This window comes from Nelusetta ayraudi, unplaced genomic scaffold (assembly GCF_046127955.1).
Source record: "Nelusetta ayraudi isolate G7.1 ecotype Tasmania unplaced genomic scaffold, CSIRO-AGI_Nayr_v1 ptg000114l, whole genome shotgun sequence".
Lineage (NCBI taxonomy): Eukaryota > Metazoa > Chordata > Actinopteri > Tetraodontiformes > Monacanthidae > Nelusetta > Nelusetta ayraudi.
The window spans coordinates 772,838-823,824 of NW_027466164.1; the positions used below are offsets into that span (position 1 = coordinate 772,838).

At 45.3% G+C, this 50,987-nt stretch overlaps 4 protein-coding genes across 4 annotated transcripts; 1 reads left to right on the forward strand and 3 right to left on the reverse strand.

Annotated features, from left to right (window-relative positions):
* Nucleotides 1-1,161: 1,161 nt before the first annotated feature.
* On the reverse strand, nucleotides 1,162-29,539 carry LOC142903612 (ATP-binding cassette sub-family C member 4-like). Its single transcript, XM_076049358.1, has 30 exons — nucleotides 29,347-29,539; nucleotides 28,039-28,149; nucleotides 27,497-27,617; nucleotides 26,939-27,163; nucleotides 26,766-26,855; nucleotides 26,474-26,637; nucleotides 26,136-26,261; nucleotides 24,025-24,274; nucleotides 23,376-23,483; nucleotides 22,492-22,581; nucleotides 22,163-22,354; nucleotides 21,396-21,490; nucleotides 21,065-21,151; nucleotides 19,514-19,610; nucleotides 18,939-19,160; nucleotides 17,230-17,367; nucleotides 16,786-16,823; nucleotides 16,596-16,699; nucleotides 15,421-15,567; nucleotides 15,261-15,340; nucleotides 14,478-14,628; nucleotides 14,249-14,368; nucleotides 10,802-10,912; nucleotides 8,773-8,873; nucleotides 8,168-8,362; nucleotides 7,930-8,085; nucleotides 6,039-6,128; nucleotides 4,838-5,010; nucleotides 4,632-4,737; nucleotides 1,162-4,301 (listed from the first exon to the last, which is right to left on the reverse strand). The coding sequence occupies exons 1-30, from the start codon at nucleotides 29,424-29,426 to the stop codon at nucleotides 4,143-4,145; spliced, it is 3,927 nt and encodes a 1,308-aa protein (XP_075905473.1). The 5' UTR covers nucleotides 29,427-29,539; the 3' UTR covers nucleotides 1,162-4,142.
* Nucleotides 29,540-30,588: 1,049 nt separating this feature from the next.
* On the reverse strand, nucleotides 30,589-38,024 carry timmdc1 (translocase of inner mitochondrial membrane domain containing 1). The gene is made up of 8 exons (XM_076049400.1): nucleotides 37,892-38,024; nucleotides 35,357-35,718; nucleotides 34,571-34,736; nucleotides 34,346-34,434; nucleotides 33,970-34,037; nucleotides 32,998-33,076; nucleotides 31,438-31,548; nucleotides 30,589-30,946 (listed from the first exon to the last, which is right to left on the reverse strand). Exons 2-8 carry the CDS (start codon nucleotides 35,692-35,694, stop codon nucleotides 30,799-30,801), a joined length of 999 nt encoding a protein of 332 aa, XP_075905515.1. The 5' UTR covers nucleotides 35,695-35,718; nucleotides 37,892-38,024; the 3' UTR covers nucleotides 30,589-30,798.
* A 127-nt stretch (nucleotides 38,025-38,151) lies between these two features.
* Nucleotides 38,152-41,810, reverse strand: poglut1 (protein O-glucosyltransferase 1). Its single transcript, XM_076049382.1, has 11 exons — nucleotides 41,482-41,810; nucleotides 40,812-40,902; nucleotides 40,525-40,668; nucleotides 40,064-40,199; nucleotides 39,859-39,980; nucleotides 39,721-39,780; nucleotides 39,550-39,649; nucleotides 39,384-39,442; nucleotides 39,123-39,290; nucleotides 38,895-38,951; nucleotides 38,152-38,817 (listed from the first exon to the last, which is right to left on the reverse strand). The coding sequence occupies exons 1-11, from the start codon at nucleotides 41,678-41,680 to the stop codon at nucleotides 38,661-38,663; spliced, it is 1,293 nt and encodes a 430-aa protein (XP_075905497.1). The 5' UTR covers nucleotides 41,681-41,810; the 3' UTR covers nucleotides 38,152-38,660.
* Nucleotides 41,811-42,561: 751 nt separating this feature from the next.
* LOC142903611 (calsequestrin-2-like) lies at nucleotides 42,562-47,197 on the forward strand. Its single transcript, XM_076049357.1, has 11 exons — nucleotides 42,562-42,914; nucleotides 43,995-44,079; nucleotides 44,303-44,403; nucleotides 44,607-44,715; nucleotides 45,274-45,347; nucleotides 45,561-45,691; nucleotides 45,769-45,814; nucleotides 45,907-45,961; nucleotides 46,050-46,150; nucleotides 46,329-46,403; nucleotides 46,485-47,197. The coding sequence occupies exons 1-11, from the start codon at nucleotides 42,672-42,674 to the stop codon at nucleotides 46,692-46,694; spliced, it is 1,230 nt and encodes a 409-aa protein (XP_075905472.1). The 5' UTR covers nucleotides 42,562-42,671; the 3' UTR covers nucleotides 46,695-47,197.
* The last annotated feature ends 3,790 nt before the right edge of the window (nucleotides 47,198-50,987 follow it).

Below are 50,987 nucleotides of genomic sequence, written 5' to 3' on the forward strand. Positions count from 1 at the left end.
CAGGAAAAAGTACTAGAAGTTCTGGCCCAGATTTCAGCTGTAGGTCAACTTGAACTGAACTGAGGATCTTTTTATTACTTTAACATTATATTTGAAGAAATCCTTCATATAATAACAAGATTTTGTGGAAGTGACAAACTCGATGTAGTTGTGACTTTTTAAGTCATTGTAAGTGAACCTTTCATTATTTTGAAGCCCATTTCATTTCATTAATTGATTGCGATCATAAAGTTGACTGCTAAATTTGGCCTTTGAAGAGATTAGATCTTTGAACAAAAAGTTTTTTTTTTAATAGTTATTCTTTTTCCCGGCAGAATGTGGCTTCCACAGGACCAAAGTTTATGACAGTTTTCTGGAATTAAATAAAAAGTTGAAGAAGATCTAAACCTCTTTCCTAGTTTTAGCAAGTTTTTTTTTTTTTTTTAAGAATTCCGGACCTGCTGTCTCCATGTTTACAACGGAATGTACTTTAACACAGGAAACATACCGGCCTGCCGTACTAATGACTGACGAATTGATGCTGGGTGTTCAGATGGAAGGAATCATCAGGTCTCCTCACGTGACACTGCACTGCCCCGTCTGTCTGAGCAGAATGTACCAAAGCTAACGCACCCTGACACACCGTGTACAGAAGTCAACTCACTTGAATATGAATGTCTGTCAACAGTCCTCCAATAAAGAGTCGTTGCTCGATGCGAGCTCTCTTCCGTCTTCCTACAGTCTCACCCTATGTGTGTCTATTTGTTTATATGTGTGTAGAAATATATGTCAGCCAAGCGTCCGGCCTGAAAACAACCACATAGTAGGGTAGAGTACAACTTTTTCTTCCTTCCTATTTCGAACATGTTGAGCGTGTTTGCTCTTACCCCTTCATCCCCCATTTCATGCTAAGCTAGCATAGCACAATCATTTCGTTTACTCTCAGGTGGTCGCCTTCTGAAACAAACAGCAAGAACAAGAAAATCAAACAAGCGTTTGTGGTCCTTGAAGATAAACCACGTCATTAAAAACAGCTTTCCGAAAATATTACACTAAGAGGCACATTTCATTTTAGGTACCTTCAAAGAGGCAAAAACCCTCGCACATCTATTGACACGGCCGGTGCGTCGGAGGGTGACAATAAAGTCCGAACTGACAAAAAGGAAATCCCGCACACGTGGACAACTTGCAAACTTTTTATTGCGACGTTTCGGTCAAAGACCTTTCTCAAGCTAATGTTTGCGCGTCTTTTGTTTTTTGTTTTTGTCATTTTAGGTACCTTAAAATGCAATGAAATGACATGGTTACAGTCAGCAACATTGTGAGTAAGAATGCATTGGAAGTTTCAGCCACGCTCTTCAGGAAAATATTTTTATATTATTTGAAAATGCTTTCTGCCAAACTCACGCTCATGTTATTTTCCCAACCTTCACAACTGTCATATACCGATATACACATTGCTATACACAAAAATAAACTCAGTTAAGAATAAAATTACTTAGTTACTTACTTACTTTAGAGTGATTGAATTAAATTTAGATTGAATTGAAGTTATCATCGTACGTAGAAGGGACACTTCTGGTGTATTCTCCTGTCTGCCATTGACTCTCATAAAAAAAATAATAAAATAAAAAACATTTAAATTTGTGAACTGAATTTCTTTGTAGATATTAATCATAATTTAAATAGCACTTTTATTACATCAAATAGTGCGTCATGTCCAAATTGCAGAAAAACACAGGAAAAACAAAACAAGTAAAAAGGACAAACAAAATAACAACATCAATACAAGGCAAGTTAAAAATGAATGACTTATGGTACCAAGCACCGTTACATTAATGACGTGAGTTCATTATGATGACTTCATTCCGTTTGTCCAAGTACCAAACTTCCTTAAATTTCACCAAGGCAACAAGAACGACACTCACATGAAAAGTAGAGCAACACGGGTTGCCTTGTGGCTGGCTCTCGGCAACACTACTACCGTTTCATGAGCAAGGAAATGTCTGTTTGGGTTCAGTGTAAATGTCTCTGCTACTGTACTAGGGGTGTAAAGATAAACCGATTTGAATCGGTTATCGGTCTGTGACGTATGAGATCCGAGTGCATCGGTTGATGGAGCCCTGGATCGGTAAAATGCACAACAAACGGTCCGATGGTCCGGCTCGGTTTCTTCAGTTTCCAGTAGCCCATACCCGCCATTTTTTTTTATTTTTATTTTTTTTTTTTTTTGGCGCGTGAACTCTCGCGAGATTACCGTGTTGACATTTTACCTGTACGAGTAGTGACGTCAGCTATGCTGCGCGCCGTCTGTGTCGCCGTGAGGAGAGAGCAGGCGGCAACATGTCACAGGACGCGGATGAAATACACAGAGCTTCTCACCTAAAATCGAAGGTTTGGAAATCATTTGGATTTTTTTTTTTTTTTTTTTTTTTAAAGAAGGATGGTAAGCTAGACAAAAGCCAGGCCGTTTGCAAACTTTGTAGAGCGACCGTTAAATACACTGGAAGTACAACAAACCTCAGTTAATCACCTCGCGAGACGGCATGGCGGGTCTGATTCGAGTGAACAGGATGGTAGCGCAGCTCGCACAGCTAGCACGAATAGCACAGACAAGAGCGGGCAGGACAAAGACAAGAAAATACAAGACTTACTCCCAACCGCAATTCAGCCATAACTCGGCAAGGTCCACGGCAATAACGGCATCTATCGCTCGTTTTATTGCAAAAGACTTACGGCCGTATAGTGTCGTTGAAAGCGGAGGCTTTCGGGACATGATAAAAAAAAAAAAAAAAAAAAACAATCGAGCCAAGATAAAAGATACCTTCCAGACAGTATGTGACGATTACGGCACATCAATCATGTCTTTCTTACAAACTAGAGTCTTCAATGACAGCCACACAGGAAGAAATATAGGTGCACTACTGAAGGAAGCATGTGCTGACTGGAACATTTTGGATGATGACCCAGCTCTTGTCACTGATGTTTGTTTTTGCCTCAAAGGAGGGTGACTGAGAAAAACGATATGATAGTATTAGTATTAGTTTAGTTAGTGTTTAGAGCTGTTACAGATGTTTGTTTTGTTTGTTTGTTTGTTTGTTTTATAAGAAAAGCTAATGTTCAGAGTTACAGACATGTTGAATTTAACATGCTATTTTCTATAACTGCTTACTAAAGTTTTGGATCCATGTATCTGGTGTCAGTGATATGTTGCACTTGTTATGCTATTGTAGCTACTGAAGTTCACGACTGACTGAAGCAACGAGTTCTGAATTTTGAACTGAATTTTTTTGTCTTAATAGGCACATTTTTTTTGTTTTATAACAAATATTATTTTTGATATCTCACCTCAGATAAGTTTATGTTGTTGGAATTTATGCTGAATGTTCAATAAGCCTGGTGTATTGTCTCTTGGACACTAAATAAACAAAAATATACATATTTTTAAATTACATTTGTGTTTTTTTCTTTTTCTTCTTAGGAACATAAAGTGAAAATAAGCACTTGGGGTTAAATTGTCCATTTGTATTGAATCGGATCGGATCGAATCGTACCAAATTATTAACTATTTTTATGAATCGTCCCTGAATCGGATTGTAGCTTGTGAATCGAGATTTGAATCGGATCGTTTTGTGAGTGAAAGATTCACACCCCTATACTGTACATCAACACATGCAAAAAAAACAACAACAACAAAAAACCAGCATACAAAAACGCAATGGACTGTAAAAATGGATCAGATAGATAGATGGATAGATGGATAGATAAAGAGTTGGAAAGCCAAATGGCTGGAGAGGCAGTGGTGAAAAGTGCAGAGTGCCGTGCCCTGTGACACACTGGTCACTAGTCGGGAGTGTCACATCTTGGGTGCAGTGCAAGCAGTCGAGTGTTTTAAATAGATGACTGGTCTGCTGCGCACTAAATCTAAGCTGATCTTAGTTTTTAGCCACTGCATTCTGATTACATAACACAAGGTGACCTATGGCGCTTTGCAAACAGTACTTTGGCAGAGATTTCTTAAAAGTCAGTGAAATTCCATTTAAGATCAACTTAATGGGCCGAGGAAAAACCCTTGTCACACTATTCAAGCGACAAGTGGCAGCGTCACTTCTTGAACCGACGCTATTAAAATGAGTTTTGGCAGAGAAGTTTGCTACGGGGCATTAAGTCAGATGTCGGTCCCTTCCTTGGCCTGCTGCCTCCAGCAGGGCGGCAGCCTCATGGGGACCCGTCTGCTGCACCAGCTTGTAGAAAGCGCCCTCTTTATTCTGCAGCAGGGTGAAGGGACGGTCCAACTCCTGGATGGCACCACTGTCCAGGACCTGGAATGTAGCACGGAGAGGAAAGCAGAAGAGTTGAGTAAGGAAAACTGGACTTGCTTTTGCGATCTTGAAGACCTTTGGCTTCTCATCCAAAAGGTTTCTTCAGTTCTGAAAAAAAGGGGTTGGAGAGTCGCAGGTATTGAACCCCCAGGAGGTGTGGGTGGGGCTGAGGCTGATGGTCCTTTCCATTAGCAGTTGATTTTAAGCTGACCTGGATGACGGAGAACCTTCACAGATTCACTTAGTGATTTGCATACATGACTTCAGGAAGAAGCGGGTATTGAAAATGGATGGATGGATGGATATAATTCAGAGACAAAGGGGCCCCACCAGGATCCTGTCGCTGTCTATGATGGTGTTGAGTCGATGGGCGATGGTCAGCACTGTACAGTCTCGGAACTTCTCCCGGATGGTTTTCTGGATCAGCTCGTCCGTCCTGCGCCCAAACAAACACCATGACACATGGGTGGGATGGGGTTACAGCAGGTCGCATCTCCTTCACTCATGAGGACTGGGGTGTGGTTTCTGAGGAGCACCTGGGGTCCACGTTGGCCGTGGCCTCGTCGATGATGAGGATGCGGTTCTTCCTCAGGATGGCTCTGGCCAGACACACCAGCTGCCTCTGGCCCACGCTGAAGTTGGAGCCCGACTCGGCCAGCACCGTCTCCAGCCTGCCGGGCAGCTCCTCCACCGCCGACTTCAGCTGCACCTGCAGGGGGGCAGCGACCGCCTGATCACAAGAACCCCCCCAAACAGACCAAGCTGCCAAGTCGCTGAGAGATGAAAACGACAGCCGAAATGCGATGCGTCTGTTTGCTTTGCGGCGGCACAGAAGGCGGACTTTGCTTTTATTCTATTTTATTTTTTATTGAAAATATTTCTCCAAAGATCCCACTTGACTGGCCTCACACTTGCATGTGAAATAAATCCTAAGGATTTGCGAAATATTCCGTCCAGCGTGTAAGATTAGGAGCAAATGCGCCAGCATGGCTACACAAGGCCAGTATTAGCAGGCTCCACGCGAAAGAAGACATCAGAGCAGCAAGTTTTGTTTTTCCATCTCCTCCTTTGTTCTGCTAAACGCCACGATGTGTTATTCATTCTCCACTGTTATCCCGTCCAGATTTGGGTCTTTGACTCTGAATCTGCTCATAAGAAGTCGGAGCTTTACAGAAGATCTCTCGGCGCGCGAGCGGATCTCGACCAAGCATCAGGCCTCTCAGATTGGTTATGGAACAAAAAGCCGCCGCCTCTGGCGGAGGACATTTCGGTGAGCCCGTCTCATGCGGCCGTTACTATGGAATTCTTCTTCTTCTACTTCTTCCGCGGATGATATCACGTCTCCGGCTGAGGGGGAAACAACTTTCAGATATTCTGAAAGTGAAATATCCTGTGAAGTATTAGAGCTATTGGCTTAGGCGTGCAGTCTGAGTATGCCAGACTGGAACAATAAAATTATTTCCTGTAATCCTCGACTTTGAGCGTCTTGTGATCCGGCTGGTGCCAGCTCAAACGCCGGCGGCGGCGCCCGAGTTTCTTTTGACTTTGAGGCCGAATCGTTCCGAATCGTTACCTGCAGCGTACGGTCGGTGCGAAACAGGCTTTTCCAAAGCAAAACACATGCGTCGCGCCCAATAAGCACGTTGAGTTCACGCCGCTCTGCATCCCACTGACGGCTCGTCAGCAACTTGAATTCAAATGAGATTGGTGTGAGCTGAAGGTGCGGGTGGTCCTCACCTCCTCCAGAGCTCGCCACAGCTCCTCGTCAGCGTGCTGGCTGAACGGGTCCAGGTTCTTCCTCACCGTGTCTGTGAACAGTACCGGGTCCTGATGAGGGGAGCGCGCGTGCGCAAACACACACACACACACACACACACACACACACACACACACACACACACATTACTATGATGCAAACTAACACGTTTTCTGCGTCACAAGAATTTTATTCTATTCCAGAATAGAATAAAATTAAATAGAATGTCTTTATTTAGCCCAAATTGGGGAAATTTGCATAAAACGTTAAAAGAAAAGTTAAAAAATGAATGAAAAAGAAATAAAATAAATGATTTACATTGATAAATGTTTATAAATGAGTGTTTTATTGAACCTGCAATGAAATGTTGTGGTTTAGAATGTTTTTGCTGAGTGCAGTTATACTTCTATTCTATTCTATTCTATTCTATTAGTCAGGCCTGTAGAGCTCAAACTAGGAGTTTTTGACAAACAACAAACCTCACTCATTGTTGCACGAAGACCAGCAAAATGCATTGACCAAACATACAACAGCCACATGTGCGCACACACACGGGAATGGTGGTGAACAAGATGAAGCATCACCTCTCCACTGTCAATATTTTACAGGCCCATCGTTTAATTCCAAACCAGTCCATTCTTGTGCTGAGTTGGATTCAGACTAGTAGCTGATCAGACTTTAATCGAGTCCACTGGACCGAAGCCGCCGCAGCATCAAAGATTTACAAGGAGGAGAAGCGCAGCACTTCCAGACATGTGGAATCATTGTCCTGCAAATCAGCTGCACATGCCCACACCAGGCGCTGTTTGTGAGAAGAAGGCAAAGCCGCCAAGCAATTCAGACACAAAAAGAAAATGGGCCACTCGGCTGAGTGAAATGTTTTGTTCTAAAATCCCAGTTTCTTTGTGCGAGATTTTCCAATATGCGTCCTTTGAAGCACAGCCAGTTTGTTTTAGATCTTTCTGCCGTCTGAACTCCAGATCTGACAGTTGGCTGGTCCCAGTAGAAATACCTGGGGGTGGGTTGTGCACAGCAGAGCCGGCTCTCAATTCCCGCCAAGCTCCAACGTAAGGCGTTTTTAAACTCATATCATATTCCATGCATTCCACAGCCGGGAGGAAGGTGATGGTGCTGGAATGGACTGCGCTCTGAGGGCAGCTCACTATCAACAAACGCACTCGTTCATTTGGAATAATCCCTTCATTAAGTCCCTTTCTATGAACCCCTCAGGCTACATAACAACACCAATAGGATGAGTGACTTGCACGCTGATAGCTGGTTCCAATCACTCACAAGGTCCAAGTGTCCAGGTGTGCAATATTTGGCCTGATTTATGATTTTTGTATCTGTAAAAATGTCATACACTGCCCATAAATACATAAAAATTGTATAATCGCAATACAATAAAAGTAATTTGGTTTTCCTGCACTTAAAAAAACTTGCTCCCCCAAGACTGGGGTCTTGCTCCCACTTAGCTGCCGTCTTGCACCAACATATTTCTAAGGAAGCCTGGTGTGGACAATCCAGCAAGCATGACAGCGCATTTTTTAACTTGGGTGATTGCTTGCGCCCTTAAATAAACCAACAAAGAAGAAGGCGGACGAGGGATCCAGGTTTGGGTGCTCAGGCCACCGTAGTTCACTGACAAGATCGGGAGAGGGAGGGTGAGCGAAAGAGTTCTGCAATCGAAAATGTAACCACTTGATGTTGCTGTTTCTTCATCTCCAAATATGACACACTGGACCTTTAAACAAAAGTTGAATTGACCAGAAAAAAGGCAGCTTCTGGAAGCATCTACAACTCTTCAGGAGCTCGTGTGGCGAGTCTGAAGACCTCACAGGAGAAACGGGAGCTCTGAGAAAACGGAAGAACCTGAGGGATGATGGACATCTTCTGACGCAGGTCGTGGAGGCCGATCTCCGAGGTGAGAACGTCGTCGATGTAGATCTTCCCCTGAGGTTCTGCCAGGCGGAATAGAGCCGAGATGAGGGAGCTTTTCCCAGCGCCGGTTCGGCCCACGATGCCGATCTAGCAGACAGACGAGAGGAGGAAAAAAACCAACCGACTCGTCAGTTTCCCTGTCGGCATGAGCAGAGAAGACCCGGCTCACCTTCTCGCAGGGCCTGAAGGTGGCGTTGATGTCTTTGAGGACCAGCGGGCTGCCGCTGCTGTAGGAGAAGTTCATTTGACGGAAGGTCAGCTGACCTCTGCTGGGCCAGTTGGGAGGGGCGGGGTGCTTCTGGGACGTCCAGTCGGCTTCGCTCTTCAGCTCGGCGTACTCCACCACCCTCTCCACTGACGTCATCTGACAACACAGACCAGCAGGTGGCCGAAGCACAGAATAAACGTTACTCGATGAACTCGAGGCACGTCTGGACTTTTGTGAAACACAAATATGCACGCACGCTCACTCACTCACTCACACACACACACACACACTGAAGCCGTCAGAGGCACCAAATGCGGCGGCCACCCCAGCTGGCCTGCGAGAGCGGTTTGCCAAAAAAGCCCAAGAATTCCTGTTGCTGTTCCAAACTGCAGAGGCCAAAGGTCACCTGTATTAATCTCATGATGCCTGTAACTAAAGTAAAGTTTTTCTTTCCCTGATGTGTGTGTACAATATTTTTGGTCTTTATTTTCATTATACAGGCGTTTGTTCACCGCAGATCACTGCTGTGCGTCTCTTGACAGACTTTGCCGTTGGCAGGTTCTCACCATGTTCTCCACCTCGGCGCTCTGCCTCACCGTCCACTGGAAGTTGCCAACGAGCGTCACGGCGTACGTCAGCACCAGTCCAACCTCGCCGGCCTCCAACCCTGGCAGACACACACGTCAACTTCAGGATGTGACGCGCGCCGTTGTTGTGCGGATGGAGGGAGACGACCATAGAACGTTCTAACGGGATTGGTTGCGTTACTTTCCTTCCACACTCGGGATGTTAGCATCGGGAAGAGCGCTTTAAAACTTTTCCAATCCAATATTCAGCCAACGTGCAAGAGTCACACTAATAAGTTTGCCTTTTTAATGCCTTAACACCATGGTAGGACAGTAGGATATAAAGCAGGTGTCGCAAACACATAGTCGCCGCAAAAGGCCACATGAGTCGCACGCAGGCCTGTTCTAAAAATAGCACACGTCGGTGAGCTGCGTCTAAAATTGAATCTTACCCAACCTTGCAAAGTCATTGTGTTGATAGTTATAAGACCTTAATAACGTGATCAGAGTCTTCACATCATAATAACAATAACATAACGAAAGGCTAATGGAGAAAATGTGTTATTTGAGAAGAGTGCAGCCAAGTGGTCGCCCTTCGTTATGACTCGGCAGCCACGAAGCAGCTCTCAGGCTCAATAAGGTTGGTGACTGGTCACTGGTCTAAAGTGTGCATCAAAAGCCCATATAAAAGCAGGAAAAGTGGGGAAACCTCTTTGTTGCTTCTTTGGCAATAATCCTAATAATTATAACGGGTGGAAAGCCGCTTTATTTCCCTCTTAAACAGTGCCACATTTGGAAAGGGACGTGCATTTTTCTGGGATGAGCCGCGCCGCTGACCATGTGGGTTGCGCCCAAGGAAAATCAAATCTGCCCACTCAGCTCGCGCCGCATTGGCGTCGTAGCACGCCACGTACCTTCGAGCGGCTGTGGACGGGGCCCGTGGCCATAGGGGCAATTTCAAGGTGCTGTTCCGCATTATTTAGACTAAAGCCCCAGTTTCAATCTCCAAACGCCAAGTCATGGCAAATATGGGAGACAGCCTTGCGAAGCGAATGAAGCCCCGAGAGCGCTGGGCAAGTGCGGCTGGCTCGCGAGGAAATGCTGGTTTTGAGGGGCAGGATGCCATCTGACTGCAGCGTGGGACTGTGCTCTCATTCCACATTATACTGAGGGCACAGTTGTTACCTACGGCTTCCACCGTCCAATCCGCAACAACAAAAGCAGGATAGGCTGTTTTTTTTTTTGGCACCGGTGGAGAAGATTTAGCAAAACCTTTCCTGGGGCGCGTGCCCTGCATGCCCAGTAGAGCGGCTCATTCGCACACAAATGCACGATCCTCGGAAAACGTGGCGCCGCGAAAGAGGGAAATAAAACAGGCATCGCCGAGAAAAAAATGAAGAAATAACCTAGCAAACGCAGATTTGTCGACTTTTATTAAAGGTCCAGAGTGTCAAATTTGTCCCATTAATACATTAATAAAAGACTCACAATACAATAAAATCAATTTGGGTTCCCTCCCCATAGAACGGTTCTCATACATAAGAATATACTGTACATTGAGCAACGGTCTTGCTTTCAGTTAGCTGCCACCTTGCACCACCATATTTCTAAGGAAGCCTGGTGTGGACAATCCAGCTGCCTGACAGCACAACATTTCCTATTTAGGGTGAACACCGTCATCTTCAAATAAACCAACAAAGAAGAAGGTAGACGAGGTATCCAGGTTTGGGTGCTCAGGCCACCGTAGTTCACTGGCAAACTCGGGAGAGGGAAGGTGAGCAAAAGGGCGCTGCAGTCCAAAATGTAACCACCTGATGTCACTGTATCTCCTCAAAGTCTCAAAATATTATTATTATTATTATTATTATTATTATTATTACACACTTGACATTTACACCCGATGTATAGAAAAGGTGTAATAAACTATGACCTAAAAACATTGTAATCACGGCTCATAAAAGTTGAATAGTCACAATGGTGAAAGCATTCTTACCAAAGTTAGAAAATAAAGCAAACAAAGTATTCTCACCGTCCCTCAGCAGGATACAGCTGAACGCCGTCAGGGCGATGAATGTGGAGCAGATACTGTCGAGGCGTAAGGCGAACCAGCGGGATGTCATCAGGTACAAGAACCAGGCCTCTGCACAAAATAATATATAATACGTTATAATACATATATAAAATACATTTGTGTGTATATATATGAATATATATATTGTTTCTATCTCTTTGCACTACTTATTGTTCCTGTGATGAACACATTTCCCCGATGTGGGATTAATAAAAGTGTCCTATTCTAAAAGTTGTTCTATATGTACACACATATACAAACATACGTATACATATATATATATATATATATATATACATATATATATACATATATATATATATATATATATATATACATATATATGTATATACATATATATATATATATATATATATATATATATATATATATATATATATATATATACATATACAGACACATACTTTTGATTTAATGGTTTTTCTTTCATTTTCATAACTATTGACATTGTAGATTGTGACTCAAGGCATCAAAACTATGAATGAACACGTGGAACATGTATTAAACAAAAAAGTGTGAAATAACTCTACAGTGTAGAGAGTAGTAAAGGTAAAGAAGACTTGACTGGTAGTGCATTATTAAATACTACTACTACTACTATTGCTAATGTGACGCCCCTGGAGTGTCAACAGGGAAGTTCTGGTGGGCGTGTCAACTTGCGATGGTCTGCAGCCTCCCACCTCATTAACTCAGCACATCTGGGCCCAGTGTGCTGAGTTACTGAAGCACTTGCAGCCACTTTCACTGTTTGGTTTGCTTTGTACATTATTTTGGTCAAATTGGAATTATTTGTTTGATAAAGGCCCTCCGATGAACTGTCGACTTGTCCAGGGTGTCCCCTGCCTTTGCCCTAAGACAGCTGGGATAGGCTCCAGCAGACCCCCGTGACCCTGAGCTCGGGAAGGAGCGGGTTTGGAAAATGAATGAATGAATGTTTGATAAAGCCTTATTTAAAACCCCTTTCAAACCTGTTTGTAGACTTAGTGACAGTTTAGTAGCATTTGATTGTTATTTGGCCCAGTTTCTGGTTGATTTTGGCTGTACTGGGTTGCCAGGTTGGTTTTTGACTCGGGTGTCTTGACATTTCCCTTGGGGGGAGATTTGCCATGTGTTTATTGGGAGCTTCGGTTGTTGAAATCTTTTTGAGGAGTATTGGTTCTGGATTTAAAAAAAAAAAAAAAAAGTCGCTTGTTGCTACACTTAGCAGACACCTCTCCGTTAGGATGTCTTTTGAGCAGCAGAACGAGTTGCTGCTGTTAAAGTTTGAGCAGGAGAAGCTGTGCAGGGCTACGGAGAGGGAGGAGAAGCTTGACATAGAGAGGCTTCGGCGGGCGGAGAGGTTTGAGTTTGAGAGAACGCGTCAGAATGAGAAGAGGAAGTTGGAGATGGAACATCTCCAGGTGCAGTTAATTAGAGAGGGCAAGGTTTCTATTGGGTCTGCTGCAGAGATTGGGGGCTCACTGGGTGTTGCACCAGGTAATTTTGATGTTGCAGCTAATTTGCGTTTGGTGACAAAGTTCTATGAGCGTGATCCTGATGCCTTTTTTACTTTGTTTGACCGTGTTGCGGCACGTGACAGGGTCCTCATGTTTCAGTGTGTCCTAACTGGGAGGGCTCAAGAAGCATACTTGGCTGAGTGTGGCGAGGAGAACTTACATTATGAAGCAGTGAAGTCGGCACTGTTGAAATCATATGAACGTGTTCCTCAGAAGCTTAGGAACTGGGCGAAGGGGGATAAGCAAACCAATGTCGAGTTTGTTTGTGATTTAACATCTCATTTTCCACAGCGCTGCAAAAATCCGACTGCAGAACTGCCCAGGTCAGGAGTGTGCCAAGAGGATGGCTGCTCTGAGCTCGCCAAGCTCCTGTGACTGCTAACCCAATTTCTCAGGACATGGTTGTTAATCCTGCACTAACTGTTGACTCTTTGGTGACTCTTTCAGGTCTTGCTGTTTTAGGGTTGGGCCCGGCCAGCGAGAGGCATGTTGAAGAGCCTGGTGATCCAGTCTTGTGCGGGCGGCTGCAGAAATGTGAGTCATTAAAGTCAGTCGGATGGTTTTCTGACTGTGTCTCCGAGAGCTGAGTTAAAGGAGTTAATTAAAATGTTTTCGATGTTGTTTGGTGATACACCCATGCGGACAACTCTCATTGAGCATGACCTTGACGTTGGTTCCAATCCTCCTATCAAACAGCATTTTTATCGCTGTGCAGCAGATAAAGGCAGGGCGTTAGAAGCTGAGGACAACCAGATTGCTGTGCCAACATTAAAGTGTCCAAACCGTCGCCCAAATATGTGGGCATTGTTCTTACTGTCTGGATGTGCAACATATCAGAGGTGAGGAAAACATCACAGCAGATGCCCCGTCACGTGCCCCTGCCAATTAGCAGATTCACTTCGCCATTGTGGTGTTACGTTTTTGTTTTTTTTTTTTGCTTTTTGTTTTAAGTTGTGTGCCCGGTGTTTGTTGGCCTTGACTGGGTCACCATCTTAAGGGGGGGGGTGTGACGCCCCTGGAGTGTCATCAGGGAAGTTCTGGTGGGTGTGTCGTCTGCAGCCTCCCATCCTCAGTAACTCAGGCTGTGTCTCAATTCAGGGTCTGCATCCTTCGAAGGAAGCGTCCTCCGTCGGAACGCGGGTCCTTCGAAGGACCCGGCCGAGAAGGACTAACAAAACCCACCTCCCCGGTAACCACACGGCACGGTCTAGCCTTCGGTGTATTTCCTGATTGCGTCACCGCCGTTCCCTCCTGCTGGCCAACCCCGGAAGTGACGTTTTTATAGCATCAAGCTAACCATTGGTTCGCCATCCAACCATGGAATTGGATGTTCAAATAAGTAAAAACCCTACGTTAAAAACGTAATATTCTATGTGAAATTTGAATACTTTACTTTATATGTTGTGTTTTTGCTAGTAGATGACGCAATTTCAGCTGACTTCCCAGGGTGCTTTGCAGCAGCACGCAAAGCACCCTGGGATACAGAAGGACGCGAAGGATAGTAGCGGTGTAGCCTTGGAATCGGCTAAAAGTAGGGCGCATTTGAAGGGCACATTTGGAGCGTCCTTCAGATTTTTGGGAATTGGGAGGAGCCTTCACGCAGTGCTATGACGCAACTGGCTTCAAATGCATGCTTCGAAGGATGCAGAACTTGAATTGAGACACAGCCTCAGCACATCTGGGCCCAGTGTGCTGAGGTTCCTGAAGCACCTGCAGCCACTTTCACTCTCTCTCTCTCTCTCTCTCTCTCCCACTGCCGCAGGACTTTGAATATTTTGTCTCCCTTTTTGTTGTGGCCAATAGCCAGGTCATGACATTAATAATAATAATAAAAGTTTTATTAATCATTATTATTATAATTAGTATGTAATGAGCAGAGAGCAGTGACCTGAGTGCAAGTCCTGATGGGTATCAAAGGTTTTCTTCAGCCTCTCCTCGGCTCGGAGGGCTCTGATGGTCCACAAGCCCTGGAGGGAAGAGGACAGGTGGGAGAAGACGGGACTGCGAGCTGCGGGAGGGAGGCAACCAGCAGAGGGAGGTTTTACTGTCATACACTGCGACTTCTCCGCCATCAGAGAGTGTCGGACGTGCGGTGGCGGCACCGCCGCTGTGCCTACTTGTGGACTCGAGCCGCTTGATGGCGCGCGACGTGCAGAGGTAGAAGCGCCTCAGGTAGAGGAAGAAGAGCAGGAGGGGGACGACGGGGATGAGGATGAGCGGGATGACGGAGGCGGCCACGGCCACCACGCCGACGTTCTGGAGAAATAACTGTGGGCAGGGGGAGGAGTGAGAGCAGGAGTAAGGCCAGGTAATTGCAATGTGGTTTAGAGAATTATCTTCTTGCTTATCTCGAGAAAAAAAAATTCTTACATTCTTGAGAACAAACGAGAGACTCTTCAAAAGGTGAGAGGTGGATTTATCCAATATACTGACGAAAGAATGACCCGTCTGATTTATTGAACAGGCGTGGGGTCGAGTAAAATGCAGCCCGTGCTTAACTCCCTTCCCTTAAGTCACTGGATGGTTGTATGGATGAAAGTTGTATGGACTCATGATCTCATATCTTCACTGAAGCTTTCTGTAAAATATCATCTTCAGTTTGCGGGTTTTTTTTTTAATTTCTAAAAAAAAAATCATCATTATTATTATTATTATGATCGCTACTTTTTTCTGGTCCCATTTTGCTTGCACTGTTATTGTGACCATATATGTACAAAGGGGGAAACATAATGTAGGGCTTCAATATGTTCGCTTCGTTGAATGCCCCCCAGCCTATAAGAACAGGACCTTTTTTTCGCCTTTGTTTTCTTTGCACATTTTGAAAATTCAATAAAGACATTTAAATAATCAAGATAAATATTTTTTTTTAAAAAAAGCACTCAAATGTGCAGAAATCGTACTTGGTAGAAGTCCACAAAGGTGATGGGCAGCATGGAGTCCATCAGGCCAATGTCTTTGGAGAACCTGTTGAGGACCCTTCCTGCGGAGCAGACGGCCAAAGATTTACCCAGAGGGCCGAGGGCCTGACGCTTGGCCAGCGACCCTGGGGGCGAGCCTCACCGATGGGGTTGATGTCGAAGAAGTGGACGGGGGTGCGGATGACGGCGGCGAACATGGCGTTGTGCAGCGTCTGGGCCGAGCGCACCAGCACGTAGAAGATCATCAGGCTGCGGGTGAAGCCAAACAGCACGGCGCCGCCCGTCAGACCTTGACCGGGGAGGGGGAGGGGAGGGTGTACCAGACCAGTACCAGGATTAATGTGGCAAAAGAAAAAAAATGTTAGATACCTAAATATGTTACGTTCTATATATTTTATATGAAGGGTGGCTATTCTAGATCATATAAAATATAAAACGTCTTGGAGTTATTTCACACTTTTTTGTTTCTGACATACTCCATGTGTGTTTGTTCATAGTTTTGATGCCTTGAGTGACAATCTACAATGAAAATAGTCATGAAAATGAAAGAAAGACCATTAAATCAGAGGAACGTTTCCAAACGTTTGGCTGATAATGTAGGTGTCAAACTCTGGCCAGTGTCATTATATTTGGCCAGCGAGGCCAATACAAAATCACTTCTAGAGCTGCTGGCCCACTGGTATGATGCAGCACATACTACTAATACTACAAATCCCATGATGCTCTGCTTAATCAGCACAGGGCGTTCATTGAAGGGTATTATTCTGACTTAATTGGTTTATCGTCGTTATTTTATTTTCAAATTGATTATTAGCCCGTGGAAAAAAGGTTACTGTTGAAATTTAAAATTAGAAAACTGCAAATAATATTTTAAATATTTTTTTAATCGGAAATTGGGTTTTGCATGTGCGCAAAGTTAATTTTTAAGTTTGTTGTATAGTCTCAAACTTTGCTTTGTTCCATATTCGGGTTGAAGCAAAACTTGTTTGGATCCATATTAAAGCTTCACTGTTCTATCTGAAGGAAGATGTTTTTTTCAATTAATATCAACGTTGGACTGAGACTTTGTCCAAGTTTGAAATTTTGGCCCCACTTGTTTGTTTTAGTTTGACCCCCCTGCTCTACTATGTTATTTTAGACTGTCATTGGCTACTGCAAGGTTTTGCATATTTGCAAAGTGTAAATATGAACAAAACTGATTTATGAGGCCGGGTCACTGGGTCAAAAAAGTTCCCACAACAGGAGTGTGCAATACCTAAAATTGGAGAGCGGCCGAAGCCGAACCCCCCGACCCTGAGCGGAAGGAAGATTTCTGACCTGAATAAATGCCGAGGTAGAAGGGGAGGCTGGACTCTCCACCCGTGTGGTTTGCGTGGCTTTCTTTGCTGTCCATGGAGCGGTTAAAGAACTCCTCCTTGGCCCTGTGTCAACATGCAAAGAAAGCTGGTTTCATCAAGGCGAGCAGCTAAAGGCCAGTGCACTTCACCTGGTGCTTGGATTCACTCACCAGTACACCAGCCACCAGTCCTGCAGAATGTATGTAACCTATTAAAAAAAAAAAAAAAAAAAAAAAAAGGGGATAAATAATCATAAATAACCACCTTTACGAATTTTTAAAATTTGGGCCGGAGCAGCAGCAGATGGATGGAGTGTTTTGGTGAGCCGTCATACATCATGGGATATGTAGAAAACATGACAAAAAAAAAAAAAAGCATCGCAACAAAATCCGTGTCTTTGAAGCCCCACGGTGTTTAGCTCTTTATTGAAATGACCCTGAAAACACTGAAAACATGGATGGTTATTTTATTAATTACTTACTATTAATATAATTTCTTCAAGTTTGGCGGGCCGGATTAAAAAGCTCAACAGGCCACTTATGGCTTGCAGTAAAGGAGCAACAGGGCAAAAGCATCTGCCGACGTCAAGTTTAGCGACGTCGTGGCCGGCTCACCTCGGCTGCGACGCTGAGCAGCAGGATGAGCAGCAGCAGCAGGACGCTGCAGCCCGACGTGAAGTACTTGAGGTAAACGCGGCCGCTCACGTTTCCCTCCACTCGAGTTTCCTCGGCCATGGAGCGAACGGTCTCAGCCTGAGGGGGGGGGAGAAAAATCCTGTCACCTCACAGCACTGAAGATAGATCAGACTACGCCACTGGCCCAGGAGCGTCTCATATGTAACATAAGCAGAAGGGAAGCCCAGTTCTGCCATCAACGGTTGACGTTTGAGTGTTCAGAAAGCGTTTGTTACTATAAGGGTGGGGGGGTCTTTTTTTTCCCAATTGCTGTAGTTTTTGTCTTATTTTGAAAGAAACACCTCAGTATTAATTCTCCTAATCCCTAGCACTAGGTTCCAGAAACATTAACTATGCTACTTGGTTAACACTGATGTGATAGTCTTAATAATCCAGGTCTAATCTTTTACAATTGATACCATTGTAAACCCTAAAACAACCACAATGAAGGTTGTGGTCAAATTGAGCATTTAAACGTTGCACTCACGGTGCATCGTGTTTGAAAATACTTCTCTGTGTTATTGTGATCAATGCACGCTAACAACCAACAGACACCTATTTGCATGTGAGGATTCCTTGTTTTAGATAGATAGATAGATAGTTAGATAGACAGATAGATAGATAGATAGATAGATAGATAGATAGACAGACTGATAGATAGATAGATAGATAGATAGATAGACTAATAGATAGATAGATAGATAGACAGACAGATAGATAGATAGATAGATAGACTGATAGATAGATAGATAGATAGATAGACAGACAGACAGACAGATAGATAGATAGATAGATAGATAGATAGACTGATAGATAGATAGATAGATAGATAGATAGATAGATAGACAGACAGACAGATAGATAGATAGATAGATAGATAGATAGATAGATAGATAGATAGACAGACAGACAGACAGACAGACAGACAGACAGATAGATAGATAGATAGATAGATAGATAGATAGATAGATAGATAGATAGATAGATAGATAGATAGATAGATAGATAGACAGATAGATAGATAGACTGATAGATAGATAGATAGATAGATAGATGGATAGATAGACTGATAGATAGATAGACAGACAGACAGATAGATAGATAGATAGATAGATAGATAGATAGATAGATAGATAGATAGATAGATAGATAGATAGATAGATAGATAGACAGATAGATAGATGGATAGATAGACTGATAGATAGATAGATAGATAGATAGATGGATAGATAGACTGATAGATAGATAGACAGACAGACAGATAGATAGATAGATAGATAGATAGATAGATAGACAGACAGACAGACAGACAGATAGATAGACAGATAGATAGATAGATAGATAGATAGATAGATAGATAGATAGATAGATAGATAGATAGACAGACAGACAGACAGACAGATAGATAGATAGATAGATAGATACGTAGATATACATAGATAGACAGATACTAAATAGACAGATAGATAGACTGATGGATACTAGATAGATAAATACTGAACGATTCTACCTGCTGATACACCTGGGATTAGGCAGGCAGGCAGGCAGGCAGACACTGAACAATTCCACCTGCTGCGCAGCAGACGCTTTCGGTGTGAATGGGGGGTAAGAGTGAAGAGGTGGGTGAAGGGAGTCAGTGATGCACCTACCGGCAGCTCGTTGGCGTTGGCGGTGATCTCGGCCGGCAGCAGGCTGCTGAAGGAGCTGTGCGAGCTGTGCGAGCGCGCCGTCCTCTGGCTGAGCCCGGACATCTTGTCCAGGTCGCCCGCGCGGGACAGCTGGTCCTGCTCCTCGTCCATCCTCAGCAGGGACATGATGTCCATGCCCGAGTGGCGCAGCTCGCCGTAGGTGCCCTGAGCCATGATGTGACCCTGTGTGAACCAGGAGAGAAGAGGGGGGGGGGGAAACACTGTACATCAAACATTTCAACTTGGGGAGAAAAAAAATGATGCATGAAACAGAAAACTTGAACAAATATTTTTATTTCTACTGTGTGTTTTTGCATTACTCGCATGCAAAAACACACAGTCAATATGGCTTCACTGAAACCAGCTGTTTGGATTTTTCTATGTCACACGTCAAGTTGGTTATCATGATAGAGCCTCTGCACAATTATTGATTTCTTCATTTTTTTGAAATGGCCAATCACAAGCAACTTCAGGCCGAGTGGGAGGGGCCAATGCAACCGCGTCTTCCCCACGTGCACGTGCACGCGCACACGCACCTCCCTGAGCACCAGGATCTGGTCGGCCGTCCTCAGGTGCTGCAGCTGGTGCGTGACCAGGATGCGACACTTGTTCTTCAGCAGCCCGCACACGCACCTGTCGCCAGCGCAGTAACACACACACACGCGCACGCACACACACACACACACACACACACACACACACACACACACAGGTGTTAGGACAGAGCTGGACAAACCATTTGGTTCTCGCTCAAGTGTGACACGACAAAGAGACAAAGCGGAAGCCGAGCGCACTCCGTTTGAGTCGCCGTGCGCCACGCAGCCGCAGCTGAGAGCAATTTACGGCGACGCCCAGGAAGCTGCAGCACGCACTTGGCGGCCTAATCCGCGGCGCATTCCAATGTTACAGTCTGGCGTCAGAGTGCGAGGATTGTTTTGTGATATACACACGCAGAAGCGCATGCCGATACATTCCAACATCTGAAAAATAACACAAACGCGTCGAGAGTAAAAGCAACCGAGGACACTCAGGGCGGCTCTGCGCTAAGTGGCCAGAGGGGGTTTGTGCTATTTGTGGTTTCTCTCCTCATATCACATTCATCTTCTATACCCGCTTATTCCTATTCAGGGTCCCGGGGGGTCTGCTGGAGCCTCTCCCAGCTGTCTTAGGGCGAAGGCAGGGTGACACCCTGGACCAGTGGCCAGTTCATTGCAGGACAGGGATCCTCATATCACCTACTGTCAAATCTATTCTATGACATTCAAACCAGATCGGCGTGAGCAGTTAAGTCATTAACTGGCTCTAAGCACCTCCTGCTGTGTGTGTTGAATGAAGCGTGTGAGCAGCTTGCATTTGCGACTCACAAGCCCTGCAACACAGACTAGCATAACATAGCCGATGTTTTGTCCTGAGTCAAAGAACCACACCGAGACTTCACCTCCCCCTTATAGCAGCAGCGGAGGGCAAACTGGTAGACTGGTGGGGCCACGGTGGGTTGTAAAATGTGACAGAGGGGGACGGAGCAGCAGCAGATGGATGGAGTGTTTTGGTGAGCCACCTCATAGGAGGAAAAAATATATCATGTGATGTGTAGAAAACATGTTGCTTTGATGTCAAAAGAAAAAACAGTGTCTTTATTGAAATGATTCTTAAAGCACTGGAGAAATGGATGATATGCAGCTACTTTATGACTGACTTATGATAAATATAATTTTTTTTCAAGTTCAGCAGGCCAGATTAAAAAGCTCAACAGGCCGCATATGGCCCCCGGGCCGTACTTTGCCCATGCCTGGCTTAGAGTCATCAGTTCTCTGATCGTTGGTGCTGTCGACCGGAAGTCAAAAGAGGAGATGCATCCAAGGGAAGGGGGAAGTCTGGGGTTTGGAATGTTGGGACTATTTGCAGGTATAAATGCACAGGGTCCCTCTGTACTTTTGCCAAAGCAGAGTCAAGAGGACAACCGAATGGTTTTCACCTCGTTCGAGAGGCAGCAGAACACTTTGGACGCACACTCGCTGCTGGAGCAACAGTGCACTACGCAACGTACACAAGGTTCTGGGAGGGACTTGGCACTGAGAGGCACTCACTGCTCAAAGAGATGCTTCCCCACCTCGGCGTCCACGGCACTCAGAGGGTCGTCCAGAAGGTAAATGTCTGCATCTTGATACACAGCCCTGTCACACACACACACACACACACACACACACACACACACACGCGAAAGAACCACTTACTTATGATTCATATCGCGCATTCCAAGACAATCAAGGAAACTGCACTGATTGCACAAAGTATGGTATCATTAACAGGCATCATCATCTTCATCAATAAATCACTCAGCTCTGTTTCACTCTGCCATGTGAACACTATCAGCCTGATGTTAATGTACAACTCAAGTGTACATTAACATAAAGTGACCTGGCCAGGTTGACGCGAGCCCTCTGTCCTCCGCTGAGTGTGGCACCACGGTCTCCGATCAGGGTCAGGTCTCCGTCAGGCAGCAGCTCCAGGTCCTGCGGGCCCAGGGCAACTCATCAAATCATTTTGCAGGTCACGTTCACTTTCCATTGCGTCAGCAGTTCATTGCTCGAAAAGGAAAAAGTAAATAAAATGAAATGTCCCGATGGCGCGGCAAAAGCTCTGGGCGACTGCGCCAAACTCAGGGCTGTTACAACGTGCCAACTTTTAAGTGAGAATCGCAGACGCGCCGCAATCACGAGTCGTTTCAAGGCGTGACAAAAGGTAAAACAGGCGCGACCAATTTTTTTTCCCCTAGAGATGTTTCTGCTTTACATACTGAGCTTCCCGTTTATTGAAACGAGGCGAGCAGAAACAAAACCAGGCGCAAAACAAACTTCTAGCGCTGTGCAGAGCGAGGCAGACATGCCCCAGCCCCTAAACATATTGTTGCTTTTATTAACCAGCGCACTCCACACGGAACTTTTCCTGAATGCTCAGGATTTCTGAAGTTCCGTCCTCCGTTTCTTTGATCTGTTTGGTACCGACTGAAAGTCAGGAGCGAGGAGCTGAAACGCAAAACATTTTGTGACGCCTGCGGCAACGGATTCAAGCGCAGCGGAAACCAACGGCTCCAAAGTGTGCAGCCTGCAAGAATAAAGGCCGAACCAGACAGACAGACAGACAGACAGACAGACAGAGGGGCAATCTCAGCCTCTGCCGCTCACCTTCTTCAGGGCGCACGCTCGGACCACTCTTTCGTACTTCTGATGGTTCATCTCCTTCCCGAAGAGGATGTTGCTGCGGATGGTTCCAGGAAAAACCCAGGGCAGCTGGGCCGCGTATGTCAGCTGTCCTTTAACCTTCAGCCTTCCGGAGTCGTGGGGCAGCTCCCCCAGGATGGCGCTCAGCAGGGAGGACTGTCAACAAGCGCGGGTGTTTTTCAGAAAGCCTGGAAAGCAGGGTTTATTTGGGCAGCTTTGGAGCCCGCCACTAATCGCGAGACACAAGAGACACAAGCGCAGACGAGGTGAGAGTGTGAATCCCAGAAACCAACCTTTCCTGCCCCCACCGGGCCGATCACAGTCAGCAGCTGGTGCGGTTTGACGGTGAAGGAGACGTTCTGCAGGGATGGAGCGTCCAGACTCTGGGGACGAACAAACACGATGGCGCTGAGTAAAATCTACAGCAGGAGTCATCAACGTTTTTGGCCCGGAGAGCTGCTTCAGAGGTAGTGCAACTAGTTCGATGCACTGAAATAACACATTTACTCAGTTAGCCTTGACTTATACACTAATGTTTGGACACATACTTGTGATTCAATGGTTTTTTCTTTCATTTTCATGACTATTTACAGTGTAGGTTGTCACTCAAGGCATCAAAACGATGAATGAACACACGTGGAGTATGCATTAAACAAAAAAAGTGTGAAATATCTCAAACAAGTTTTATATTTAAGATGGTCTACAATAGCCACCACCCTTCATATAAAATACATATAACATAACATATTTAGGTATTTAACATTTTTTTCTTTTGCCACATTAATCCACATGTCTTGCTCATATATTTGATGTCTTCAGTTTGTATCTACAGTGGAGAAAGTAGTAAAGATAAAGAAGAAACAGGTGTGTCCAAACTTTTGACTGGTAGTGCATCACATGACAGGTCGTCATCGTAAATGAGAATTGGTTCTCTATTGACCTACCTGGTTAAATAAAGGTTAAATAAATAAATATAATTATTAATAACACTGATCTATGTGGAGACACTCATCAGCTTAATGAGTTCTCAATAATCATCAACAATGACTTAACAAGGTGGAATAAAATTGAATTGTAGACGCAGCTCAAGGAGTTGTTATTTTTGAGAGAGAGGGTGGGGGGGCAGGTCGGTGACGCCGGATCGAAATGAAACACATCCACTCAGAATATTTCACACCTTATCCCAGTAGCAGGTCAGCTTTTCCACCTCCACGCCGTTCTCCTGCTTCTCTCCCAGCCGGGGCCAAAAGTTTTGGCTCTCCACCTCGTCCAGCAGCAGGAAGTTCTGGCAACAGGGGTGAAAGAAAAAAATGTGCAGGTTTTTTTCGCCATACACGCAAAATGTGCCTCTGACATTGACCTGTCTAGCTGAAGTTAGATTAAAGACGGCTGTGAGGAATGCAGAACCAGGGCTTCCGCCCCCTGGGCCCCGCCGCCTCAGTGATGTCCCCTCCTCACATAAATCAGTGCGACGGTTCACGTGTTAGAATGGGGCCCAGGGGGGAATGTGCTTTAAAGTTCTCATTTCCATGATGCCAAGAGTACATTTGAAATGAACAAACAGTAGGAGTTGAAAAAATAAAAAATAAAATAGTGCTACAGGAATTGAAAGATCAGAAATCCTTAAATTGCTAAACAACTTCTACAAACTTAATAAACAGCCTGAGTGTTTGTCGTTGAACTCACGCTGAAGTTACTTTCAGCACAACAGTTCTCACAAGCAAAGAAAAGGACGAGCGCAATAGAACAGAATAGAGGAGAATAGAAATAAAATGCTGGCGCTCGAGTGCTGAGCAGCATCACGCAGCGGGTGGCAGCGGGCCCACCTCGATCCTCCGAGCGCTGACGATGGTCTCGGACAACTTCTCCACAGCCAGCGGGAAGAACAGGGTGACCGTCAGCTTGACCGTGCCGTAGAGGGAAACGGTGACGAAGACGCTGCTGGCCGTGACCGGGTTGCCCAGCACCACGTGGATGGTGAACGTGGCGAAGACGATGATCTTGCTGCTCGCAAAGAAGGAGGCCATGTTGAGCCCCCGCAAGTAGGAGCTCCTCAGTATCTGCCTGATTTCTTTCCTGGGAGCAGAGGAGGCACGGGGAGAATCGTCACCTTTTTGGACTCCATCGATCACCTGGAGATGAGCCCAGCAATTAATGTCCCACAGGCTAAAACGCTGACAGCAACAGCAAACTGCTGGAGATCCAAAAAGCTGGGATTCAACCCTGGACACCCATCGTTCTAATGAATTTAAAGCTTATTTAAATGTGTAATATTTGGAGGTATTGGAGAGGAAACAGCGACACCCAGTGGTCACACTTTAGATTGCCGTGTCTTTTGCTGTCCCTCCTCCTCCTCCTGAGCTTGCCAGTTAACTACAGTGGTGGCCTGAGCACCCAAACATTGATACCTTGTCCGCCGTCTTCTTCGTCGGTTTTCTTGAAGATGCGACCGTTCACCCTAACTACGAAATGTGCTGTCAGATGGGTTGGATTGTCCACACCAGGCTACCTTAGAAATATGTTGGTGTAAGATGGCAGCTAACTGTGAGCAAGACCATTGCTACATTTACATTCTTATATACAAATAAGAACCGTTCTATGGGTAGGAAAACCACATTACTTTAATTGGACTGCGATTATACACGATTAATGATGCATTTAAGGGCAGTATGTCAAACTTTTGAAGAACTCAGGGGTTTAAGATGGAAAAGCAAGAAATCAAGAAAACAAACACTACGTTGTAATTAACGTCTCAGCTTATGGAATTTACGGAGCACACCTGCATGCGGGGACATGTATAACTCTTTACGAAGCCAACCCACAAAACAATGTTATTGCAGAGACAGAGGATCCACTCAACCTTGCATCGGTGTTCAAGTTTCTCACAAACTCAAAGCTCTCCCTTACGACTGTTACGAAACAAACTGACAGCACCTAAATATGAACATCCGGACACAGAAAACTGTTGTGGCTGTTCTTTAACTTTTCGAAAACTGCATCACAAGAAAAACAACAACAAAACAAAACAAACAAAAAAAAACCCCGCCATGGACAGAAAGACGGCTGTACTTAAGAGCACAGGGGATAATCTTGGCTGACCTGGTCTGGTGGAGGTGACAAACTCTACTCTGTGAGCCAACACAAGCACACGTTGGGTAACGTGAACCTTGTGCCTGCTCTCCTTTGTTATGACAAGATAGAAAGCAGAGTGAGGTGAGGTGGGGTCTCCTGTTTGTGTTGGTTTGCGCTGCGCTTCCAAGTACAACACAAACAGACGGCGTAACACTGTTGTAGGTGAGTTGTAGGAGACAACGGATTGGTGTTGGATTAACAAAATAAAATCATTATTAGATAACCCTTCTTATGATTATTATGATGATGATGATAATGATGATGATGATGATGATGATGATTATTATTATTATTTTATAATAATAATAATAATAAAATAATAATAATAATAATTCTTTGCCACACTGAGCGCTCATGAGAGTTCAAGCCATTTCTTCGGACAAAAAAAAGCTGCGGGACCAATTAGACCGCACCGTGTGATCCAGGGGGAATGTAGACCAAACGTTTATTGCAGCTGTCTTAGTGCCAAAAAATGGGGAACGCTTCAGTGGACAAGTCAGTCACACTAAAAACCAGACAAAACGGCCAGAGGGAGCAAGATCGGAATTGAGCCACCTCAGCAAATTTCAGACCAAAGATTGGAACCCATTTCATTCTCCCCTGCCTCTAATGATTATATAGGAATGCTTTCAATTGTTGTGCTCTAACGATACAAAACAAGGATGAAATTGGGTCACAAAAAAGGAAAAATATTAAAGATGACATACCACTTTCGGACTTTGATGAGGAATTCCTCTGCCGTGTCGCGACAGTCGGTGACAATAATTAGGCGCCGCAACACGCAGAGTGTTTCCCGTCTGCCTACCTCCTGACGGCGGTGACCACAGCCGAGAAGGGGATCTCCCACGCGTACATCTTGATGATCCTGATGCCGGACACCACTTCGTTCATGATGCGGATTCTGTGGTCGGCCAGCACTGCCGTTTTGCTCCTGGGAGGTGGAGTTCATAATTGCAATGAATGAAAAAAAAAGAAAAAAACTGGACAATCTATTGGCTCCCAGTTTCTTTCGGGTCATTTTATTTATGCGGAGCTTCTCAGGCGGACTCACGTTGCGAAGCTTCACCGGCCAAATGAAAATGACCAGCCTTTCATTTTTCACCGCGATGATAAGACGTGGCAAGATGAGACTCTCGCACTTACCTGAATATGCCAAACAACTTTCCGAACCAGGTCTGGACGGGCACCATGAGGGTGATGGCTGCCAATCCGGCGAGACACGAGGGGCCGATCTCATACCAGAGCAGGCCAATGATCACCACAGCCTGGATAGGTGCCAGCCACAGGTAGTGCAGGTTGAGTGTAATCTGTGAAATAGACAAGTGAAACAATGCTTATTGAAAAAAAACACCTTCTTTTTCACTACTGTGGTTCATCTTGAGGCACTCACAACTCTGGGAAAACACAGTGACATAAAAGAAAAGGGACTTTGTACCTCGTCAAAACGATTGACATCATTCGACAGCAGGTTAACAATTTGCCCCGTCGTGGTGTGGCCCATTGACTCGCTGCTGAGACTCAGCGCCTGGCGGACACACAAAACATCTTTTTCACCGTCGCACTTCTTGGAAATTTCTGCCAACGCAGGGCACATGCTGAGCGACTGACCTTCCTGTAAATGAGGTGACAGATGGCCACCCTCATCTTCATGCCGGTCCTCAGGACCAGGTAGTAGTAGACGTGCTGGAGGACGGTCAGGGCGAAGGCGGACAGCGACAATGCGGCGGCGTAGCAGTACACGGCCACCAGGCCGCTCTGGTCGCCGGGCTCGTAACTTTCAAAGAACTGGATTATTTTCCACAGCAAGAGCGGCTGCACCACTTTGATGACCTCCTGCAGGGGTGGGGGGCAGAGGAGACAGGCAGGGGCGGGGGTGAGGCGTCACACAAAACACGCCTTTCAGGAAAAGACTCTTTTATAATGGAACACTTTGGTAGTGGAGGAGATAAGACGGCCGCTTTTCCAAATAGGTGCCGGGGAGGAGGCAGGAAACAGTCACAGCAGCGATTCCACACAGTCAGCCGACTGATATCTCAGACCGAGATTAGATAGCAGCATCGTGAGTGTAATGAGTTTACAAGTAAAAGCGCTTTCCAAGAAAGCTCACGCGTAACAGAGGAGCTAAGGACTACAGACGACACTCTTTCTCCTCCCGCCTGCTCCTACCAGAAAGAAGACAAAGAGCCCGGCCACCGCGTAGGACCTCCCGTAGCACTTGATGAGCACTCTGGAGAGGGCGGGCTTCTTCAGCGTCTTTGCCGACCTCTTCACTTCCAAATCCCAACATCTGCAAAACACATCCAAATCATTTTACTATGTGTGTAAGCAGTGCTCAGGAGGAGTCATTTCAAATAATTTTCTTCTTTCATCTGCCTACTGGAAGAAGAAAGAAAAAGGTGTGCATGAATTATATATATATATATATATATATGTAAATAATAATTTCAATGATTTGAAACAGGAGATCCTGCACACCTGAGTGCAGCAGAAGCAGTGATAGAAAATGACAGATGGATGAAACGGGGGACAATCTTCCAAATCATCTTTTTCGGATCATTTTTAGATTAAGAGTCATGGACGCAATTTACACAATCGCCATTACAAATAACTAATAATTAACACAATTATCTTAATTATGCCCTGTAATTTTGACACCACAGCAAAAGAAAGCAAAAAAAAAAAAAACACAAATGCGCTGAGTTCCGCACCGCTGCAGCTCCTCTCCCAGCGTTTGGGAGCGATCCTCTGGGAGAATTCGGTACATGTCGCTTTCCTCCAACCTCTTCTTCTTGCCAAGATGCAGAAGCGGAGTTAACCAGCTGAAACACACAGAGCAGTAAGAGGTGAGGCAGTCTGGGCATGCAGGGAATCTAATGAAGCTGTCTAAACCGGTAGAGATGTAAAGGTGGCTGCAGAGAAGACACTGCAAAGCTTTTTGTCCAACATCCAATTTCATTTTTTTTTGTCTTTCCTTGATATTTTGTACAAACAAACAAACAAACTTCATTTTCATCCCTACCCACCCACGGACCTTGTACTGAACCACATACAACAAGGTGGAGGTGGAAGAAAAAATAAATAAAACACACGCAGCAATAGAATCAGAACTGGGAACAGAATCATGTAAACGTATGTAAAAGACCTAATGAGAGAAAGAGAACAAGAAAATCTGTATGAAACAATTTTCGTTACAATACTGAGGGACAAATAGCACCTTAAATGGAATGAATGATACAAAATATCATATTGGGTATGGCTAAAAGTGCCTAAACTCAAAGGCAACAAGTGCTTGTATGTCAATTTCATGTTGGAAACAAAAAGGAAACATATTTGTGCAGTAGAGTAAACAAACTGACTTCATTTTCAGTCACTGTCGGGTTGCGTGCTACCTTGAGACCTTGATGTGGTGAGACAGCCATGACAAAACACTATAGTATGAATGACCATTGCCATTACTCATCAACTATTCTTCTAAAAACTATTTTTATTTTTTTTTCCTGGTGATTGACTATAAAACTCTCGTCCTGGCATTCAAACATCTCTTCCTGGTACACGACTTCATCTTGTTGCAGTTAGTGTTTCTTGGAAGGGAGGGGATCTTCATGGTCCCCTTCCCCCACGCATGCAGCATGCAGCCATACCATTTGAGGCACATGCAGTGCAAAAACCCGCATACCTCTGAGCTGACAGGTTGGCTGGATCAGAATGTTCTTTACATTCATTTTACAGTCACGTGATGTCAGACTTTGAAAACTATATAAAACATGTCCTTGAAGTCATGCACACATTATAGTAACAACAACAACAATAATAATAAACTAGTATAAGGGCCCATTCACAAAGTGATGAATGAAAAGCTCTAGTCGGTGATAAATTACACCCTTCAAATAAAAAAATATACCTTTACCACTACTTGTATATTTTTTAAAAAGCCCATGTACCGGCACATTGAATTCCTCCCGTATCACCGTTCATTCAAGCGCCACACAGTGCCCCGTGACGAGAGAATACTTCACCATAAGAAGACTTTGGAGAGCAGTCCGGCCGTGGCCAGCGGGTTGTGTCTGCACTCGTCCTTGGGGTCGCCCGCGGTCATCTCGGCATCTGCTCGGGTCGGCGGCCTCCCGCAAGCACCAGTTACACTCCCTCACCAGCAGCCCGCAGCTCGCTCAACATGTGAACACCGAGTCAACAACTCCAAGTCCGTCAGGATGGTGCCCCAGAGAGGCGTTCAAGGGTTCAACTCCAGCCTCGGGGAAAAGAAAATACCAAACAGCGCCCCCTAGCCAGGCGGCGCGGTAACGCCGTTGTTACAGACATATTAACACGAGCGACACGCAGACAACAACCACAACCACGCGTCAACCCTACAGCGTCTTACAGTTGCAGATATTTTCACGCCGGGTCTTTTACGTACAGTCAAAGACTTCGCCGTCCGAGCGGTACGTGAAGGCGACACCAGCGCGCCAAAACTTTTTCCGCGCCCAGCAAGGCGCGAGGCCTCACGTGACGTTCCAAAGTTCACCATCGCAACAGAAACAACTTGGTAAATAATAGCAATAAAACTCTGATCACCGCGAGCGCAGTGGAAACCAGAAAAGACTTCAAGTGTGGAGGGCACGTACTCTTGCAGTTCTCTAAAGCCACCAGCAGAGGGAAACAAGGGAACATAACTGAGTGCAGCAGCTCTTGGCGGTCACGGTCCTCACACACTCCGCATCTCCTGCGACAACTACACGTCAGCGGCATTCGCACGTTTACATGCAGAACCAGATGAGCAATTTTTTTTTTTTTTTTTTTGGCCGTGTGCCCGATTTGTAAGCCAAGCAGAAAATGTTCACTTCTCCAATTTGCGTGAAGTGTCATCAGAATCAGAGTACATCGTGCACTTTTACACCTGAATTCATTTTGTTTCTCCCTCTCCTCCTTTGACCAGCACACAGTGCCCCTGCAGTGCAGCCTTACCTCAGTCTGCTTCAAAATGGCTATCCGGCTACAAGTGTGCAGTGGCGGCTGCTTCCTGGGCCTCAGCTGCTGTTGTGTCACGTCTTGTTTAGACCCGGGGAACCCATGCTACATTTGACCTAGTTGCCAAAAAGCCCAAAAGGCAGAGTCAAAAGCACACGGCACGCCAGGGAAACATGAAGCAGACACTCTCTAGCGTTTGACATAGTGACATTTCAACGGTACGGAAGCTTCTGGGCCATGACCCGACTGCAGTTGAGACACAAGGCAATGAGAAAAGGGAGCTACTGGACTTTTGACAGGTTGAATGAGGTTGTTTTATTGAGCATTCTTTGAGAGTATTTTGGTCAGCTAAAGAAAAACAGGTGGACAACAAGTAGACTTGAGCAACACCAGAACAATTCATGACAAGTCGCAGTGAATTCCAGGACGGGAACAGTTTCTCTTTCAGAACGTTGACGAAGTCCCACCTACAGCTTGAGGCATGTGACAGACGGCCGCTGTCATTGGCTGCTGGAGGGCTGAGGCGACTCCTTATTCTTGGGTGAACTGAGAAGCTCGTGGATTCTTTGGAGGTCCTCACTGGTGCTGTCAGTCGCTCTGTCGTGCAGATCGCCGATAAGTTCGTCTGTCAGCTGCAAACGTGCCGACCTTAGGAGTTCAAAAACAAGGGCTTTGGTTTCACAGGTCTTAGCTTTATTCCTTTTTGTTTTTGTTTACATTGGACATATGCTTACGTGTCTACATTTGACTCTACTTTTTTCGTTCAAATGTCGTGTTTTCTATGCATTGCACAGTTTTCTAGGTCACTAAACTAAGATTAGGAAACTTTACTGTTGTTGTGAGTACGAGTGCAAGTATTTCTGGCTAAACTGAACTGGCAGGATGTTTTCCCTGAAAACATGACTCAGGACATCGGAACTTACCCGTGTCTAATCTGGAACTGTAATAGTCAAGACGCAACAGTCTGTGGCGTTTTGAATGTACTATTATTACTTTTCTTCGAGCTTTTGCTTGGCTCTCTGACCAAAGCAGTTAACTGTGAACAACTGAATGTGAATTATTTCAAGCTACCGTGAATGTGTGTGGTGATTGAGGCTTTGCACAAGGCTGAGGAGGGCAGAGTCTGTCCTGCATCTCACCATTCTGCCAGCCTGAGCTCGTGCAGCTCCAGTCGCTCTTTCCTTCTCCTCTCTCTGACGTTCTCTCCACCCAGTGACTGCATGCTGATGATCAGGGCGCCAGTGGGAAGTCTAGGGAACAAACCATTAGATCATTATCCTCTAATTCATGTGGCCTGTAGCCGTTTTCCCACATCCAAACTCTAACAAATGAGAAAAATGAAATGCATTATGCATTGATACAGTGCGCCGCCAAAGAGTTTTGGTATGCATCCAACAATAGAGACACTGGGTGGGTAATTATTAGCGAGGGCTCTGAGATTCTGCAGTTATATAATTTGTTTTGTAACACACAACACCGCCACATGCCGGTTCTGTCAGAGCAGCTACTTGTAATTACATCAACCTCTGAACCAATGTAACCAATCAAGCAGAATCTGGAGCGCGACTCGCTTTTGATTTCGCCCCGCCTGCACCTGGCAGATCCCAAGCCGGGGCCCGTTGGCATAAATCAAACGCTCCAGGTGGCCGGACCCCCGGGGCAGACGGTTTGGAAGGAGGGGGAAGCGGCGGTGGCGGAAGGGAGCCAACGGGAGAGGAAGCCAGACTAGGGCCGGGCCGAGCCGGGCCGAACTGAGGCAGCCTGAGCCGATGATTGCAGAGATAATCCAAAACTTGGCCCCCTTCAGTCGGCCCCACCCTCAACGCCTCGCACTCGCTCTCCGTTCAAAGTTTGGCCCGGTCAAAAGTGGGATGAGAGGGGTGTGTGTGTGTGTGTGTGTGTGTGTGTAGGAGAGACGGAGTGCCGCACGAGTCGGGATCTGAGCGTGCGGTAGATGGAGATGAGAGGTGGGCAATGACGGACACGGTGAAAGTGGACCAGGGGGCAGCTGCGGCCTTGGCCTCGCTCCTTGTGCTCTAGTACCCAAAACATTGCTGTCTGTCTGTCTGCTGCGCACATGAGTCCCTCTGGCACTGCGGGGGTGGGGGGTGGGGGTTCAGCTGGGCGACAGAGGGCTGCTGCTGCGAGGGGCCACAGCTGGCTGCCAGAGTGCTCGCTGATGGTGAGTGCACAGCGAGGACCAAGGTGGGACACACACACACACACACACACACACACACGACTGACCAACGAGCTGCGTCTACACGAGGCAAACTACGGCCCGGGGGCCATACGGGGCCCGTTAAGCTTTGTAATCCAGCCCGTAAATACTTGAAGGAATGGTATTAAGAGTAAGTAAGTCATAAAATTGCTGTATTTCAGAGTCATTTCAATAAAGAGCAAAATATTGTGGGGCTTCAACGACACTGTTTTTGTTGTAATGTTTTTGTTCATTTTCAATTGAGATTAAAGCAACATGTTTTCTTCATATCCCATGGAAGACGTTTTCCTCCTATGAGGTGTCTCACCAAAACACTCCATCCATCTGCTGCTGCTCCGCTACCCCCCCTCTGGCCCATTTCACAACCCATAGTGGCTCCACCAGTTAAAAAAAAAAAGTCGGTCCACCCCTGGTTTACACGGAGGCATGTGAGCAGCAGGCGTGTCACAGTAATCAATGCATGTGATCAGGAGCTTACCCCAGCACTGCGCCGATGACCGTTCCCGCCACCAGACCCCTGAGGCCCAGGCTCAGTCGGAAAAGGCCTCCAGTCACAGCTGGAGGACACACACACACACACACACACACACACACACACACACACACACACACACACACACACACACACACACACACACACACACACACACACACACACAATGATGAGAAACGTTCCACGGTTTCTCAGTCCACAATCACAGTTTCAAATTACAAACACACGCTGTGCAGTGGGCATTAGCTTGCATTGATTTAGATCCAGGGACACAGGGATCCAGGGTCACAGGGATCCAGGGTCGAGGTGACAAAGCCGGTCGCCAACAGCAGACAGCGACTCTCTGGTATAGTGACTCTCAGGTAGAGCGACTCGCTGGTAGAGTGACTCTCTGGTATAGTGACTCTCTGGTATAGTGACTCTCTGGTGTGCATCCTTCACCTCTTTTGTTTGCTTCACTTCTCAGATGGTTTTTGCTATAACAGTCAGTTCTACAAGTCAAATGTAATCTTTGTGATGTCACAAAGGGCACTCCTACGCCTGTAAAACCCATCCTGGCTAGAATTCTGCAATTTCATTTTGCATCCAAAGCAACGTACAACCCGAGCAAGAACTTTAGCGAAGCTACCTTTTCTTTTGTCCCCTTGTTCTTTTCCAACACGATGCACGATGAAACAAAGCGCTGCTATTTTTTTTTTAATTTATTGGTTTTGGGGTGGGGGGGCTTAAAGTGGGCTAAATATGCTTCTTTCTGGAAATCTGTTGAACTTTTCTGAATATATATTGCCGTGAGGCCGCTTCACCTCGGCTTGGGAGATGGAAAATAAAGGCCTGGATAAAGGTTTGGCAAAAAAGATAAACAAAAACACATTTCCTGCTGGTTGAAATGTCACCAACCTAGAATAACCCTGCACTAAGGAGGGCAGAGGAAAAACACCACTGAAAGACAGATCTCACCTCCAGCTGCAGCATAATGGCCCAGCCTGAACTCGTCTGTGTACACAGAGAGACCCGTACTGACGGAACTGAAAAGGAAGAGAAACACATGAGAGGATTGCTGGTAATAAATACTCAATAAATCATTATCTATATCAGGGGAAAAAAAATATTATAAAAACCCCACGGTCACACGGCTTACAGAATTTGCATCAATTTAACTGTGGCGCTTTCATGAAGTTTGACTCCATCTTGAGCTACGCAATGACAAAAACACGGCTTTGTTCCGACTTTGGGACGTTATAAAAACACGGCTGACGGCCAATTTTGATATCAAAGTAACAGGGGGGAAAAAACGTGGATGACGCATGGGCGTGACTGTGGTCAGGTTTCTTACTTAAACAAGGTGACGAAGGCCGCCACTCTCCAGCTCCATCTCCAGCCGTATCTCACAAAGCCCCGGATTGCAGCGTTATGAGCAGAACGCTGACGAAGACGAAAAAAACAAAACAAAATTACAATTTCTGCTAATTCACTAACATAGCTGCATTCTAGCCGTAGCTGTGAAAATCATCACGAAAGGAAAACAACAAAAGGTTTGGAGCTCACGTCTCTCACCCACCACTGCGTCCACTCGGCTGGTGTAGATCTCTGCCTGGCTGTTCTGGATGTAGCTCTGCCTGGCGTGGCGAGCCGCTGGCAGGCCACCGTAGAACAGGCCGACCACACCAGCAGCTACGCCGCTCTTAAATATGTTGGTGAGCTCCTCTGGGTACTTCTGAGTTACGCTGAGACAGAGACATGTGCAACATTAGCACCTGGAAATTGTCAGTTGGGATAATTAGAAACTTCTGAAGTCCAAAAAGTAATTTAAGGGCATTTAGAATCTCTTCTTTAGAAAAATAAAAGATTACCAACTGTATTTATAACAGAAATAAAAATTCACTTATTATTTTCTTGAAGCGCTTAACATATGACAGATATTAAATGTAGAGAGTAGCAATAAACTCACTAAGTTGGGGATATTCATCTTCATGGTTATATTTTAGAAGACATCAAACGCACTGTGACCGCTGGAGGTGAACCTCAGTTGACCTTCTCTAAACATGTGCAACAGTTTAATGCTTATTGCATGACACGCTGCTCAGTGATCTGTGACTAGGCCACCACGCTCTTCATAATGCTGCTCACATTTTGGCATCATGACACTTCATTGCTGCAGCACCCTCAACTGTTGTAGGAACGTATTGGAAGCTTTTACTTCAATGCCCGACTTACATGATAACAGCACTGTTGAATTATCCTCATTCCACCTCAAAGTCTAATATCTCCATCTGTTTGGGGGGTATTCTACATTTCAAAACTTTACCACATATCATATTATCAAGAGCCAGCACCAAATACGAACTCTTTATCAAAGAGGTCTCTGATGCGGTCCCATCCTGTGTCAGGGAAGCGGGGCTTGCTTATGACGGCTGGCGTGGCGCTGGAAGAGAGGGAGGGTGCAGCAGCAGGACTGGTGGAGGAAGAGGAGGAGGAGGAGGAGGAGGAAGGGGATGGCATCTGTGTTGGGTGGGCTGCAGCCACATCAGCTGCATGGACCCTGGGGAGCAGGAGGCAGAAGGAGGGCGGAGTGGCGCTGTGGAAAAGGCCCCGCAGTAGGCCGGTGCTCTGCGCACCCCCAGGGGCTGAATCTGGCCAGCGCCTCCGGAGGACACGACCCGTTCTGGGCTGCTCGGGACGCATCACGCTTCAGCTGGCACCGGGCTGCTGTGGAGACACACCGACACATGGCTGAGGGGGCCTGGATATTACACTCAGCATCAACCCCGCCCACACGTCCACACACACTCTCTCTTTCAAGTTTCATCAAAATACACAGCCCTCTTTAGGCCGACGACTTCTTGATCTACTTTAGACCAACTTGGTGGATGTTAAATGACCTAAAATACACAATGGGTGGGGCTGGGGGGGTTGTGTAAAATAAAATAAAATAACAGCTTTAAATGCATACTGAGCATAAAATACTCCAGCAAGACAGATTTGCAAGTGTCTGGTGTGTGTCATGTTGAAATAAATCACGAATAATTTCAAAAGCTGAGATCAAATTCATATTGATTCAATCACAGTCTACACAGTCTTCCTTGGGAGTTGAGATGAAGCCTTCCAAGGGAAGCAACCTCATGCAGGTGCTGCGCTAACGAGGGGTCTGTTCGTCTTATCAGGCAAGAGGCCTGCAGGAGTAGGGCCAAAGCTTCAGACACTACACATGACAATTTAAGATTTAGTTTAGTATTGTCTAGATAAACACACATTCCAACTCTGGCCAGTAACTTTCCCATCCTTTCACCGTCTGTGTTACAATTGTCTCTTGTCCTCCTTCTATGGAATGTGCCTGATGACGAGACCTGTGGGTATGAGGAGGTGATGTTCCAACTATTCTCTGAGAGATTGTGAGAGCTACTGCGCATCTGGACACAACCTCCCCGGGCTTTCTAGACGCCTGTTTTGATACCTGACTTCTTTGTAATAAACCCGTTTTTATGCAACTGAGTCGGTGTCCACGAGGATTCCTTCAACATCCGCACTTCACTGCTGCAACCTGAAGAATCCACCATACACGTCAAAGACTACACGTATATTAATTAAAGTGTTAGGATTAAAAGTGATTAAAAGTCATTCAATAAAGAAAACATAAATGAGCCATTTTGAAGTTATAGCACTTCCTGCAGGGCTAGCAAACACTGCAGATCAATAATAGTGATTTTGCCAGGCAGCACAGGCAAACGTTCATAAGTCCAGGAAGTGACCAGTAATGACAAGGCAAAGACAGTGGTCACTCATACACAGCGTACTGTTCTTTGAGTACTCGGTTGAGTGGTTGCTCAAATAAGGCACTGTTCTTAAATGCTGAGTGTGCGGACACTCAACCAAAAGTCACTGTCCTTCATCCAAAGCATCGGAAGGAAGGGGAGTTTGACCTTTTCCTGTTTAGGTGGCGATTCCTCCTCCTTTCTCTTAATCTGTCATACTCTCAGGGCATCAACTGTTTCCATCCGGAGGGTCGAGAGGAAGCCAATCAGAGGGGTTAAGCTTGAACCATGACCCCCTCATTGCAACGGATAGGACTTCATCCTACATAAACTCGGACTGAACACAGGATTCTCATTCTCACTTGGGGAGGGGTCACCTGGAGACTTCCATCTCGGTTAATCTGGGGCTGCTCTTCTGACCATCCAACGGGGAATCCATGGCCATGATTGCTTGTTTTTTTTTCAGTATCAAACCTTTTTGAAACTTAGTATTTTTTGTACGATTCCTTCGTGGATTAACCAACACGCGACAAAAGCTAATTCAGAAGTACACATCGCGGCTCAGAGATTAGTACGACATAAAACTATACAAGTGGACAAACCAGGCTGGTAAATGTAACATTCTTCTTCTTATTTTTTTTTGTTGTTTAGTCATTAGTGGCGAAAAAGTGATCGTAAATATCCATAAATCGACCAACAAGAACAGGCCGGAGTTGCGTTGCACAGGTGTTCTTAATTACCATCACCAGTTTGAAGATGCGCACCACCAAACTGCAGCTCTCTCCGCTAATGCTAAGGTGGAACTAACGTTAGCGTGTACCCCGCTACAACACACGACGAGTACCTTTCCAATTCAACGTGACAATAAACGTTTCTGCATGAAAGGCATCTCCCTACCCGTTACACTACCCCCCCGCTAGCTGGGGCAACCGTAACATCTTTAATTTGACCGATAGTGGGCGCAACGTTGCCGACACCGGCATGCTATTAGCTTCCCGATGCTAAAAATACAATAATACAGCTTACTGGTGCAACAAAACGAGTTGCCCAAAATGTCAGGACTTTTCAACCAGTCACTGCCAACCTAACAGTCAGAAAAACACAACTGTTATTACAAATGCAGCCCATACCTGCGGAAAACACTATCGCCCTTCTGCAGACTTCAGCGTTGATTGACCGACAACGGACGACTTTCCGGCCGCTCACCTCAGAGGTGAGCGCTGTGACGAACAGCGTCACCAGCCGGTCGGAGGGCTGATTGCACACTCCATGTGCACCGTTCATTGAATCGAAACATGTTTGGAAGTACACGAGTGAATGAAATTTCTTAAATGAATGTTGCCTACAGAAAACTCAAAATTACATAAAATAAAGGAAAATACTGGGGATATTCTTAAGAAAAACAGTCTTTATTACTAAATACCCAAAATAGCTGTATTAACACTTAAAATTACAGACATTCATAGAGGTTTCTGCTCCAACCATTTCAGAGAGTTGGGCCATTTCTGTCAGCTCTTTACAATCCTTGTGATAATCTACAACTGCAATGTGAATACTACAACATATTCAGCATGCTTAGTCGCAAATTATTGCTGCTACAGACAAATGTGATAAAGTCATTACTTAGTGTTTTTGGCGTCAACGTTTCACTTTCTGAAAAATACATTTAACGGATTTTTTTAGTGACTTCAGGAACTTCCTGCAGCACCTACACATTCTTCCGTGTGTTCAACTGTCCAGTAGAGGGCACTGTAAGAAAGCTGATGAACTATGTTGCAAATCAGCAGCAGTACCAATAGTGTCATCGACTGAAACCAACTTTCTATTGCTAAATCTGTTTGTTAGAAAATATTTGGTAATTTTGAAACTGAATTCTAACTAATACTAAACAGCTCCTCTTCATAACTCCGTCTTGCTCGGTCTGTGGACGATCTGGTTGTAAGCACTCTTCCTTTTGGGCTTGTAGGTGAGGAGGTGGCTGTACTCGGTGAGGAGCTTCTCCCAGTAGCAGGAAACGTCCTGCATCCGCAAGTGCTCCACGATGAACTCCTTCCCCCTGTGGCAGGCAATCAGACTGACTGTACATACACACTAGCATCTGATGATGAAGGGAACACTTTTATTTAACATTACCTCATGGCAATCTCCTGCGCAATGGCGTCATTGTCTTTGGCGAACTGTAAAAGTTCCCTGAGGAAGTGAAACGTGTTAATATCGATCGGTCTCTGCAAGTTGTTTTTATTTTTTTTTTGCCTGTTCCACATTTAGTCGTGTGTACCAAACATGTTGCGTTGTGTTGGCTTTAGCAAACATGGTAAAGCCAGCAGGATGAAAAAGAAAGGTGAAATTGACTTCTGGTACCTGATGTCAGAGAGGTCCTGCTGCACTGGGATGTAGTGGACCCAGGGTTTGAGCTGGGGGTAGAAGAACTCCTGCCATTCATCCCCCACGTGGAACACCAGGGAGCCGCACAGGAAGAGATGCTTGAAGCGGAAGCTGGCAGCCACACCTCGGAAGTTAAATAGATATCTAAATGGATCCAAAAACACAGGTAGGATGGGACATGTGGAAGTGCGCCAAACAAACAAAGGGCAATATATCCAAGAGTAAAACTTCAGTCACTTGTATTTGCAGTGGTCAACCAGCGGGATTTCCTTGGCTGGGGGTCTCCCCAGTGTGTCCTAACAGAAGAGAGAGCATGCATGTCAGCCAAAGTGAACAACACACGCGCTTCAGGTCTGTTGCCATATCTTTAGAATCATCAGAAAAGCATCGCAATGGTTCAAACCCGTTCAGATTTCCAAGCCTGGTTTTTCGTATACTCTGCGTCCACCAGCTCAGGATCTTCTCTGGACAAAAGAATCAGAGGGTCGCGCTCTGCGCTGGTTCTGTCCGAGGAGAGCAGACAGATCAGTAAAAGCAGCTAAAGCAGTAACATAATAAATGAAATAAAACTGACCTGGATCCTCTAAAGAATCCTTTGGACTCCTTCTTCTTCCAAGGCCAGCGAGCTGCAGAACTACCACAACACCAAGTAATGTGAAACACAAGCATGGGAAAAACTGGCTGTAAATGCACACATGTGGGTGGGTCTTACTTTCTCAAGTCATCCCTCATTAGATCCCATCGGCCCAGTCCAGTGGGATATATCGGCCACACAGCAGGCCCGCCCTCCCAAAAGGTCCACGCCGGGTACATAATGTCCTGATAGTCTGGCGTCTGCACAAGTCAAATGAAATCAAACTTACTTGGAGGATTCGATAAGCACTGGAGTGCCTGCGAGCGAGACGCTGGTGTCTGACCTTACTGAAGGAGAAGACAGGCAGCGTGGGCTCCACCCATTTGGGCACTTGAGGATAATCTCTGACATTAACCACCATCTCCAAGTCGGGCAGCCTGTCTATCACCTCCAGGATGAAGTGTTCCACCCCGCTGCACCTGAAGATGATAATAAACAGTGTAGTTGCAAAACAAATGTGCACATTTGCTCTATTATAGTGGTGCCTTGTAATCAGATATGACAAAGAACCAGCATGGGTTTCACAAAACTGAGCCACAGCAAGCATCCTTTTTAGAATTATAATTAGAACACCTTTATTAATCCCATGTTGGGGAAATTCACCAATTACAGCAACAAAAAGTGGTGCAAAGAGAAGAAAAAAATTATAAAAACAAGATATTTACATGTTATGAACAGTTTGATTATTTACAGTTATCTACATGATGCTTGATTGTTTCATTGCACATTTATGAAATGCCTCACCTGGCAGGAAACATACAGTTGTGCTCTCTGTACAGCTTGTGTCCAATGACCTGGTAGTGAGTGCCCACTCCTCTCTGAACAGTCTTGGCCATAAGGTCCTGGGAGATTTTCCCTTTAAAAGGCTGGAGGTCATTTTGGAGCAAACTGCATGCAACAGGTGGTGAACAAGAGAAAAAAAAAAACCAACAACCATGAGAAAAACCTACAGACTGCCAAGATTGGATTTGTTGGTGGCACATCACCAGGTAAGTGGCTACAGGAAGTGGCCCCAGAAAGGTGACACACACCTCAGGTGGCAGCTGCAGTTTGCAGAGCTGCATGGAGTGTACCCTTCTACTGCCACAGAAACAGTCTCTTCGATCTTCTTCCACCGTTGCTCTGAAAAATGTCACACAGCATTTTCAAAAAGACCCGCAAACGTCACATTGTATTGTACGCAACATTGTGAACATAGCATTTCAGTCGGATATGCTTTTGCAGAAGCTGGCCAAACCAACGTGATAGTATTTTGGTTTAGTTTATTTATTTTTAATAACTTGTCTGTTTGTATCTGAAATAGTCGAAAATAAAGTTTGTTTTAATGTTGTTGGGTTTTTTTTAAGCGTCGCAGGAGCTACACAGGCGCGGTGTGAAGTGCGCATGCTCTATGGGCCACCGAATGCGGAAGCATGAACTTTTCGCCGTCAATTTTCAATATCTATTCACTATCAAACTTTTGTTTGGCGTCTGCGCTGGTTGAGCAACTACATTAGAATGAATGGGCCGCCATGTTGGATCCCGGGGGCTCGGTCCAAACAGTCGCTGCTGTTTGCTCCGAGTACCGAGTACTGTACTCGTGCCACTGCAGACAAAGAAAGCCTTACTATGGAGGCTATGAGTTGGCTTTACTAGTGAAGGAACGCTGCAACAGTGACGACGTGGAAGCGAGGCACAATGCTAGAGTTTAATTTCTCTTACCGGTGGCCGAGACAGAATGTAATCCGTAGAACTGCAGCAGTGCCAGAGTGAGTAGCATCCGTGCGGAGTTCCAACACTGCCAAGAATCCCGTGAACGCAACTCGCAGCCGTGAGCTTTGGCGTCACCTTTCGATAGCTTTTTTGTGACCTGAATTTCTGCTCCCTCGCCAGATAGTTTAACCCGACAGGAGGAAAACATGCTTTAGCGTGCACAGAAACCGCTCCACGCTGCTCGATTTCTAGTTTAGTTTCTTTTTTACGAGGATGGCTCTGTCAGAAAGGGGACGGCGTGCCGATCTCCATTGTATTCGGATACGATTGGTTGAGTGGCTTTGCCAATAGGGCAGCGAGATACGGCAACCCCACTCGGACAAACCACACACGCCTGAATAACTGTGGATTGCGATTCGAAAATGTCTTGGTTGTTTTGCAAAGAGTCACACAGAGGACTTGTGAGTCAATGTCACTTTGTCTGAGGGTGTTTCTTGTTTCTTTCATCGCTGACATTAAATAATGGTGATCATTTTTCTTAACTTTGGATCCTGTTGTACACATAGACTGGACATTTTTTCGTTTTTTATTTTGGAAAACAGTTTTCTTCTTCTTCCAGATGTAATTGTTTTCCCTGATAATCTTAGTTTAAAAAAAAAAAAAAAAAAGCTAGAGCAAAAAGTATAAGCTGTTACCTACATTAACTGATGTTTTTGTAACTTCGATCATGTATTTATATTGATTAGTTTGGTAAATGTCTGCCCTGTATGAATGCTCTCACATACAAAGGCTTGCTAGAGACTTACTTTGAGATATATTGCTCAAGCAAAAGCTCAATTTTAATTCTGAATGCACAATGCAATCGCATGTTTGTTCATCATCCCAGCATTAGTGCTCTACTTTCTGAATTATTTTCAAGGGCAAAACTACAGAGACTACGTCATGGATGGATGGCTGGGCCTGTGTGTGTGTGTGTGTGTGTGTTTTTGGTAGAGAAGGACAGCTAAAAAAGGAAAGAGAGATCATCCTGGGGGATTGGAGTGAGTGAGAAGAATGAAAAGGGAGGAGACAGAAGACAGGTAGGCAGACAAGGCAGAGCTAACAGCAGAGACATTGCAGAGGAAGGGGCAGTGAGAGCGTGTTGGTTTTGGAGGATATTTCTGCTTGCCCGACAAGTCAAAACAATCAGCCCCACCACGATGCAGCGGTTGTGCCTCACGTTGCTGTCCAGCCTGTGTCTCTGCTTGGTGTCCATCTGCGACGCAGAGGAAGGTCTCGAGTTCCCCAACTTTGACGGAAAGGACAGAGTGCTGGACGTCAACGAGCGCAACTACAAGAAGGCTCTGAGGAGGTACGACATGCTGTGTCTGTTCTACCACGAGCCGCTCGTGGCCAACAAGGGCATGCAGAAGAGGTTCCAGATGACGGAGCTGGTGCTGGAGGTGAGGAAGAGGGTCTGAAGAGGAAACGCCGTGGGTGGAGGGTCTAGATCTACTTCAAAAATATTAAATGCGGAAATAATTCTTAGAAAAATTCCCACAGGCGTTGAAGTTGTACATTTTTGATTGTGGATTCATTTGATTGATGTCAAAATGGGTTGTGTAAGATTGAGGTTAGAGTCCTTGGTGACATCACAAAGGGCTGTTTCCTGAAAGATGTGATTTAGTGCACACTTTCTGAGAAATTAAATGAGCAAAAGAATTAATCAATAGACTTTTCTTTCCTGTGAGTTAACAGAGAACAGGCAAATGTTGTTGGAAGCAATTTTCTGATTTACTAATGCATAATAAAGGACATTCAGTTTTCCTAATCCATTAAACGCATCAACCAATACCAGTCACACAACCAGTGGAGACCACAAACGTGGATTCTACCAAGCAGCCAGGCTTTGTGTCATAAAATGTCACAGAATAATTTATGTTGAATAGTTTACCTGTCTCCCTGTTTTAACAGCACAGACACGGCTTGAACAGTATTTCTGAGAGTGGTTTGCGGAATCATTGCAGGCACACTGGGACTTTTTTTTTTTTTTTTTTTTCCAATTCCCATTCCTCTCCCTCCAGGGACCATTTCTAGGCCCTTGACTAATTATAGCTTGTTCTATAAAACTCTGTTGCGTGACTGTGAACCAGAAACGTGAGATAAGTGGATTGGTTTGAAAATTCACACAGTTTGTCAAACAGCAAACCATCCTCAACTCTGCAGTTCCAAATCCGTATTTCGCTCCTTCAGCAGTACTGAATTATGAATTCCCTCGAATTAAAGGACCCAGTGGGTGATACAGCCCTTCAGTAACAACATGATGCATGGACTGGGATAGCAGCAGATGTGGATGGCAGTTGAAATGTTACTTCTAGATGTGCTTACCTACGTGCAAAACGCAGACCAGATGGTTTTAAAACTTGGATTTTAAACCAAGGATTTCAAAAGGAAGATTTTCAGTTATGCCAGGGGCTCTTTGAGACATTGTTGGCAAAGATTGTGAGCCATTCTCACAGACATTTGTCTGTGTGAACGTTCAGCTCACTGCACAGGTCCTGGAGAACAAAGACATCGGGTTTGGGATGGTGGACTCGCAGAAGGATGCCAAAGTGGCCAAAAAACTTGGTAAGTCCTGTGTCACAATCATACCATCATCCTACAGTGCCACATCTACAAGTCAAGTGTAAACTCGTGTTTAACATCGGAAATGTTTACATCCTTCATGATGTCGCAAAGGCCCAGTTTCAAGAAACACTTTTTGACACGCAAGAAGTATTCAGAAACATTGGTCAAAGTTTTCTTAATATGGGACCATAAAAAACCCTCCTCTAATCCTGCTGTTTGGAAGGTCTGGAGGAGGTGGGGAGCCTGTATGTCTTTAAGGACGACCGCATCATTGAGTTTGATGGGGAACTCTCTGCTGACACACTCGTGGAGTTCCTGCTGGATGTGAGTTTACAATCCTTCATGTCTGTGATAAAAATCTCTTTATCACAGTCTCACGCCCTGTTTTTACAGCTTTGATGTTATGCTAAGCTAACAACCCGTTATCTATAACATTGATATCCCCCTTTACTCTTTGCGAAAGAATAATTCAAAGGTATTGTTTCATGTTCAGCTGCTCTTGCTCTTTGTGCTACATCGCCCTCTAGGTGTTGGAGGACCCCGTGGAGATGATTAATAATGCCATGGAGCTAAGGGCCTTTGAGAGGATGGAGGAAGACATCCGCCTCATTGGCTACTTCAAAGGGGAGGACTCATGTCAGTCCACCAGCAAACTCAGTGATGCATTAGTGGTCTCATTAACTAGTCCAGACGGTGGGGAAATGGACTGAAAATACATCTCAGGCCCCCAAAGTTATCACTCTGTACTCCCAGGGCGCCAACATGACCGTGAGGCTAACGGCCACTGAATGTAGCCCCACTAACTGCTTCGCTGGTTCCAGACGGTGGTGCCCTCTGACTCTCAGGAGGGCCTTGAAAATAGTGTCGAGTTCTCTGTCTTAATAGGTCAAACTGTGAGATATATATTAATTGATGTGGTATGATGAGATGTGATTTTACATTTTTCAGAGATATTTATGGCAAACTTATCTGAAGCAGGACCAAAAGCAATGTGCATGACATAAGCTTCATTTTTTGGGGGGATAAAAACAGTTGTATCATCATGGGAAATTGAAAGAAGAGTATTGCTTTCCCCGATCACATGTTGTGCCTTTGACTCTAAAGAGATTATAATCCACACATTCTTGATGTCTTGTGTTCTTCCGCTGTCATCCTCTCACATTTGTCATGGATTTCTTTCCCCTTCATTCCCAGACTTTAAAGCTTTCCAGGAGGCTTCAGAGCGTTTCCAACCTTATATCAAGTTCTTTGCTACATTTGATAAACCTGTGAGTAAAATAGAATACTGCCCAATCTCATATAAGCACAACCTATTTGGGAAATTATCACATTCCTCACACAACATCATTTAAAAAAAAAATCTATTTAAAAATCAGTGTGAAGATGGCTGAATGTGTCACCTTGAGAGGCTTGCAGGAGTGGTATTACCAGTCCAGAGGACATTTGGTTGATTGAATTGCATGGCATTCCTGATGTTTCAGATGGCCAAACACCTCTCCCTCAAGATGAACGAGGTGAATTTCTACGAGCCGTTCATGGAGGAGCCTGCCATCCTGCCAGGCAGGCCTCTGTCAGAGTTGGACATTGTCGAGTTTGTCAACCAACACCGGAGGTCTGCTGTTTATCTTCTTGTCAGGATGGATGCAATTTAAACCTGGCAGTGTTTCATGCACACGTGATTATTTTCAGGGCTACCCTGAGGAAGCTACGAGCAGAGAATATGTTTGAAACATGGGTGAGTAGAGTTGCATTCATCACACCAATGAAGCAACCGGTGATTTTACGGTTTAACATCATATTTTTTTTCTCTACAAACACAATTTCCAGGAGGACGACATGGACGGTATCCACATTGTTGCCTTCGCCGAGGAGGAGGATCCAGGTTTGTGTGTTTGCTGTTGTTTTTTTTTTTAAACTTTCTCAGCAGTTGTGACTCACAAGTTCACAATCGCCTGGCGCTTTGCCCCCAGACGGTTACGAGTTCCTAGAGATCCTTAAAGACGTGGCCAGAGACAACACCAACAACCCCGAGCTCAGCATCGTCTGGATCGACCCAGATGACTTCCCTCTGGTATGTCACAGTTTTGAGAGGTTCCATACTTACTTTGCTCACTCACTTCTTTGGCTAAAAGGTGCCGTAAACAGAGGGCTAATTGTGAAGATCATTATTCAGAGCTGCTCCACTAGAGACCAGGGTGGAGCATCAATATCTGAAAATGGGCTAACTTGTTCTCATCTCACTTCTCCAGCTGACCACGTACTGGGAGAAGACCTTCAAGTTGGACCTCTTCAGACCCCAGATTGGCGTGGTCAATGTCACCGACGTAAGTCACAAAAACAATTACACATCCACGCCAGTTCTCTTGCTCGCCCTGACATTGAATTTCCACCACGCTGCATTGCAGGCAGACAGCGTGTGGCTGGACATGTCCAACGACGAGGACCTGCCCACTGCAGAGGAGCTGGAGGACTGGATCGAGGACGTCCTGTCGGGCCGGGTCAACACGGAGGACGACGACGAGTCCGCCGGCGACCAAGACGCCCCCGACAGCTACATGGCGGAGGACAGCGGCGAGAGCCACGACCCCGAGGAGGAAGACGACGGCGACGACTGATCCGCACATTAGCCCCCGTTAAGATACCCCGTGTGTTGAATGTAGAACTTCTAGACAGTCGAAAGGCGTAACTTACATGAAGCTGTTGGCCCAGTTTGTGATGAAGGTAGCACAGTGCCTGAAGCTGTGAAGGATCAAGATAGTAGCACCACCTAAAACTGTTTCAGTGTCACATTGAAGGTGAAAAGCGCAGCCGCAACCGGCAGCGTTTTTCAGGTTTCTTAGTTTTCATCCTGCGCTGCACAGCGAAGCAGGAGCCGTTGCATAATTGCCATGTTGCTATGAGCAAAACAGCGTTTGGCATAAATATTCTAGTGACTGGCCAAAGCACAATTAATATCAAGGGGCTCAAGACTGTCAATATTAATGAGACAGAAATCCGATAAATCAAAAAAGCCCATGTGTAACATTTAAATGGGTCTATGGACCGCCCCCAAAAAAAGTGTGATGTGAATGTGTTTTAGCGCAATCAAGTTAATAAAAATAACTGCCAGTTCTTTTCATTCATTAAGGAGAAACATTCGTCTCGACATCAACAGCACGTCCGCTTTAAGGAGGCGGCCAGATTGAACAAGGCTCTGCGCTGCTTAAATCCTCCCATTAGATGGTATCACACAACAGCTCTTTAAAGTTCCTTCTTACAAACAGGAGCAGAGCCTTGATAAATAAAAGAAACCAGCTTTCTTTTGGGGAGCGTTTGTGAGTGAGAATGCACACTTAACCCTCATTAAGTGGGTTTCAGACAGATGCTCAAGTCAAGACCGGCAGACGACAGATTGGCACATCCCATGCCTCAGTCAATGAGCGTCCTGCTCCGTTGAATTATTCAAAGTGCGCTGAATTATTCAGCATCATAATGCCCCCTAATGGCAGAGCAGACCCGTACTGGACTGCAGGGCTGGGGGAGGTCAGAGTTGTGTGTGTGTGTGTATGAGTATAATAAAACACTTCCCACCCGAGACCTGACGAAACGAACAAGGCAAAGGCAGGAACACACTTGCGCCTCAAACCACACACACACACACACACACACGGCTGCACATGAATTAATAATAGAGGGCCATGCAAGAATCATGGCTCCCCTGGAGGTGGATGGGATGTGGTGTGTAAACAGGATGTTTGTCGGAATCAAACACAATGCACGCTGCAGCTGATTGATGGGAACATTTGTTCCGTGTGTGTGTGTGTGTGTGTGTGTGTGTGTGTGTGTGTGTGAATTTAAACATGACCCGAGGCAAAAGCGTCTCACACGGGTCACCAGGTGGGAGTCTAACAGCCAAGGTTACATCATCCAGCCAGTGTCAAGTGCGAAGGTGTACAGCAGGAATGTGGTGATTCAAGTCCAATCTTTGATCTTAATTCTTCGTCCTGGTCTCGAAGCCAAAAACATCCCCAAAGAAATTTGCCGAACCCAAATTGCAGCTTCGATATGGGACGCCCTCTTAGCCTCCTGCTGTTGTCGTGGCTAAAAAGCAGGCACTAGAGGTAAATTCGTGCAGAGGGATGATTTCCAAAACCAAATACTGGTTCACGTATTTTCTAAATACAAAAAAAAGGCTGTCGCAAGCAAAAGACGGGAGTATTTTTCATGAATAAGTCAAAGACGCATGCTTAAGAATTTTGCACGACAGGGAAACCTTTGAAGCGGTCTTAAACACAACTCCACGGAGAAGAGACAATGACGGGGGCGTCGAGCCAAGCCGAGGGTCATTCCAGGACCAAGAACAAAGAAGAAGAGACAGGAAGAAGATGCATTAACGAGATGATTCCGCCTGAAAATTAACGTGGCGAGTAGACGGAGGGACTTCCTGTCACGGCCCGGGACGCGCACATAACCAAGTCATTACCAACCAAATGGAAAGCGCGGAAGCGGGTGAGGGAAAACATTCCATTTAGATGCAAATGCTCATTTTCTCCTCCGTCCACCTCCCCTCCCAGCTCATCCCGGCGCTGGACGGAGTCGGGTGGGTTCGGCGAGGGTGGAGAGGGTTGGATTAAGCGGCGGACAGATGAGTTCCGACAGGTGGTCTCGCACCCTGCCGAGCTCCGGCTTGGGATGAGCTTGTTTGTTCGCAGCGCCGGACACCGGTACTGACATTCATTTAGTCACCACCAGGTCCCGGCTGGAGCGGCGTGACAGGCTGACAGCCAGCCAATTACTGTCAGGCCTCATAACGACAAAAAAGCCAGCCAAGATAAGGTCCAAACAAAAGGTGAGAATCCTGCTCCGGAATGTCAGGCGGGCCGGGTCTAAGTGGCGGCGACAGAGGAGGGGATGAGCAGCACCGCAGCTGGCGAGACAAAACCAGTTGGAAGAATGGTGGAGAAGGTGAAAGATGGGAGAAATATATATAATAGATATATAATAGATATATAATATATCTTCCGCCCAAAAAAAAAAAAGGCAGAGCTATTAAATCATCACGTTCACTTTGGAAAAAACACATTTCCAGTCCAGATCTGAGCGGAGAGAGATGACATGAAAGACAAAAACAAAACACATAACAGAGAAAAATCAAAAATATACTAAAAGTAATTCATACAATTAGGAATGCACCGATACCATGTTTTTGTTTTGTTTTTTTAAGAGTAGAGTAGAGTGCGAGTACTTGCATTTCAGTACTCACCGATTCCGAGTACTTTGTGGGGCCATTACTTTGATTAGATTGATTGATTGACTGCATACTGTGATTGTTTCCCTGCACAGATGTTTTGTTATTTTGTTGTTATTTCCAACAACATTCCTCAGCGTGTTTTTCTACAACATGGGCTCACTGTCACACGTTCCCCTGCAGCACAAACACAAATTTAACAACTTTGTCATATACATACATACACGACTGGTATCTGTGTCGTGGCATTGAAACATTATTTTAGTACAATTACAGTATGCAACCCACCGGTATTGGTTATCGGCGCATCCCTAATTATAATAAATTATTTTCCAATTGAACTACAACTGCAAAATCTTAACCTAGTTCATGATAAAGAACCCAGAACACCATTATTGTTGACACAAACAACAAAGTCAGTCATAATTTGTCTGCAAAAAGAAACAAGTGTGCAGCTGTTTTACAAACGTTTGTAAAAATGTTTATTTTGTTGTTGTGTGTGTTGTTGTTCTTTGTGATTTTTAAAAAAAAAAAAAAAAAAAAAAAAAAAAAACAAAGACTGATGACGTGTAACCGAAAACGTTGCCTTATGCTGCGCCGTCACGTCTTCCGAGCCACGTGACGGACGGACGGAATGACGGACCTGGCAGCGGCGTGACAGATGGCTGATGGGAAGTGGAGGAGAAGTCAGGGGGAAGGCCGGTCATGTGAACTGGAATGGCATACATTGATACACACTCGCGCACGCACAGACACACACACACGCACGCACGCACGCACGCACTCGGAGGTATGGAGGCGAACACACATGCATGCTCGTTGACATAAATAGATACAGTGTAAAAACAGCAGGCACAGTCACATTGGGATCAAACGACAATCACCTGCCAATGCAAAAACACAAAAATCTGACCTGTGGCAGGTTTACAAAAAAGAAATTTTATATATATATATATATATATATATATATATATATATATATATATATATATATATATATATATATATATATATATATATATGCTTTGCTCAAACTGTGTCGCAGAGAACAGGAAGTGATTTTTCTCTCTCTCCATTGTACACTTTACAAGTTTCTTTACAGATTAAGAACGTGACATTTATCTCCTTTATCATTTAAGTGAACACACGTCGCTGTTCCCGCCTCCCTCGGCAGGAACAGGCTGCAGAGTGTCAGTGTTGCCGTTAGGGGGCAGTAGGGGACAACGAGACACAGACGCGGGGCGGCGTTCCTCCGGCGTGGAAATGTTCTTCTTCAGTGAATTGTAGGTGACGTCGGCGTGATCTTTGGTGGATTCACACGAACGTTAGTTAACAAATGGACATTAAAAAGTTCACACAGATTTAAAAAACAAACAAACAAACAAACTCGGTGACGGAGGGAAGGACACCGGTGCTGCTGCACCACATGAACTCCAGTTGGATCACGGCTGATGTCTGCCAGTCTTCTTTTTGGCACCACTGTTGTTGTATACACGAAGGCCGGCGTGTAAAATTAAAGTATTAATAATACTACTGCTAATAATAATAAATCATTGTTTTAATATTGCCCAATTTCAACCCCCCACCCCCCCATATTCAATTTCAATTTTTATTTCTTGGGGCCCCTTTGTGACATCACGTAAGGCTGATATCCAGAACTGCCACAGGATGGCCGGTTTCT

What these genes read in the sequence shown, in the direction of transcription:
- poglut1 (XM_076049382.1), bottom strand. Translation starts at nt 41,680, where the DNA reads ATGTTTTCCTCCTGTCGGGTTAAACTATCTGGCGAGGGAGCAGAAATT. An exon ending in CAGGACCTCTCTGACATCAG is followed by an intron (nt 38,952 to 39,122) that starts GTACCAGAAGTC and finishes TCACTTCCTCAG; the next exon opens with GGAACTTTTACAGTTCGCCA. An exon ending in GCGCAGGAGATTGCCATGAG is followed by an intron (nt 38,818 to 38,894) that starts GTAATGTTAAAT and finishes TGCCTGCCACAG; the next exon opens with GGGGAAGGAGTTCATCGTGG.
- timmdc1 (XM_076049400.1), bottom strand. Translation starts at nt 35,694, where the DNA reads ATGCGTCCCGAGCAGCCCAGAACGGGTCGTGTCCTCCGGAGGCGCTGG. An exon ending in CCAGCCGAGTGGACGCAGTG is followed by an intron (nt 34,435 to 34,570) that starts GTGGGTGAGAGA and finishes CGTCTTCGTCAG; the next exon opens with CGTTCTGCTCATAACGCTGC. An exon ending in CCATTATGCTGCAGCTGGAG is followed by an intron (nt 33,077 to 33,969) that starts GTGAGATCTGTC and finishes TGTGTCCTCCAG; the next exon opens with CTGTGACTGGAGGCCTTTTC.
- LOC142903612 (XM_076049358.1), bottom strand. Translation starts at nt 29,426, where the DNA reads ATGACCGCGGGCGACCCCAAGGACGAGTGCAGACACAACCCGCTGGCC. An exon ending in CAAGCGGCTCGAGTCCACAA is followed by an intron (nt 14,369 to 14,477) that starts GTAGGCACAGCG and finishes TCCCTCCCGCAG; the next exon opens with CTCGCAGTCCCGTCTTCTCC. An exon ending in ACGGCCAACGTGGACCCCAG is followed by an intron (nt 4,738 to 4,837) that starts GTGCTCCTCAGA and finishes GTTTGGGCGCAG; the next exon opens with GACGGACGAGCTGATCCAGA.
- LOC142903611 (XM_076049357.1), top strand. Translation starts at nt 42,672, where the DNA reads ATGCAGCGGTTGTGCCTCACGTTGCTGTCCAGCCTGTGTCTCTGCTTG. An exon ending in CAAAGTGGCCAAAAAACTTG is followed by an intron (nt 44,080 to 44,302) that starts GTAAGTCCTGTG and finishes GCTGTTTGGAAG; the next exon opens with GTCTGGAGGAGGTGGGGAGC. An exon ending in CTTCAAAGGGGAGGACTCAT is followed by an intron (nt 44,716 to 45,273) that starts GTCAGTCCACCA and finishes CTTCATTCCCAG; the next exon opens with ACTTTAAAGCTTTCCAGGAG.